This window comes from Meriones unguiculatus, chromosome 6 (assembly GCF_030254825.1).
Source record: "Meriones unguiculatus strain TT.TT164.6M chromosome 6, Bangor_MerUng_6.1, whole genome shotgun sequence".
NCBI classification, from domain to species: Eukaryota; Metazoa; Chordata; class Mammalia; order Rodentia; family Muridae; genus Meriones; species Meriones unguiculatus.
In genome coordinates, this window is record NC_083354.1 from 125,425,650 (window position 1) to 125,496,730 (window position 71,081).

At 46.4% G+C, this 71,081-nt stretch overlaps 2 protein-coding genes across 4 annotated transcripts in view; both read left to right on the forward strand.

The window, feature by feature from the left end:
• The first annotated feature begins 6,246 nt into the window (after positions 1-6,246).
• Positions 6,247-16,192, forward strand: Gem (GTP binding protein overexpressed in skeletal muscle). The gene is made up of 5 exons (XM_021661431.2): positions 6,247-6,381; positions 7,596-7,932; positions 12,809-12,885; positions 13,628-13,832; positions 14,830-16,192. Exons 2-5 carry the CDS (start codon positions 7,605-7,607, stop codon positions 15,105-15,107), a joined length of 888 nt encoding a protein of 295 aa, XP_021517106.1. The 5' UTR covers positions 6,247-6,381; positions 7,596-7,604; the 3' UTR covers positions 15,108-16,192.
• Positions 16,193-47,407: 31,215 nt separating this feature from the next.
• The window catches only part of Cdh17 (cadherin 17), a 58,994-nt gene continuing 35,320 nt past the window's right edge, over positions 47,408-71,081 (forward strand). Inside the window, exons 1-3 of one of the 3 annotated variants that reach the window (XM_060386001.1) lie at positions 47,408-47,628; positions 57,995-58,064; positions 60,705-60,803. In XM_060386001.1, coding sequence (XP_060241984.1) covers positions 47,615-47,628; positions 57,995-58,064; positions 60,705-60,803 — 183 coding nt within the window. In that variant the 5' untranslated portion in view covers positions 47,408-47,614. Of the gene's footprint in view, positions 47,658-51,200; positions 51,220-57,994; positions 58,065-60,704; positions 60,804-71,081 lie in introns of those variants that run through there. The other 2 variants (XM_060386002.1, XM_060386003.1) reach the window with 2 other exon arrangements.

A 71,081-nucleotide genomic window follows, 5' to 3' on the forward strand; every position in this document is an offset into this window, starting at 1 on the left:
AAATATAATTAAATCACTTTCCCACTCCCTTTTCCTCCCTGTAGCTCCGTCCAGGCCCACTCGGCCACACTCCTCAAAGTGATGGCCTCTTTTTATTATTGTTATTGTTACACACAATATATATTATGTTTTAAATGTTATTGTATTTATTAATATTACTATATTATTTCATATATTATATGCTATATCAACATTGATGAATTAATATATTACTATGATATTGTATTATATATATATATATAAATACAAACTGTTGAGTCCATTACAACTCAGGGAACATTCTGGAAGCAGGGGCAGAAAGACTGTCAGGGTGAGAGCACCAGGAAACCTGCTATGTTTCCTAGATATAGCTGCCTTAGCAAGATTCCAACAGAGGCAATATTGGTAGATACCCTAATGCTGAAGGGGTAAAATTTCACAGGGTCCTAGACAAAGAATTATATGTAACTGCTGGGAGAGGGAGAATTACCCTCTCCCAGGAACAAGCCCCCTGGTTGGTTTGGTAAGCATTTTGGTAAGCATATCGCTTTTTTGATTGGTTTGGTATGCCATGGTTTGATTGGTTTGGTAAGCATACGCTTTATTGATTGGTTTGGTCCTGGCCTCTTGTTTGAGAACATCCGCTGCCCATCCAACTGTCATTCTTCTCCCCGAGAATAAGTCTGTTGAGGCTGCTGCTTGGTTTTCTCATCTATGTTGTTCTCCCTTCATTAAATATGTATTTAACTATAACTGTTAACGTGGCTAACTCTCCCACCCTCCACCCGGCCCCTGCAATTTCATTCTGCCCTCTCATTGCAGGATTAATACAGGCAGGACCCTGGTCCCTTCTGCCCCTGTGGCCATGGAGGCCTGAAGGCTGGCCTGATGGAATGGTGGATGGTTACTAGCTAAGATTTTTTTTTTTACAATGGGAATAAGTGTGCTCAGCGGGAGTCTGGTGAGAAAGAGGGGGTCCCAAGGGGATGCAGCTGGAGGGGTTGTCCATCTGGATACTGCAAGCCTCTGGGTGCTGGGAGGTTATTCTTAGTTGTCCTTTCTTGAGTCTTTTTCTCTTAATCAGGGCTCTCTTGATTGTGCAATTGGCCAGCCCCCCTAACTTCTGTAAAGCAATGATTTTCCATATAGTAATTCTTTCCTTCTTTAGCCTTCCCGGAGTGGGTGGGTGGCTCCTTTTGTGCTCAGATTTGGCACATTGCCTCCCACCCGGTTCCTCCCCAGAGTATTTTTGTGGCTGATGGAGACCTCTTATGTGTGCTGGATATTTGGTCCCCATCTCCTTGTCTGTTTACAAAGAGAGTGGTATGGCTAGACCACTCTCCTTGCTAATTATTTCCCAGTAACATCTAACTGGAGGACATTTGCCGCCTGTCCTTCTGTTGCTGAATGTGCCCTGAATTCTGCTGGATTAATTTAACGCAAGCCTGCAGAGGCAGCAAAGCTGAGGGCAGGTGGCTGAACTCCAATCCTTGGCTCCTGCGTCATAGTCACAGTCACCACCATGCTGGTGGCCTGCTCTGTAGCAAACAAGAGCTTCCACAGGCAGTTTGCTGAAGAGCAGAAGCCAGAACCTCTGGGGCCCCGCGTCGTAGGCGAGTGGGAGGCAGGGTCTAGGCTTGATCTTGCTTTTCTGATGTGAGATCCCCTACCCTTTCTTTCAGCCCATGCAGGGATCACACATGTCTTTAGGAGGCAGAGGCTAATATAAAAAAGGGAAAAGCTGGTTGGAGTCAAATACATTGAACGTCATTAAGGTCTGTGAGAACTGAATGCACACCTTGCCTAAATGTACTAACTTGCAGACATTGCTATGGTTTGGATGTGAAACTATCCAATGGCTATGCTTTGAAGGCCCAGTGACTGAGATAGGAAGGCTCCTAACGGACTCCACGTTTATGCCATTGGAAGGTGGGCTCTTCAGGAGGTGAGGCCTGATGGGAGGCCATTAAGAGGGGCGGAGAGACACTGATCTCCTGATGTTAGCTGCTTTACCATCGGCCTTCCCACCAAGGGCCTTGCTAGACGCCCAAGGAAAAGGGAACCACCTCATCTTGGACTATGAACCTCCCAGAACCATCAGCCTCAAGCTGGCTTTGTAAGTTAATTACCTTAGCTATTTTATGACAGTAACAGGCAGCTGACCAATGCAACATTTAAAATGCAGTGAGTAGAAAATCCCATTTGTGTTATCTTCTTGGCTGATGGTGGGGAATGGAGACCATTTGCCTGGTGTTCATTCTGCCATTGTGTGGATTTTTCTGCATGGTGGCCGTAGCACTATTTTAGTCGTGGTAAGCCTATGGCACAAGGCATGAAGCCATATATTAAAGGTAAATGAATGTCTCCATTGCTGTTGAAATAGAGCAAGTTTTAGAACTGTATTATAGTCCCCGGCATGTGTGAACCCTGGGCCTACCCATAAAATTTCTCCTAGTTTTCACGACCCTATACTCAAGGTCATAGCCTATCAGTGATTATGAGACACACACCCTAATGCCCTTATTCACATCCTGAGTCAAAGGTTCTGCTCTTCCCTACTTCTAGCCTCCCTCTTTCACCACATTTGAAACACTGGAAGCCGCTGCCCAAGCCGCCATGATGGCAGAGGCACAAGTGACCTGGGTAAAGCACAAAGTTAAGTGTCTTATTCAGGGCTTCGTTTGGGCTCAAGGAAGACAGGGGGAGTTGTAGCTCATGTCTTCACAAAGAAAGAAGCGTCATTCATGAGGGAAATGTGGTCCGGGGAAGAAAGATCATGGGCTTTGGACAGTCATCTGCAACAGGTATTCTCTTGTGAAGGCTTAGTTTCCCCGAGGAGTTGGGCCACTGTGGATCAGGGATGCATGTGCCCTCCTGGAAATGAACCAGTGGTGATGAGTGGGTCCAGAGAGCTCTGCTACCCAGCGCTGTTTCCAGGGCATTCCACAGCATTGCCTCTATAACTGCAGGAGGCGTGGCTAGGATTAATAGAGGCGATCTGTCTACTGCTTAGAAAGGTGATTTTTCTTTTATGCTGTTCTTGTGTGAAGTTCTTCCGTCTTGCTAGACTCCAGCTGCTCACTTTGCTAGGACCTAAGGAAGCTGGCAGAGAGAATACAGAGATGTTACAGAGCAAGACCCAACAAGATGCTGCCAGTTTCTCCTCTTCAGAGCTTGCCACTTGCTCACACGCCCTGATGCCACCTTTTTCTGTGCAGTTTCACATGCTCAGACGGCCCCAGGAGCTGGAATCCTGAGCAAGCTAGCTGGGACTCTGATAGGATTTGGCTCTCAAATGTACTTTTGGTGAGGTGCAACTGTGTTTTTTGTTTTTTTGTTTTTATTCTCTAAATTTTCACATAACCGTCATTCAGTTGGAACCTGTCTTATGACAGTATTTTCTCATTTGTCCACATCTGGCTTCTTGTGGAAATTTTAAAAAAGCAGATCTTTTTCTACAAATACATCATCGCTGTACCTCCTCCCTCCTCCATCTTTGCAACACTCTTTTTGGGGAGTGTTTTACTTATGTCGGTGGAACAGTTCACAGTAGCTATTGCCAGAACACACAGTTATTAATGTGAGGCTCTCGTGTGTGTCCATGTTGTGTATGTGTGTGATTGTGAGACTGTGCATAATTGTATATGTTTGTGTGACTGTGTGTGTAATTGTGTATGTGTGCTTGTGCTTGCCTGTGCAGGATGGAGTTAGATGCCTTCCTCTATTGCTCACCACCTTACTTTATGTCTTTCCCTGACCTGTAATTCACCGATTCACCCAGGCTGGCTGTGTTTTGTTGTGGTGAAGGCAATTCAACTGGCCTGCCCTCAGGGACCTTTAGGGTCCTGACAATGTCCTACGTCATCACCTGCATCCTACGTCATCACCTGGGCCAGACGCTCCACTCCCACCCTCTCTCTCTGCCTCGGTTTCTCTCCCCTTCCTCCTCTCTGGCTTTCTCTCTTGAACCCCCATCACCTCCCTCTTTCTCTTCTCCTATGCTCTCCCACTCTCTATCTCTCTGTCTTTCCCTCTCCCACCCCAGTACAATAAATCTCTTACTAGATCTGTTGAGTGTGTGGTGTTTTTAAGTATATCCTAACAGGCTGGCCCTGGTACCTGCTTGTCCCTGTCCCACCCTCCAGCACTGGGGTTATGGGCTTGTGCCCTGATGTGTGGCTTTTATGTGGATGTTGAGGATCTGAACACAGGTCCTCATGCTTGCTCGGAAGGCATTTTTCCCACTGAACAATCAACACAGCTCCCTAATGTAAGGTTCTTGTGTGTGTGGTGTGTGTGTGCGAGCATGTGTGTATGTGAGGGCTGATGCCTTCAGAGAACAGAGGAGAGCATCAGATCCTCAGGCTCTGGAGTTACAGGCAGCTGCAGGCCATCTGATGTGGCAGCTGGGAAGGGCGCTCAGGTCCTCTGCAAGAGCTACAATCACCCTTAACCACTGAGCCTTCACACCAGCGCCCAATATGAGGTTCTTACTAAGGTGAACAAGTAGAATTAACTGACTGTGTGATAGGCTTACAAACTCCACACAATAGTTTTACCATATGGTGTTTCTTTTGAGAATAGGCAACGGAGTACGAGAGCTGGGGAGGAAACATGGGTAATTCTCAGCATATCTGCTTGAATGTGCCTTTCCCCAAAGACATATTCACAGTCCCCCATCGTGGCTCCCCTTCCCTGCTGCCTTCCTCCTCCCCGATCTCATCTCCCTTTCTGTCGCCCGCCATGCCATCTTTGTTTCTCCCTCTCTCCCCTGCCCCAGTCCCTTTCCCTCTTTGTCTTTCTGCGTCTGTGTTTCTTCCTTCCTGGTTAACACTGAGGGGAACCTGGTGGGTGAAGAGCCGTATCCAGACCATATGGCACCCAGAATTTCACCTTCACCATCTCCTCCCCCAGTGGCCTTCATCCCTCTGGTTCTTAGCTTGTGCATAACTAAGATCGGGACTCCACTCCTGAGAGAAAGCACTAATTACTTAGTGGATTCTACCGTTGCCAGCGTGGTTTCTGACAGGCCTCAGCAGCCGGTCACTTGGATAATTCCCAAGTCCCAGTAGATGCCTTCAGGAAACCTGGGAATCCACTGGAACCACAGGGCTGGTCCAGGCACTCCAATGGCCACGGGTGCTGCTGGCTGCTTCCCGGGGAGCCACCAGCCAACCCAGAGCAGGCGCTGGCTGGAGGCGCAGATGGATGTGTTGGAAAGGCTAGCAGGGACTTTAATCACGGCGTGTGGGAAGTGCTCGTTGTCCCCGGGAAATACCCACGTCCTGGGGAAGAGGTCACTTAGCGGTGCAGTTTAAGAGTTACTCGAACTAGGCTCTGGACGCTGCCTCTCCCGCGAACCCTGACCTCCGGCAGCCTCTCTGGCGGTGCCTGTTGTTTTCGGTCCGCAGCTGCAGTAGGGGGCAAGGTTCTCCAGGACCACCGGGGCCTTGGCAAATCTGAGCAAATGATAGCAGGGGTAGTGGTCCTGTGTCCTTCACACACCCGGACTCTCTCAGGGGACTGGGCCTGCTTATGTCCCCGGGGCTAGGAAGCCCTGGCTCCAGGCCACAGTTCCAAAGCCCTGCTAAGCAGCTCAGTTCTGAGATGCGACGACTGGGGATGTGATTAAATTTCTGATTAAGGAGCTTCAACCTCGTGGCCAGAACCAGGAGGACAGCGGTGCTTAGCTGTCTGGAGGCAAACCGCCCTTTTCAAGGTCTCCCCGACCCTTTCCTCCTGCCCCTTCTCTTTGGAGCTCCGCCAGAAGAGGGCAACAAGGCCGCCTGGGGCTCCCCTTCTCCCCAGTTCAGAGAGAAGGTGACAGGAAGAGCCCGATTGCTTCTCAAAGCGTGCTGTAAAACTGGCCTGCCCACCCAGAGCGGCTGAAGCCCCATCCTGAAGGCCAGCGAAGTCCGGCTCACGCACGCACACGGATCTGTTTTCTTGGCAAAGCTGGCCTCGCCACTCAGGCCTGCCGCTTTCCCCATCCTTTATCCCGACAGCTCACAAGTGCTCGGCTGGGAAGGGCGATTAAGTAGCACTCAGCGTATTTTTCCAGTGTCCGCCTGGTACAAGGAAAATAAGACAAAATCAAGGAGGCCAACAATCCAACTGTCATTTTTTTACCCCCCTCTCTCCCCTCCAGGGGCGAGGGGCGTCACGTGACCGCGAGTAACTGCCGTAGCCAAGTGGCTGCAACTCGGAGTTTGCTGCAGAGCCGCCCCCTCCCGGCGGGAGCGCTGACGTCACGGAAAAGCCCTGTCGCGGGGCAGCCGGGCGCGCTATAAAGGGCGGCGGGCACCGCCAGCGGGCAGCACACGGCCTCGGGCTGCGGAGCGGACACCGCGGGCGGCGCGGGCGGCGGGCACTGCAGCGGCGCGCGGACCCGGGAGCGGCCGGGTAAGGGGGCGTCGCGGAGGTAGTCCCGGTCGCGGAGGGAGCCCGGGCGGAGGGGGCGCGAACTTTCCAAGTTTGGGAAGGGAGCCCCCGGGCCGTGAGCTCTGCGCCGTGGCTCGGCAAGGGGGTGGGGGGAGAAGTTCAGGCGCAGAGGATGCCCTTCTGATGGGGGGGTCCTTCGGTCCGTTCCCGACGGGCGGCACCTTACAAATTAGGCTCAAGGTCTGAGCGCGAGTCTGCTGCTCAGCCAGGGGCTGTTTTTTAGGACTTAGAAAGCAGCCGGCTGGTTCTGGCTAGCGGCATTGGTGGTGTTTGTGCGGGGTAGGGTGTGTGTGTGTGTGTGTGTGTGTGTGTGTGTTAACGGTGGATGCTCGGGCAGTCTCGGCAGGCTCATGCTGCCCGTCAGGAGAGGCGGTCTTGCAAGGAGAAAGTTGTAGGAAGTTGTCGAGTATCTTTTCGCCGAGTCTCTGACCTTCTGATTCGCCTCCAGAAGTTAACTGACTCTTGGGGCGGACGAGGTTCCTTCAGGATGAAGCACCGTTTGCACAAGTTTGATGCGTCCGAATGTGGGCAGGTCCGTCTTCCCTGTCAGAAGGACCAGGCTCAGGGCTGATAGGCTACACGGTGCCGAGGGCGAAAGGGTGGAGCTGAGGCATAAACCTCAACCAGAAACCGCCCCACTCCCCAAACAACGGTCCCTTCGGGCAGCTGGAGGGCACCGGGGGCACTTTACTAAACATGGAAGTTCCCCCAAAGTGCCTTGTCCGGTCCAGCCAGGGGAGTGATGTCATTGCCACGTGTTTGCCGCGGACGCTCAAACGACTGCAGGATGCTGGTGCAATTAAGAGCCATGTTTAGACAAGAGCTGCCAACCTGGCCAGCTGGTCCCCAGCGGCATTGACTTGTTGCTGGTGGTAAAGCCATTTCTGGAGGCAATGCGCTTCTCCCAGCTGCCTCGGAGTCCCAGTGGGAGTTTCGAAGCTCCTTTAAGGATGGAGGGAGCTTCCGGGCAGTGGGCGACGCTTCTGGTATTGCACATGATAGCCTGCTTGAGAAGTTAGTGCGTGTGTGTGGTTAAAATTTTGCTTGCTGGGGCTTGGGGACAGTTCCCTGGGTATTCCTTCTATCAAGAATGCTTATTCCAACCCGTGAAATGAGCTCCCTCGGGCCTAGCTCATTCTTACTAATATTGGCCTCTTGACCGCTTTGGTTCCTAGGACCCCACGATGACTCTGAATAATGTCACCATGCGCCAGGGCACCGTGGGCATGCAGCCACAGCAGCGCTGGAGCATTCCTGCTGATGGCAGGCACCTGATGGTCCAGAAGGATCCCCACCCCTGCAGCCTCCACAGCCGCCAGTCCACGGCCCCTGAAGACCCCTGCCGGCAGAGCTGGTCCTCTGACTCCACAGACTCCGTCATCTCCTCTGAGTCTGGAAACACCTACTACCGAGTAGTGCTTATAGGCGAGCAAGGGGTGGGCAAGTCCACCCTGGCCAACATCTTTGCCGGTGTACATGACAGCATGGACAGCGACTGTGAGGTCTTGGGAGGTAGGTAGCCCAGCTCTACACACGCCTGGGTTCCTGTCTTATAAGCCGAAAGAGCAAGAACAAGGTCAATGTCCCGCAGAGCTGGGACCAGCATCAGGGCACACCCTCGCAATCCCAGCACTAGGAGGGTAGACTGGGAACTCGGGGTCATCTTCAGCTCCACGGAGAGTCTGAGGCTAGCCTGGGCTATGTAACTCTGTCTCAAAAAACAAAATTAAAACAAAATGTATCTTCAGAATTAGGAGAAAAAACACACACCTTTTCGATACTGAGATGGGTGACAGAGGCCTAAATCCTGGCACAGAGCCTCAGCACAAAAAAATGGAAGACAGGAATATGTTTACACAGGACCAACTCTGTTGACCTGAGCCATCAAGGTCAAGTCGGAGGGGTCGAGGAAGGCTGAGCTGGACCAGTTTTGGAGAGCTCATCACTACAGACACTTTTTCTGTGACTATGCATAAAACCAAACTGATTTTTTTGGGGGAAGGGAGCTGTTAGGGTGGACCAGTTAGTCTGTTTCCACTAGCATTAGAAGCATGTGCAGGGGTAAGGGGTCAAATGTTACTTGAAGTGACATAAAAACTTTAAAAACCGAGATATGAAAACGATGCGAAGTGCTCTGTGTAGGCGCTGATGCGTTTCCCAGATGATTTTCTCTCTGGTCTCATTTCAAGTTTTTGGTTTTTCAATCCTTAGCTATTTTCAGGCCTGTTTTTAGAAAAACATGTATTACACAACAACAGGTAGCAGCTTTATGTTCTGGGCTGGGAACTGCAGCTCTACTTGTTCTCGTGCCGTACCCTTCGGCCAGAGCTCCAGCACGCCCAGTGCGCACGCCCAGAACAGCTGCCCGCCTCCTTCACAGCTGTAGGAACGGAGGGAGGACTGCTCAGCGTTCGCACTTCTCACATGGCTGTCCCCACGGGCAGTTACAATGTACACCCTCACAGCAGGCTTGGGGAGCGGTAAGCTGTGCACCCCACGGCAGACTGGTGTGTGGGGGGGGTTAATCGTGGGAAAGATGGCTTAGTGGTGAGTTGTTTCTGTTCAGTGTGTGCAAATCCTACTCCCCACTGCAATGGCCCATTTGATGGAATGGTTTTTAGTCTTCTCAGCTATCTTGGTGTTAGGGAGTTCACTGCTTCAAGAGGCGGCTCAGGGATGGGCCATGAACCATGACTGATGGATGTGGCATCCATTTCTCTCCCCACTTCTGGACTCTCAGGCACCATAGCTAAGCAGGGGTCAAGGGAGACACAGGGCTGACATCCTGCAGTTGCTTTGCTCTTTGTATGGGCCGGTGGGCGCTAGAGGACAGCAACAGAGGAGGGAGCTAACATTCGGACCGAGCATTTGCAGTGGGAGGGGCTTTCATGCAGCGCCTCATGGTTGCTGATGTTTATCTCAGTCCTCACAGAATTCCCGCGCCCGTGTGTGAACAGGGTCTTGGGGGGATGACGGGCAGATGGAGAGTCACCCTTTGGGGATGCTGCCTGTGGAGGCTGGGGCTTTCTAATTGTATGCTAATGCTTCTATGCTCATCCTACTACCACGGGGCCCATGCTGTATGTTGGCACTGAGCTGGACATTTCCTAATGTGCTTTTGGTCAAGTGTACAAGAACAGAACCAGTATGACATTAACATCTCTACATACAGATGTTGAGATGGAGGCTTTACGGAGTTAAGGGACTCCTAGGGCTTCCTTTTAAACCCCTTTGTAGTTTAACCAAAAAACAAACAAACAAACAAACAAACAAAACCCGACATTCCTTCACTGTCCTCTGCGGCCTGTGGTTTAACTTCCAAATAGCTGTTAAGTACACAGCACGCGGGATGACCCTTTGTAGGCATCGGGCACCCAGCGGTGGCTGAGTGGTGAGGAACTCAGTGCCAGTGGCTGTGACTTAGAGCACGGTGGCATAAGTGCTGGGGAATGTGATGGTAAATGACCCTGAGGGCTGACCTAAGGGAGGGGTTGTTTTTTCTGTTTTAAGAGGAGGAGCTGAAAAGTTAGTAGATAATAGGCTTCTGAAAGTGTTTGCCCACTAGAAGGCGTGGTATCTCTACAGTGGGTAACATCCCATAGGCATAGAGAGGTAGGGCTGACTGGCATCTGGACTTGGAAAAGATAGGACACTTCTTTGGAGAGACAGGAAGGGACTTTTCTTAACTGCTGCTGAACACCTGGTAACGAGAATCTCTGCAGTGGCGGATCCATCCCACCTTACACGTCTTATCTGAGTCACGAAATTCATTTGGTTTGGAAGTGTACCCGCATTCATGCCGGCTTATTCTCTTCCTGTTTTCCCAGCCTCAATGTTCCAGCTTTAACGAGGGCAGGGGGATGTCCCTGACAGGCTCCCTATCACTACTGGAGGTGGGTGTTATTCCAGCCCACTGCACTAGTCACATGATTTTCTGTGCATATTTGATTCCATCTGGACCTCCACCCATTCATCCATTCACTGACTCCCTCACGTCTGAACACGGAGCCCAGCGCTCTGGGAGGAACAGTGTGAGGGGAAGGCCCCTGCAGAGCCCTGGGGCTTCCTCTTAGCGGTCTCACAATGTGCAGTGGAGGTCAAACATATGCCAGTTGGAAAGCGAGCCTCGAGATGACAATTACCTTGAGTTACAAGGAGGACGAGGGGTTCGGAGAAAGGACTTCTGGCTGTGGCAATCAGGAAAGGCTTGGTGGAAGAGGAGGGCTCTGAGCTGGCCTGAAAGACAACTAGGATTTAGGCGGCCCAAACAGGATGGGAAGGCACTTAGACCCCCAGGGTGTCCTGCGAAGAGCCCTAGATTTGGGATGTAATGACTGGTTTGAGACTCCCCCCACCCTCAGGTGACACAGACAGCTAAGTGCTAAGTTAACTTCTCTCCCTCAGGAAGGGCCCTCACCAGTATAATTATGGTGATAGCTCCTAGGGAGGCGCGGGGACCAAAGGGAAGAGCAACAGGAAGCAACGTGTTGGCACATAGTAGACAGAGAATAAACACTGCTGACAGTATCTCCATTTCATTCTTTGCGTTTCCGCATTCTGTTCGTAGCCTCAGTCCCCATGGCTGGAGAGGTGAGCCTTGGGGAACGCCGTCCGGGGCCACATGAGTAAGAAAGGGCAGCCCCAGATTCAAGTTCAGGTTCGGGTGTGCTCTCTGCCAGAAGGCCGTGAAATCTGCTTCTCATTGGTGCGGTGCTCGGGTTTATAGTGCGCATGGACAATGGGGCAGGCACACTATGGGTTCTGGCGGAGGCCCAGAAGTCAAAGCAAGTGCACATCTCTGTCCGTAGCGGGGTGCATTGGGAGGATGTAGCAGAGAGTAGTGACTGGTGCGCGTTGCATGCTAGAGAAGAAGTAACTCAAAGATGCCCGGAGCAGGGAAAGAAGTGCAGAACTCTGGCGCAGTTTTAAACTCACTCCCAGAGGGCACCCCCTTAGCAGGCACAAGTCCTGAAGATATCTAAAGGAAGAGATTTCACCACAAGGGCCAAAAGGAGAGACATTGTTAGGAAAGTCATAGTTTCCAAAACATGGAATTAGAAACAGAAAACCCCAGAGCAGGCATGAGATTGTTGTACAAGGAAATCCTCTCACAACAAAATCCCAGAGCAGCCCACCCCTCCAACCCCACGACAGGATTTTTCCAGATGGAGTGCCTCTGGCCCTTGGCTGCTCTCGCCCTTCACCTACAGCCAATCTAGACTCAGATTTAGAGGGAAAGTTTCCATTACCAAGCAGAGCCGTTGTAATACTTAACATGAAAACACAGCTGGTTAGTGATGGGGAATGTGTTAACTTAATCTATTTTTAAAGATGAAGAGGTCAGGTATGATGGCACATTCCTGTAATCCCAGCACCCAGGAGGCAACTTCCAGGCCAGCCTGGTTGTGTAGTGAGTTCTAGGCTGGCCAGGGCTACTCTCAAGAACCCATCTCAACAAAACAAAGAAAACGGGGCAGAGGGTTAAAGAAAATTATGGTCCAATTAGGAATAGTTCCAAAATAATTTTTCTTTTGCTTCTGCAAAGAGGAGAAACATTGCTGAGCTCAGAGTTCCTCAAGTTTCCAGTGAATGAATGGTTTAGGGATCGCCCAGTGAAACACACAATGGATTTCTCATAATAAAGCTTATGGAAATAGGGCTTATAGTTAAAACAACCCATAATGGAGCTTATAGTTAATGCTTTCTCAAAGCTTCATCCACTAAATTGGAGTCAAACATTCTTAGGGAGTCTACTTATCCTCATAAATGGTTTTTCTCCATAAAAGATCCAAGAAAATGATTTCCTCTTAATTCAAGTGATTTAGCCATCCGCAAGAGCTGTAGGAGATCTGTTTAGAGGGACTGGAGGACTGTGTGCCTCATGTTGAAGGGGAACAATAGCCATGTGTGTGTGTGTGTGTGTGTGTGTGTGTGAGTGTGTGTGAGCGTGTGTGTGTGTGTGTGTGAGCGTGTGTGTGTGTGTGTGTGTGAGGTACATGTTCATGTGGGAACACATAGGTGTGGATATCTATGCATGTGCACATGGATGAGAAGTCAGCTTCAGGTGGTGGTTTCTTCCAGAGCCGGCCATCTTGTTTTGGGAGGCAGAGACTCTGGGTTGGGAGCTAGCCGAGCTGGCTAGGCTGGCTGGCCAGTGACCCTAGGGACCAAGGCAAGGGTTCCAAGTGCTTGCCGACCATGCTTTGCTTTTCACATGGATCCCTGAGGACTCGAACTCGGCCTCTCGTGCTTGAACAGTGACTTTCTGACTGAGCTGCATCCTCAGCCTCCATGGAGTATACTTTCGAGTGTGAATGTGACAGGAACCTCTTTTGCCCAGTTATTTCTCACTCACCTGACTCTGACAGCCGTGTGTTTTCTTTTCCAGAAGACACGTATGAGCGCACCCTGGTTGTTGATGGAGAGAGCGCAACGATCATCCTCCTGGACATGTGGGAAAATAAGGTATGCAGAGCCTGTGGCTGTCAGTGTACTGTTTTAGGGCTTGCCTGGTGCCAGCGCGATCTTGTCCTATGCCATGGATGTTCCAGACGGGGAGGGCTCATTTCCTTGATTAAAAGCATCGACTTCTGAAGAACGAGTCTGTGCTGGGGAACAGGTCGTTCACAGATGAGCCCTGAAGGACAAACAAATTGCAGCGGTTTGCCCTGAGTTCTATTAAAAACCACAAGAAGCACATTTGTTTTGGGGAAAGTTCCAACAAGCAGGGCCACTTATTTTCAGTGCCACAGAGCCACCTGGGAAGTTGGCCTTCTCCACCCTGGATTCCGGCATGGTTTGGACAGGCTTGGGACCTCCAGCATATATGCAGGATCATTTTTTTTTTTTTTTAATTGAGAACCCTCCTGTTATCACAAAAAAGATTCTTAATGCTGCCCTTTGGGGCAAACAAAAGAAAGTGTTTTAGGGAGTCAGAAAAGGCCAGTTTTGGACAGGTTAGATTGAAATTGGAAATACTGTTTGTCAAAGTATTTTTTTTTTTTTTTTTTTTTTTTTTGCAATAAAAACAACACAGGCTGCCTTTCTTTGCATCTCTAGACAGCTTAGAAGACCAACACATTTTGGCATGTTGGAAGCAGTTTTCTTACTTTGTCTTAGTTGGAATATACATATGGTCTCTTTGCAGAATGACAGCTCAGTTTTTCAGGCTAGCCTGAGCTCATGGAAGGTCTTTTTGTCTCACCAGGGGGAGAGTGAATGGCTCCACGAGCACTGCATGCAGGTGGGGGACGCCTACCTGATCGTCTACTCTATCACAGACCGGGCAAGCTTTGAGAAGGCGTCGGAGCTGAGGATACAGCTCCGCAGGGCCCGGCAGACGGAAGACATTCCCATAATTTTGGTTGGCAACAAAAGTGACTTAGTGCGGTGTCGGGAAGTGTCTGTGTCAGGTGAGAGGGTGTGTGGTCCCAGGCTCCCCCCCTGCACTGCACTCTCCATCCTTAGCTCAAGGGTAATTCCTGTTTGATGAGTCACCCTCCATATTCCTTTTAGAATCCCCGGGATTCTGTTGGCTTAATGTAGATTTAGCACAATCATAACAACAACAAAAAAGTATGGCATTTTCAGTGCTTGCTCAATTTTTCCAACTAGTGAGAATAGCCTACTTGGACACAACAGTGTTCACAGCTCTCCAGTGTAAAACTTGGACATGTGGTCAAGTATTTGAAATTGAGGGTTTTAGAAAAGCTTGAATAGTTTGGCATAAGTATATTATATATTTATAAAATCATAATTTTTCCCCCTCAAAAGACCTCATCTAATCACACTTTTTTTTTTTTAAAGAGAGGAGAGCTAAGTAGAATTTGAATTACAGTTTTTAGTGAAGGAAACTGAGTCAGGAGAGAGCATATAGACTTGAGCATGAAGCAGGGCTGGCTGAGTTTCCTGTCTCCATCAACTGTATGAGTTCCTTCATGTTTTTCAAAAACATTTCACTCAACTTCTTCATGTACGTGATAAGAATGATGGTATGTTTCCCAAGACTGTTGTGAGCAGTGAAAGTGTTTGGAAAGAGCTTAGCCTGGGTTGTTTTTTTGTTTGTTTGTTTGTTGTTTTTGTTTTTTTGAATGCAGCAAGCCTGCAATAAGTGAAGGCTACGGCTTTTGCTGTTGTAATTAATAGCGCTGCATTTGATGAAGCTGGGCTTTCAGATAGTGAGTGTGGGTGAGGCAGATCCAGCTGGCTTCCTGAGATCCACGCAGGGGCCATGTCTGCTTATACCCTGTGAAGTACCCATGCCAGGCTAGGTCCTTCTATCTCTAATGCGGCCCGCTAGCCTGAGCTGGCCCTAGGGCAGTTTTAGAGAGGTATCCTTCCGCTTGGCCGCATTGCCCGGGATCATACTCCGCGAGCCCTCTGACTTTCTTCTCCGCGCTTCCTTTGCAGAGGGCAGAGCTTGCGCTGTGGTGTTTGACTGCAAATTCATCGAGACCTCCGCGGCCGTGCAGCACAACGTGAAGGAACTGTTCGAGGGCATCGTGCGGCAGGTCCGCCTGCGCCGGGACAGCGAGGAGAAGAACGCGAGGAGGCTGGCCTACCAGAAGAGACGGGAGAGCATCCCCAGGAAGGCCAGGCGCTTCTGGGGCAAGATTGTGGCCAAAAACAACAAGAACATGGCTTTCAAGCTCAAGTCGAAATCCTGCCATGACCTTTCTGTGCTCTAGGAAGCCACGGTCAGCCAGATGTCCCCCCGCTGGACGTCGTCGAAGGCTCTTGGGACCAGTGATCTATATTAGATTGGATACATAAGCATTGGTAGACGCGGCTTCCCCTACTGCGGATGGGAACCAACAGCTTGGCCTCATGGGCAACCAAATGCACGGGCAATGAAAGAGCCTTCTCCAGAGTCAGTATTTATTCACAGGAAAAGCCTGCCTTGCTGCAGGACACCAGAGACTCATTGAAGGCCATGTTCGGCCTTCACATGAGGTTTGTTTGTTTTTTTCTCTTCTTGGGCAGCAGAACATTGAAGCTTGTGAAGAACGCCTAGAACAGGAGTGCGTTTCATCACTCAAGTTTTGCCCAGGGTTGTCCGGTGTGAACTTGAGGCCCTTTGGTCGTAAAGAGGTCTAGGAAAGCGGTGGGAATTTATCGGAAGGAGAAGGGCTCCACCTACTTATCTCCCTGCAGCGACAGGTGTAGCAGTGGCTCAACACAGTTGTGACCGTTACCGCTCCATCAAACTGCGAAGAGAAGCATTGGAATTTGCCGGAATCTAGGGCTTACTAACAGTTTTTGTTTAACGACCACAGAGATTTGTAGACTTAGGAGCTGGAGTGTGGACCACTTACAGGATCAAAGGGTTGTTTACTTACGTGTCCTATTAAGTGTTTATTTTGAAAAAACTGATTTCGCCAAATTCTACTTAGTCAAATCATCTTTTATGTTTTGTTGTTTTTGAAATCATGAGGCTATCATAAAATATTAAAAAAAATCTCAACTATTGATAAAACCTGGAGTGCAAAATGATTACATTTTAAATATAATCAAAAGCCTGTTTGTTTTTTTTTTCTTTTTTCCCAAAAGCAGAGAAATGCCCCATCCTTTGGGTTGATCCTTGTGTGCCACAACTGTGTTCTATTTATTATTATTTTGCAAATAACCATTTTAACATTTGATAAAGCATATTTATGAACATATTTCTTACTGAGAAAAATGTCTGTTTTATTATCTTTTTTATCTTTTTCAAAATATGCAAGTTTTTACCTATATGTCTTATAATAAAATAAATAAAATCTTTGAAAAGGAAGGCATTCTGTTTTCCTCCACAAATAAGAGAAGCATGACTATTTTTTAGAACAAGCTGTATTCTTAAAAGACACACAGTGACAGTGTTTGTCCTATCATTAGTGGTCAGACTCAGCTTTTTTCTTCTTCTTTTTTTTTTTTTTTTTTTTAGAATCCGACTTCTCTCCTTTGGAATCATGCTTCAAGTAAAGAGGAGTTATTTTTGGCTGATTGAATTGGGAAGCATTTGGGGTCATGTAAAGCTGAGCTATAATCAAAACTGATTGGTTTTTACTTTGGTCTGGCAAATTCCTGACTGAACAGATGGGCCCTGCTTTGTCTTTTGAGGACTCAGGGACTTAGGGCTTCACTAAAGCATTAGGGGAGATTTAAAAATGTGTGTGTGTGTGTGTGTGTGTGTGTGTGTGTGTTAGGTGAGGGCAGTGGGCATTAGCGATCTTCCAGGCAAAGCTTAAACCAAATTGCCCTCTCTGTCACTAATACGCAGCTCTGCAAGGGCAATGTGTGAGCCTTGCTGGGGTAGAAGCCCCTGCTGTTCCTCTTCTGCTCTCTGCGGGTCTTCCCATGCCCTCCTTCCCTTTCACCCCACTATCTCTCGAGGTTGTAGACACCCCAATAGCGACACTTGAGGGGTCTCCAGAACCGCATCTGTAGTTTTCAAAGGTGGCTGCTGTGTTTTGTTCACTGCCTCCTTTTCCAAGTTGAGGGCAAAGGTTTCATGTCTGTGCACTTCATGCCTTTGAATTGCTCAGGGAACATTGTACAGGGAGCTGATAGGAAAGGGTCGGGTTGCACAGGCCTGGGATGAACCTTGGCTCCACCCTTACTTGAGCCCGAGTGTGCCTCTGGACCGACGAGTAAACATTTCCAGTTTTCTCCTCCGTGGAGTGGGCTTGCTAACAGCACCTTCCTTCTGAGGTGGTCGTGAGAGTGACACCTGTTTATGTTGTGCAGGTCTGTCCTCAGGGAACTTTAGGGTCCTGACAACATCCTATGTCACCACCTGTGTCCTATGTCATCACCTGGGTCAGGTGTTTCAGAAATAACCTGCCTGCTACGCCCACCTGCTCTCTTTGCTTCTTTCTTTCCTCTTCCCTCCTCTCTGACTTTCCTCTCTCAACTGCCCCCTACCATGCTCCTCTTTTCCTCTCCCTCTTCCTTCCCCCAAATATCTCTTCATATCCAGATCTGTTGAGTGCATGGCATTTTAAAACATATCCTAACAGTGAGGAGCTTCAGAAATGTTAGTTTTCTGTGCTCATATCCTGTCTTCTGTGAAGCTTAGACCTGGGGCTTTTTAAGCTTGTTTCTCTCAGCTCAAAGGAAATCCCTTCAAATCAGAGACTACTGTGCCTTTCCCCTCAACACCTCTACTTTTCAGCGTAGCGCCTTGCGTGGACTTGGACTCTGATGGGTGTTTCTTCTTGAATTTCGCGGGTCTTTGGTAGCCCTGTGAGGGAGGCAGAATTCCTCACAGTACATGCACACACGTACAACACACATTGCCTAGTATATATGCCCAGAACATATATGTATACAAATTGCAAGTGCAGCACACACAGACTACATATATGCATTTTGATATTAATTTTTCTCTGTTTTAAAACTCAACTTTCCTTATTGACTCTTTCAGACACCCCCCTCCCCCCAACGGACAGCAGAGGATGGACCTCCTAGCCCTCAGATATGGTCAGTGCTGTTACCAGGGCTCCCATCTTGACCCAGGCTGTAGACCACAGGCTAGCCTGCAATTCCAGAGAACTTTTGGTTCGGAGCTACAGCTCTAGAGTCAGATGGACCTGGATTTTGGCACACTAGGTCCCACCCAGAGTGACATTCTCTGTTCTTTCTCAGACTCATTTTCCCATCTGTAATGTCAGAAGAACAATGCCTTGTGGGATTTGATGACACCCAGGCCACCACCCGGGAGAGCTGTGACCCCTCGCCTCACTCATGCTCCCTTCAACCTCATCACACACCCATGCACTGCTTGGTGCTGGGAATGTGATGATGACTAAGGCATTGTCCTTGTCCTCAGAGGACCCATAGGCAGTAAATCTGACTGTCTCGAATGAGCAAAGAAGGCATCATTAGCAAAGGGGGAAAAAAGGCAAAATATGATAAGTGTTATACTCGGGAGGGATTGTATTTGCTTTCCTTGAGGTAAAACTCAAATGAAGAAAACATCACACAAAATGATTTGATTAGATGTGAATAAGCAAACTGAGCTTTGAAAGTGCACTTTTGAGGGCAGTGAGGCGTTGAAGGGAGGCTAGTTTCTGGCCCAGTCTTGGTTTTGCTTACTAAGCCATGATCTGTTTAATGCAGGGAAAGAGACAGGCTCCGAGGAATTTATTCGATTAAAGCCAGGTGTGGGGCTGCATCTTTATAATCCCAGCACTTGGGAGACTGAGGCAGGAGCAGCATGAGTTTAAGGCAAACCTGGGCTATAGGGCCAGTCCCAGTGCAAATAAAAAAATATAAACAAAACTTATTTAACCATACTTAAGGAACACAGGGCAGGCCAAAACAACTTGCCTTCAAGAAGGTTATGGTATGGGTCAAAATGGTGGGGAGTGGAAATGACGGAGAAGAGAGATGACTGCAGAAGAGCTGCAGTGTGATGTGGAAGACAGAAACAGCTGTGTGAAATGGGAGTAAGGGAGAGGGAGAGGAAGACAGAGACAGAAACACAGACACACACACAGACAGAAATAGAGAGACCGGCAGCCAGGCAGGCCGGCATTCAGGCAGGCAGGCAGGCAGGCAGGCAGGCAGACACACACACACACACACACACAGAGAGAGAGAGAGAGAGAGAGAGAGAGAGAGAGAGAGAGACAGAGACAGAGACAGAGAGACAGAGACAGAGACAGAGAGAATGTATGAGAGTGAGCTTAGTATAGAGGAGACTCAGAGCTTAGTACAGAGATGACCACGGGTTGGGACAATGAAGTTACACACAGAAGACTACTTTGGAACCATGAACACTACAAGAGCCATGGAAGGTTCTCCCCTAAAGACTTCATAGGGAGTGTCTCATGATAGCCACGTTCTAGCATCTAGAACCGCAATAGCACTGATTTCTGATGTCTTAGCCACCAAGTTTATGCTAGTACCAGCCATGCCAGAAAACTAAGCACCATGGGTCATTTAGAACAAGGGGGTCTTAGTTGACTGAGCCCCATTCCATTCATCTGGAAGGTGAGGGAATGATACGCAGCTCCCAAGAATGCCATGAGGCCTGAATGTGTCTTGTTTCCTTATGAATTCATCTTCTAAGAGGTGGATGTTAATTTTCAAACCCGGGACAAGCCGTTGAGGTGCCCATTTTCACATACCTAAGCAGACCTGGCCTCCAGGTTCTCTGGGCATCCCTCAGTCCCTACCTGTTACAGGGTAAGGATGACATACCCCTTCTTCAACCCTGAACTCTCCAGCCTAGGGGCTGGGCTGCCCTTTCCCTCAGAAGTTCTTCCCTGTATAATTCAGACATTTGGTTACCCACCCTTTTGTAGCTTTAGCCTCCTGGCTTCTGGCCTTAGTTCCCTCTCTTCCTTTTCTCTTCCCCTCCTTCTCTCCCCACATGGCCAAGCTCAGTCTGGCCAAGCCCACTCTGGCTATGCTCTTCCATTTATCTATAATAAATTTTATCCTCCAGCATACCTAGGAACCGTCAAGTCCTCTTTTCTCTTTCTTTCTTTCTTTCTTTCTTTCTTTCTTTCTTTCTTTCTTTCTTTCTTTCTCTTTCTTTCTTTCTCTCTTTCTTTCTTTCTTTCTCTCACTCTCTCCTTCCTTCCTTCCTTCCTTTCTTTTTTTTCTTTTTCTCACACTCTCTCTCCTTCCTTCCTCCCTCCCTCCCTCCCCCCCCTTTTTTTTTTTTTTTAATTTTTATTCAGTGAGGAGGGACTGAACTGGACAGATAAGCAGGGGAGAAGACGCAGGGTATGTTGAGTTTCAAGAAGGGAAATGTGGACTTGGTTCAGGAGGCAATTCAAGTGACTAATATTCCCAAACAGGGCGTGCCCCTGATGCTGCTTCAGGACACCTCAAGGACTGTGGAAACTGACTGGAACTGGAAGGAGAGGTCCACCTCAGGCCAGGAGCAGGATGACACAGCCTTGGCCGAGTTTATGCAGAGGAGAGTCCTTCAAGTACAGATGAGGTTCTCTTAGAATTCACAGGCCTGTTAGAGAGGACTCCTAGACCACACGTGCACAGCAGCAGAGATTTATGTGTGAAGTACTAGCAAAGCAGTAAGGTCCCCACAAATGCCAGAAGCACAGAAGGGTTTAGGGTGAGACGCCGAAGCTGTGCGGAGCAGGCCAGATGTATGACAGGCAAAGCCCTACTTACATGACATCTCTGGAATAAGGATGTGGGTTACAGGTACAACTGCTGGAGGGCAGTCATAGCAAACCAGGTGTCCCTTCAGTGACTGGGTGGTCCAAACCCCAAGGAGGCAGAGAAGTACGCATGGGGCACCTGGTGAGTGCTATGGGAAGCGAAGTTTATGCAAAGCAAGAACTTGAGGTTTTCAGTTCCCGTGTCCTCATGTTGGAGAACTGAGTACAGGATAGCTTCACAGATCAGTGAGGCAGCCAGACTCTCACCTCACTCCACAATTCAATATTTATGTCCCCCAAACGGGAAGACGTCAGCAGCGTAAAGCACTGCAGAGCACACCCAGGACGCTGAGCATCCCCCTTCTGACGCTCTACCCAGTTTCTGAGGCTTGCCAGGGCCCTGCATCTTCTAGTCTATCAAGGGTTAAGCCTCTGGTTTCACCACCAGGCTAGAAGGAAAATCAGTGGGTGAGAAATACTGAGGAGGGGCCCGAGAGCGTCATCCAGAGACCCCATGTGGGTGTCTGACTTGAAGAAAACGTCTAGCTTTCCTACGATGTTGGTGGATGTCCTTCTGGGGACACGGCAAGGAAGTGCCCATGTGTGAGTATCAGAAAATGGACACAGGACAGGGAAAGGAGGCATTCAGCTTAAGCCATCAGCTTTAATTTATCTTAAAAAAAAAAAAAAAACCTCAAAACCCATAATATTTGAAAGCGGTCATTTCTTTTTCTATAAACACTAGACCAGTCAAAGCAATAGGTGGGAGTGGATGGGAGTGGATATCCTATTAAAAAAATCCAAAGGAAATCACCTCGTGATTCATCTGTTTGATTATACGCTGGAGCTGGTGGCCTGCCATATGTGTTTCGATATTTGGAAAGATCTTGGATTACAGGAGGAATGGCTGGGAAAACGGAGTTCTGAGCTGGGTTGGGAAAACAAGAAGAAGTGAAACCAGGGCCTCCAGATGTCTTTGGGCAAGAACTGCAAAGGTCCGAGAATGGAGAGCCAGGGAGGCAGACGGCCTCAACACGGGCCCTGCTGCCATTTGCATGGGGTGCTGTGAGGGGCACACGCTGGCTGTCACGTGTTGTCTGAGTCACTGCCGACAGCCTTTGCTGATGAAAATGGGAGTGGCCAATGTTTATTTTTGGGCTCTGTCTCATGGCAGCACGCGTGGATCTCGTGACTCCAAAAGATGATTCACACTTAGAGGTCGCGAGGGCCTTGGCTATGCCCCCCACCCCTGCCCCTCTGCTCCCTCTTATACAAAGGGTGATCCCAGACTTGACACAGCAAGCGGTGTTTGCTCTAGGGGACTCTAGTGTGCCTGGAACCCCAAGCTATAGGTCTCAGGTCGTTGTCGCCATGGCTGATACCATGTCACATGGGCACACACATGGCAGGCCGAGGCGTTCTTTGGTCACGTGCTTACATACGTGCAGTCTCTGGGCCACTCTCCCTAGCACACACCTAACAAAACGAACTTGTCCCAGGCTTCTGGCTTCTGCCAGGCGCAGGGATTGTGTTGGAGAGGTTGAGAAGGGTTTGTGTTTCACATCCAGAGAATACTGGGCTCAGGCTGGTAGGTCTTCAATGCCAGCCCCGGTTTTGCTAACTATTAATGATCTCTTAAACTCTCTCAACACAACAGAAGAACAACCGGAACTCCAGAGGGTTTTTAAGATGACGGGCTGGGACAGGCAATGAAGAGAGGGCATGTCAGACTCTACAGCATCATTCAGGTGCTGTGCACGTAAGCTGCACTCCAGTTGCCTTGATGAGGTTTAGGGAGAGTTTCAGTCATCTCACTGGCATGGGGAGACCCTTGGGCCAGTGGCCCTCTTGATGCCCACTTTCAGCTTGCCTGGCATTGGCCAGCATAGAGACCAACACTTTTTTTTTTTTTTTTTTTTTTGCCTGCATTGCCCTGGCCTCATTGTCCCTCAGAATACATAAAGCCAGACAGAAGCATTAGCTGTTGGGTCAGGGCCAGAGCAGCCCTTCTGGCAGCCAAAGGAGGGAACTCTTAATTTGATTTTCTTTGTTATGCCTCTGAGAGCCTCTGTGCAGACTGTCAATTAGAAGGCTATTTTTGGTGCTGGAGGCAAGGATCTCTGACTGATGAAAATCCCCAGTTTGAGGATGAACTGGTCCATTCCCCTGCTCTGGAGGAGAACAGTGCTCTGCCCTGTAGATAAATGGGCCCCAGGGGCCTCACAGGTGTTTCCGGTCAGAACTGTGCCCGTGAGTAAGGCAGGCTGTTTGCTGCAGAAGGCAGAGGCAGGCCACACACCTGCGTGGCAGGGCGGCTGACAGGACCAAGTGGAGCAGCTAGGAGGGGGCAGTCTACGAGCTACAGCTGTGTCCTGCTGTGAGGCGTGCCTCCAACTTTCTTTCTTGTTTTTTATGTGTGCATGCCCTGGCCATCGTGTGCATGTGTGGGAGCCACAATCACTCCCAATTTTTTTTTTTTAAAGCAGTGTTTCACATTGAACCCAAAGTTTACCATTTCAGCTAGATTCTCTGGCCAATGATGCCCGGGACCCTCCTGTTTCTGCCTACCCCTCAGGCTGAGCTTACAGGCATGCGCTCGGCTTTCTTGAGAAGTGTGGGTGCTCCAGATCCAAACCCGGGTCCTTGTGGTTTTTCAGCAAGCACCTTACTGCCTCGCCTGCTTCAGCTTCCTTCAGACGAATTCTTACACCTTAACAAAGGAGTTAAGTACCACATTAAATAAGTTCTCTAGTCTATATTTGTATTTCCACTCTCTGGAATTCCCAGGTTGAGAAATTCAAAACGCCTTTATCTATAGCAAGTTCTGGGATGAGAACGCGGTGGTCTGCCCTGTGGGGCATGCATTGGGCAATGTTGCCAAAGCCTCTTGTCTGCCATCTTGTGCCTAGGCTTCTACGCTTCTCAGAGAAGCAGCCCCATGTTGGAGAGTGAGCGCAGGGCCTCTCCCATTGAGCTGCACCCCAGTGCTGCTCCTGGATGCCTGCGGTGGAAGCAGAACCTTTTTTCTCTCTGTGGTCCTTGCACTTTCCTTTCTTTCCCCAAGTCACAGGGTCAGCCATCTCCTGTCATGACTAGCCTGGTCTGCCTTCTCTCTTTCAAGGCTTTCTCTGCTGAGCACAGGATCTTATAGTCTTGAGGGTTCAGGTGTGTTGTCACAGGCCAGTCTTTCCCAGAGTGTGTTTCCCAGGCCATCCGCTCTCAGTTAATATTAATTGTAATGAAAGAGGAGTCTAGGGTCAAATGTGCCCTGGGTTTGAACCCAGGGCCCTGTGCATGCTTGGCAATCACCGTGCCACTGAGTTGTAAACTCTCTGCTTGTAGTAACATGGGACGCATTACCTATAAATGTGCATACCGCCAGGATGGAGAAATGGTATCAGGGAGCAGAAGGAACGGGAGGGCAGAGAGCAGGGGATGATGCAAAGTGAATAAATTTAATAAATAATTAAGAAAGAATGCAAAAATATTTCGTGTGCTTGTGTAACGCGCTCAAACAAACAGTAGCAAATGTATGACAAATGTATGACAAACTGCTGCTTTAAGAGCACAGTTCTTCTGCATTGGGTATGTTCAGTGTCATGCTACCGTCACGTCATCCCTATCCGGCGTTTCCTCATCCAGCCTGTACTCTGGCTGGAATGCCATTTCCAGCCTGGGAAACTTCCATCCCACTTCCTGTCTCTGTGAATTTTGCTACCTCACGCACCTCAGCTGAGTGGACCATATTGCTTGTCCCTTTGTAACTAGCTGCCTCCTCACCCTCCTCTTCTTTTTTGTTTTATTTTATTTTTTTAGATACTCTAGCCATGCTGTTCAGTCTTTCCTTTACCCCTTCCCTCTTGCCTTCACCTCTGAAGGCTGGGATGACAGGTGTGGACCACCAGACCTGGCTTGTACTTAGTTTCTATCATATAATGTCTTCAAGAGTCACCCAGGTTGGAGCATGTGTCAGATCTCCTCCTCCTCCTTCTTGGTTCCTGAATGCTATTTTTGTTTATTTTTGAAATTGTAATTGAATTACATTTCCCCCTTCCCTTTCCTTCTTCTAACCCCTCTCTTGCGCCCCTCCCCACTTTCCTTTCAATCCGTGGCCTCTTTTCCATTATTGTTACTGCATGATTGTATGTATTTGTTTACACATATAGACTTCTAAACATAACCTGTCGATTCTGTATGATCTTCCTTGTGTGTATGTTTTCAGGGCTGACCTTTCAGCACTGAACCACCGATTGGTGAGCTCTTCCCTTGGGAGGATCACCTTTTCGATCCCAGCTTCCTGTTGTTCTTTGTGCATGGTTGAGGCTTTGTGGGCTTTTCCCCATCCAGTTTGGTATGTCTGTTGATGTTATCCTTGTTCGGCTCATATTTAGGCACTCATGTTGGTGGGACTTTGTGGTTATAGCTTCTGATGTTACTAGAAGACACAAGCACACAGGAAAGTCCCCAATCCTCTGGCTCTTATGGTCTTTCCACTTGCTCTTCAGCAATGTTTCCTGAGCCTTCAGTGGGGGAGCATTTTGTAGATGCCCCATTGGGACTGGGTTTTTTTCTGTGCCTGCTTTGAGCTCCCGAATAATGACATGGAGACCTTTATATTTATCCAAAGCTCCAGGCACAATAGCTGGGCAGACACTCAGCTATTCTAACCCACGAATAGTGGCTTGCCCAACTTCCTGCCATGTGGCCCATCGCCTCCCATCTCACTTTCTCTCTGACACCTGCTTCTTCATATGTGTTTCAATGGCAACTCCTGCCTCTCTCTTTGGTTCCCTCCTGGGACCCCCTTTCTCTCCACCCGGAAGTCCTGCTTTCTAATCATGTGTCAGCTTATTGGCCTTGGACTTTTATTAAAACCAATTAGAAGGTGATGGAGAACAATGTTGATAAAACATCGAGACAGGAGATGCTTCATAAGAATGACAATGCCAAAGTCTGACCTGTACTCAACTCTCTGGGTACAGGAATCAGAATTTGCATATACAAGGATAATCTTCACGCAGTACACAAAGACACCACTCCAACAGGCCTCCACAATGATGTATTTTGATTGGTTGTGGTTTTCTGTAATAGTCTCTGTCTGAAAAAAATAGTCTCTGTCTGCTACAAAGTTTCCTTGATTGGGGGGTAAAGACCACTGATCTGTGGGTATGAGGACAAATTAATTGATTGTTGTTAGGAATTATTCTGGTTTAGAAAATTACAGGTTGGAGATTCTTCAATAACCGTGAGTTCACTAGCACTGAGGAATTGGCTAGGTTTTCAGTACCAGGAATGCTATCCCTCTTGTGGGGCTGCCTGAAGTCCAATTAGAGAGATGTTGGTTACCATCATGGTATATGGGCCACTATTGTACCTGTAGGGTGGTCATGCTGTGCTGGTCACTGATGCGGTTCATAGGTTGTTTCTCTCCTTTGGAAGCTTCCTCGGAGCCTTCTAGTACCATGGAAGCTAGCTCTCAGGGAGACGGCGTTTGGGTCATTTCTAGCTCAGGGTCCCCTGGGCCCTGTTTCTGATGTACTTGTTGTCTTCACCAACTCACCTTCCACCTCTGGAGGGTAACCAAGGGCAACAGCAATAAGCTGTGTGTTTTGGGAGTCTCTTGGTCAGCCCTGGGTAACAACTCAAAAGAGGCCTTCTCATGTTTGGTGTTGGGGTTTTTGCTTGGTGGTCTTTGGCTGTTGGATCATTTGGCTGTCAGCCCAAATGATCTCTCTCTCTCTTTTAACAGTAAGTAATATTCTACTAAATTTATGCATTATATTTTGCCTATCACTGGCAGTAGATTCTTGTATCGCTTCCTGTTTTGGTATATGATTAGTGTTATTGGAAACATGGGTGTAAAAACACCTGTTTGTGTTCTTACTTTTGATTCCTTTTTTTTTAATTTTTATTTTTTAAATTTTTGTGGTACTGGTGGTTGAACCCAGAGTCATGCTAGGCAGGTTCTCTACCACTGAGCGATATCCGAGGCCTCTAGTTTCAATTCTTTTGAGCATATACTAAAAGATGGAGTTGCTGGATTAGATGATAATTGTTTGGTTTTTTTTTTTGTATTTTTTATTTTTATTAATTACAGTTTATTCACTTTGTATCCCAGCTGTAGCCCCTCCCTCATCTCCTCCCAATCCCACCGTCCCTCCCTTGTCTCTTCCCATGCCCCTCTCCAAGTCCACTGATAGGGGAGGTCCTCCTCCCCTTCCCTCTGACCCTAGCCTATCAGGTCTCATCAGCACTGGCTGCATTGCCTTTCTTTGTGGCCTGGTAAGGCTGCTCCCCACCTCATGGGGGAGGTGATCAAAGAGTAGGCCACTGAGTTCATATCAGACACAGTCTGATTACTAGGGAACCCACTTGGACACTGAGCTGTTACGGGCTACATCTGTTCAGGGGTCTTAGGTTATCTCCATGAGTGGTCCTGGGTTAGAGTTATCAGTTTCAGAAAAGACCCCTGTGCCCATTTTTTTTTCTTTTTCTGTTGCTCTCCTTGTGGAGCTCCTGTCCTCTCCAGGTCTTACTATCTCCCACTTCTTTCATAAGATTCCCTGCATTCTGCCCAAAGTTTGGCTATAAGTCTCAGCATCTGCCTTGATGTCTGCAAGGTAGAGCCCTTCAGAGGCCCTCTGTGGTAGGCTCCTGTCCTGTTCCCTATTTTCTCCCTCTTTTGATGTCCACCCTCTGCCTTTCTGAATGGGGATTGAGCACCTTAGCCAGAGTCCTCCTTCTTGATTAGTTTCTGTAGGTGTACAGATTTAATTATGTTTATCCTATATTATATATCTAAAATCCACTTATGAGTGAGTATATACCCTGTGTGTCTTTCTGCTTCTGGATTACCTCACTCAGGATGATCTTTTCCAGTTCCGACCATTTGCCTGCAAATTTCATGATTTCCTTGTTTTTTATTGCTGAGTAATATTCCATTGTGTAGATGTACCATAATTTCTGTATCCATTCCTCTGTTGAGGGACATCTGGGTTGTTTCAAGCTTCTGCCTATTACAAATAAAGCTGCTACAAACATGGTTGAGCAAATGTCCTTGTTGTATACTTGAGCATCTTTTGGATATATGCCTAGGAGTGGTATCACTGGATTTTGAGGAAGCACTATTCCTAATTGTCTGAGAAAGCACCAGATTGATTTCCAAAGTGGTTGTACAAGTTTACATTCCTACCAGCAGTGGAGTAGGGTTTCCCTTTCTCCACAATCTCTCTAGCATGTGTTGTCACTTGAGTTCTTGATCTTAGCCATTCTGATGGGTGTGAGGTGAAATCTCATTTTGATTTGCATTTCCCTGATGACTAAGGATGTTGAGCATTTCTTTAAGTGTTTCTCTACCATTTGATATTCCTCTACAGAGAATTCTCTGTTTAGCTCTGTACCCCATTTGTTAATTGATTTGCTGCTGTTTAACTTTTTGAGTTCTTTATATATTCTGGATGTTAGCCCTAAGTCAGATATAGGGTTGATGAAGATCCTTTCCCAATATGTAGGCTGACAACATTGTCCTTTGCTTTACAGAAGCTTTTCAGTTTCACGAGGTCCCATTTATTGATTTTTGCTCTTAGAACCTGTGCTGTTGGTGTTCTGTTCAGGAAGTTGTCTCCTGTGCCAATGAGTTCAAGGCTCTTCCCCACTTTTTCTTCTAACAGTTTTAGTGTGTCTGGTTTTATGTTGAGGTCTTTGATCCACTTGGACTTTAGTTTTGTGCAGGGTGATAAGTATGGATCTATTCGCATTTTTCTACATGTAGACATGTAGTTAGACCAGCACCATTTGTTGAAGATGCTATCTTTTTTCCATTGAATGGTTCTGGCATCTTTGTCAAAACTCAGGTGTCCATAAGTGTGTGGACCACGTGAACTGCAGGGTTAGGAGACTGGAAGGGGGCTTGACTTCCCCAAAGAAAATCCAGAATCAAAGGCAAAAAGGCAGACTGAATAGCACACACCCACTACTTTTCACCACTGTGAATTTTTTCTCTTTGCTTTTTTTCTCTTCTCCTCCCTCCCACTTTTCTCTTCTGAAAAGGTTTTCAGACGTAGATGCTGCTATGATTCACAATGGCAAGATTAGAGGGTGTCTATTTTCCCGGAATCATTTTTTCCAAACAAACAAACAAACAAACAAACAAACAAAAAACCAACCAAAAACCCAAAAACCAAAACCCAAAAAAACAACAAGCAAACAACAACAACAAACCTTAGGGGCAATGTACGGAAGAAAACACTTTCTTACCTTTGCCTCAAAAGAAAACAAAAAAATAAAAATAAGAACAACAAAAAGAGAAAAAAAATCCTGCAGTGGAAGCTGCAGGTACAGGATACCCTTTTGCCCAAACAGCGTTACTTGCAAATGTTCATTGTCATGCACACTCTGATATGATCAGCAAAGGAACTGTGTTGATAAAAGCTCCTTGTGCTGGTTAGTTTTGTTTTCTAGCTTGGCACCAACTAGGGTGATCCAGGAAGAGGGAACCTCAGTTGACAAAATGCCTTCATCAGGTTGGCCTGTAGGCAAGTCTGTGGGGGCGTTTTCTTGATTACTGACTGATGTGAGAACACTGAGCCCAGAAGGGTAAGCCAGTGAGCAGTGCTCCTTCGCAGCCTCTGCAGGTTCTGGTCTCCAGGTTCCTACCCCGACTTTTCTTCATGATGTGCCACAAGCTGTAAGACGAAATAAACTTTTCCTTTCCTCTCAGGGTCGCTTCTAGTAATGGTGTTTATCACACCAATAGAAAACAAAACTAAAGCACCACTATGGAGAGATTCTGTCGGAGCCCGTCTCTTAACCTCACTTTGGTGAACTGGTCTACACTTCGGGTCAAAGGCCTGATTTGGCTCTGGAGGCAGGGAGAAGTCTGTCTCTGAAAGTGTTAGCAGCTGGCCCTCCAGCTTCCAACAGGTGTCAACAGCACACAACCAGCGTAGTCCAGTTTTCACTCGATGAAACGTCACACTCAGCCCCACAGAGCTGTGTTCAGAGGCATCAAGAAGGGGTGCCCTGTTAGGTGGCAGCCACCCCTTAGGTGTTAGGTGTGCTAAGTCTGGAGTTGTACCTGGGCAAGAAGGGGTTGAAGGTGAAGGGGCGGGGCTGGGCACCTGGGCTCCCAGGGCCCAGCTGTGAGCCCCTTTCCACCCACAGAGCTTTTGTGGCTCCTCCACCTCCAGGACCTGGAAGGCCATTTGGGGTTCTTGCTTCATCCCCTCTCAGACCTCTGAGAGCGTAGCCAACTCCAGCACTGCGCCCTCAGAGCTGAGCTTCGGCTCACCTTAACAGCGTTATACATAAGCACCCGAGAGGCAGCGGATGCACCCCAACTTACAAGTAGAACAGGCCCGAAGAGGATAGGAATAACTCAATTCCCTGGGTGCTGTCTACATGGCCCCATGTGGCTCACCCTATCTTGCATTTTCAGAGTCTGTTTTATCAGCAGCATCCAGCGAGGCAGGAAGAAGAGTCTCTGTTTCACAAATGGGGGGGGGGGGCTCAGGCTTGGAGTAGTGCATTAACTTAGCCATAGCTGCACAGGTGAGACCATTAGGTGATTCTGTATCCCGAGCTGGAGCCTGCCAATGATACCACACTGTCTCCTCTCACTTCCTCAGCTCCGAATCTTCCTGAATTCCTAGATTCCCAGGGCTTAACGTCAGGCTGCTTATGTATGAGAAGTAGGGGAAGCCGCCCTCGGAGATGTGTGGCTGGTAGATGGGTCTTAACTTGACTGAAAGTTGTACCGGGGTTTTCATCGGCTCCCCCAAGCAGCTGAGATGAGTCTGCACTGTCAGGCACAGCAAATGTGTGGGAAACAGGGAGCTGCAGAAGGACCCTTTTAAGGCAGCCGGCAGCTGGGAAGCAGCTACGGTGGCATAAACAGACCTGCCTCGAGATGGATCTGCTCAGCCCTGGGAGGCTGTGATGGCTGTGAAGTCAGTCCCACTGTGACAGATGCCAAGAGAGGTCATCACCTCCACGGAGATGGGCATGAGGCTTGTATGATCTGTGAGTCACTGGGAAATGGACTCAGTCATACTGTGTAACCCGGGGACAGGAACCAAGCTGTCCCCACAGCTGGCTTCCCACAAATGCAAGACTAATTCTCCCATGTGGGGGCTGCAGAGCAGGATTGCCGTCATCCTGGGGCTGAGGCAGTGACAGCACATTCAACTAATCTCAACAGGCTCAGCCTGCTGTGCTGGGAGCAAGGCCCCTGCACCACCACGACAATTAAACTCTGCCAGGGCCTCAGAGACTGAGGCCCCATCCTGTGGCTTCCATGCCACAGGAGAACAGATTTGTGAGCATTGTTAAAAAAATAAAATAGAAAAGCCCAAGTGAATGGGGAGCAATGAATGCCATTCTGTCCCTGGAGACCCAGGGAGCCCAAATCAAGCCTCTTCTCTTGGAATGTGAAAGAAAACTCAGGTGGCTTTTTCTTTTCTACCTCAAGAGACATACAGTGGGAGAGAGGGGCGAGGTCGAGTTTCCTGAGGTTGGCTGTGGCCACAGGATGCCTGGGCTTCTCTCCTCTTCTCACAGAGAACCAGTAATCTCTCCCCTCACCGAGGCTTGCTCTGAGCTGTGTGGGGAATGGCTTGTCCTCATCATTCCATTGCTTCAGAGCTGAAGAATAGTTGTGACAAGTGACACTGGGGCAGACTAGCTCTACGACACAGCAGCGGAAGCCCTGGCTCTTGTCACAGGTGGTGTAGAAGGGACCTAGGAAGCCACTGACATATTTCCCAAAGGGCTTGCTGTGATGGGAAGATGGGTTCCAGGAGTTCTGGGTCATGCTAATCGGAGTGCAGGCTGAACTGGAGCATGGAGCTTTGAGAATAAGGTTCAGAACTTTGAGCACTAGCTGGGCACTGCCAGGGCCTGAGTTGGTTGCAAGCTTGACTTCACCTGGCCAGTGGTCTTGGGGCAGCTGCTCAACGTCCCGGTTCTTACAGTATCATGGTGATGGGCCTGTCTGCTGGAGGAGGCTCAAGGGTCAGATGAAATAAAAGCGGATTCTCTGGGGCCGCTGCAGGCAGGCTTCTGGGCCTCTTAACCTGTCAGAATTACCCCTGCCTTTAATATGTCTCTCCAGACCTACCAAAGGCCCCTTCCAAATCCTGTGGCTTGCCATCCCATTGCTTCAGTCTCTTGTGGGAGAGGGATGTCTTTTTCCTGGTTGCTTTTGCAGACCTCTCTGGACCCCCTGCTCTGCCCCCACCCCATTTCCTAACGCCCCCACTTTTTGCTTTCTTCAGCCACCAAGGTCTTTACCAAAGAGCTGAGCCTCTTTGGGGGATGGCTCGAAGGATTCACAGCACATACCAGACAGCATTCTGAAACCTGGAGTTAGACACCAGCCCCCGCCATCTGTGTCAGTCTGTTTTGATCCCAAATCACCTTCCAGATTCTACGGTCACAGCTCCAGGCATTCGCCATTTGCAGTCTGCTAGGTGGGAATCTGGTTTCAGCCGCGAGCGCCTACAGGTCTTTGGTCAGCAGCGAGCCATGTATGTGCAGACCTCACTGGGACTTTGCTGTGAGACTCTCAAACTGACATTTAAGAACTAACATATCCCTTGACCTCTGAGCAGATGGCTCGCCGCCGCCCACAGCGCCACGCAAGAGTGTCTCTATGGTGTGGTTAAAACCTAAAGCCTGAAGGAAGGTGCTGAGTGAAAAGGAAGTCTTCCCCGTATGAGAACTAGTATGTCTGAACTCACTTCTGTTTCTCAGGAGACCCACATGGTGTCCCATAAGCTCAAAGAAGTTACGGAATCAGAATACAGTACAGCAAAGTGGTTCCGGTTTTTAAACTCAGATTTCCTGGCCATAGCCCGTCACTGTCTGAGTTACTTGGTGTGAGTTCATTTTAGCTCCCACGGTCTGAGGCTCCTCCTTATCTAGAAGATAGTGAGGATGAGAACATGTCTCCGAGAGCCTGCTGTTTTCAGGCCTGGGGGACTCAACGCATTCTTATCTTTCTCTTCCCATGAGTCCTCATGGGATTATTGCTTTACTGCAAAGTTCTGCTTTCTGTCTGCTACTTTTGCATTTAAGGGCTTGGGGTCCTCCTCTGTGGCTCTTACGTGGTGCCTGCACAGCTGCCCTGGCAGAGGCTTAGCTCTCTCACTGCTTTTAGTTTAGTTGGGGTGTTCAGAGAGTTCCTCAGTCACTGGCTGACTGATGAAGGGAGGCAGGATCTCTCCCCTCCATCCTCCCTAGGGGATACCGTCCGGAATCAGTCATCTCTTACCCACCCTGGCTGAGTCCAACTCCCTGGGCTGATGGTTTCCCATCATAGTACCTGGAGACTTTGCCAGGTGCTCAGCCTCTCCTGCATGCTGCCAGCCAACACAAAACAGAGGAGGGAAAGGATGCGCTTCACTTCTTGATACACCAGGCTAGCGACAGGTGACAGAGCAGTAGGGAGATCCGGCCTTCCCAGCCCAGATCCCAGCAGGAAGGTTCAAGGCAGACAGAAAGAGTGCGTCCATGACAGTCAGCCCCTTGGAGCTTCCACCTCTGAGAACGAGCAGGAATGGGGGGGAGTACATCTGAAGGAGACCCAAGGACACAGGCTTCTAAGGGGCACTGCCATCGCTCTGCCAGTGCCTGGGACCAGTTGGAGGCCATAGGGCAGCCATTCTATTAACTGGCTGCATCTCAGCAGCTCTTTGAAAACATTTTTTGCTGTTGATGACAGCACCCATTACCTAAGTTCAGATGGGCAGAAATGAGAGCCTTGTGCCTAGCTGTGTGATGGCCTTTCCGGGGGCTTCGGTATCCAACAGATGGTAACTGTCAAGGGAGTGTGGTGGGCTGGGATGTGCGGGCATGCCCTCCTCCCAGAAGCATCCTCAAGACTCTTTAAAGACGATGCTGTGGCTTGCGCAGGCTTGGACGTATGTCCAACCGAGCACCCCTCCCCACAGCGTGCTCAGCCATAGGTGAAATCATGGCTCTGTAGAATATCACATCCCCACTCTGTTTTGAAGACAAAAGACAACACCTGCTAATTCCCACCAAATGAATTCTATAATCAGTCTGGTGTAATTGGCCACAATAGTAGTTTAGCAATGCATAATCAAGCTTCTTGAATGTTATTTCACTGTGTGTGTGTTGGGAGAGGGGGACAGAGGTCAACTTTGGGGCTTGTTTCTCAGGAACTCTCCCCCAATTATTGTTTTAGACAGGGTCTCTCTCTGGCTTTTTAGCTCTCCAAGTGGGTTAGGCTGGCTGACTAGCGAGCCCAGAGATACGCGTGCTTTGCCCCCCAATGCTGGGTTTTACACAGATGGGCCACGATGATTGGCTTTTTTTACATGGCTTCTGGAGATTAAATTTAGGTCCTCGTGCCTGTAAGGCAAACACTTTATACCGAGTGACCCAACTCCTTAGCCCTGCATGAATGAAGCCAGGAAAAGTCTAGATGAGCATTGCCGTGGCTCCAGCTCCTGCTGCCGTACTTCCTCCTGGGAACTACGCAGTGATGTGGAAAGAATGCCTCCTGCTCATTTAATGGCTCATTCTTTCCAGTCCAGCTCTGTGTCTGATTCTCCACAATCCATGAGATGGTAAATGGGTATGACCCTGTTTAGATCCGGTGTCAGAAAAGGCAGCATGGGGGTCGAGGAGTATGACATTCTGGGTACTCAGGTATTCAGTTTCTGTGGTTGTCAGATAACCACTGCTGCTAAACAGTTTGTGAGATTGATTCAGTGATTCTGTCTCTTTAGATGTAATTACATTTTGATGATGAATCATAAACACAGGCCTTTTAAGATACCATGCTGCCTTCTGGTCATTTTTGCAGGCATCAGTTCCCATTCTACACTGTCACTACTTCCTCATCGATAGGGTGTTATTTCGTTACTTGCCATAGGGGGAGAGGAGGCCACATCTGTCTCCAATATTGTTCACCATCTGTTTAAGAGTGACACAAGGAAAGGAGCTGGGAAGCACAGGTCCTCCTCCCTCATCGCCACCAGCACCTGCCCAGCTCGCTGAAGGCTCTCATCTGCTCTTGTGCTCTGACAGATGGGCTGCTCTGGTCTTCCGGTTGTCTTCTGACTCACTGACACCAGATGGTGAGGCTAAGTAAGGCATCACCTTTGCTTTCAAAGGTTAGAATGCTCACCAGGAAGTCTTCTGTGTTTGGCCTTTGTACAGAGACACCAACCAGTGGTGTCCACAAAGCACTGTCCCATTGCTCACCAAATCCAGATAGCAGAGTTGGGGATTTCCAGGACAGATCAATCTACCTGGGAGTAGGGGATATCCTGGGCTCTGTTACACAGAAAAAACCTATCTTCCCCCCCCCTCCCTGCCCCAACAGAAAACAAATAAAAACCTTGAGCTTTCTGTCATGCAGAGGAGAGGGTCACTTAGTCTACAGTGCCAACTCACAGGCTGCAGTTAGTTGCCTTGAGCTTCCGTTGTCCTCTGACTACACAGCAGTCAAGCTTCTGTCCCTGCTTCACACTGACTGACAGGACAGGACACAGCTCAGCTGAGGGATGTTACAGTTCCAAGAAGGCTGAAGAACCTGCCCCATGCTTCAGCGCTCCCGCTCCCTGAGGACTCCAGACTTCCCTTCTAGGTCAGGAATCTGTATTCCCGCTTCCTGCACGATGCAGAGGTGTGCACGACCCTGAGGGGGTGGCCGAACAACCACTCTGCAGTCACTTCCCAAAAAAGTTAGTGGTGTTACAAAAAGCCAAACCAACCCCTAGTCCGCTGTGAGCTGAGGAAAGAGGGAGGTGGGAGGGGCAGGCTTAGAGTCATTCTATTTTGATGTCCTTATTTTTAAATTATCTAAAACCCAAGGTAGAATGTTCTAGTCTATCGATCCTCATCCACCCTGGCTTTGGGCAGCATCTGCCCGACCTTTCCCTTCTGTTCACCTTCCACCACCGTCCCCACCCCAATAGGTTCTTTTGAGGCAGATCCAAGTCTAAAATCCATTTCATCCATAACGGTTCCCTTGGCTATTTGAAAACCCCACCTTCCACCACAGTTTTCTGAGGTGCAGAGAACTGGTTAGCGGTGGCTTGGGTATGCCTGTTTCCTGAGGGTTGATGAGTTTGAGCCTCAGTGTTGTGGGGCCAAAGTGGGGAGCACTGAGAGGTGGGGCTAGTGGAAAGAGGTTGTGTAGTTGGGTCATGATTGCTCCTGGAAGAGGTGAATTTTGGTTTTTGGACTGAATCCTCAAAGGACCAGAATGTTCTAAGATAAAACTACCTTAGAAGCTTGATCCCTTTATACATGCCACTTGTTCTTAAATATTTTTTACAGTTCTCTCTTTCTCTCTGTGTCTCTGTCTCTGTCTGTCTGTCTGTCTCTCTCTCTCTGTGTACATGCCTGTCTGGGTCATGGCAGAGAGGCCAGTCTAGGAGATTCAGTTCTGTCCCCACTATGTGGGTTCTGGGGGTTGAACTGGGGCCCTCAGTTTTGGCAGCAGCCTCTCTTACCTCCTAAGGCCCCATTTATTTTTTCCAAGAACACATCAAAGATATCCTCCACCATGACCAAGTAGACTTCATCCTAGGCATGCAGGGGTGGCTAAATATATGAAAATCCATCAATGTAATCCACCACATAAACAAACAGAAGGAAAAAAACCCACATGATCATCTCTTTAGATGCCGAAAAAGCATTTGACAAAATCCAACACCCATTCATGTTTAAAGTCTTGGAGAGATCAGGGATACAAAGCACATACCTAAAGATAGTAAAGACAATAGACAGCAGGCCTATAGTCACCATCAAACTAAACAGAGAGAAACGTAAAGCAATCCCACTGAAATCAGGGACAATGCAAGGCTGTCCACTCTCTCCATATCTCAACATAGTTCTTGAAGTCCTAGCTAGAGCAATAAGACAACTAAAGGAGAACAAGGGGATATACATTGGAAAGGAAGAAATCAAAGTATGACTATTTGAATATGATATGATAGTATACATGAGTGACTCCAAAAATTCAACCAGGGAACTCCTACAGCTGATAAACACCCAGCAAAGTGACTGGATACAAAATTAACTAAAAAAAAAAAAAAAAAAATCAGTAGCCTTCCTGTATATGAAAGACAAAAAGGCTGAGAAAGAAATTAGGGAAACAACACCCTTCACAATAGCCACAAATAACACAAAGTACCTTGGTGTGAGTCTAACCAAGCAAGTGAAAGACCTGTTTGAGAAAAAAAACAAAAAACAAAAAACAAAAACTTCAAGTCTCTGAAGAAAGAAACTGAAGAAGATATCAGAAGATAGAAAGATCTCCCATGCTCATGGCTTGGTAGGATTAGCATAGTGAAAATGGCCATCCTGCCAAAAGCAATCTACATATTCAATGCAATTCCAATCAAAATACCAACATACCTCTTTACAGACCTTGAAAGAAAAATTCTCAATGGAATACTACTCAGCAATTAAAAACAAGGAAATCATAAAATGTGCAGGCAAATGGTAGGAACTAGAAAAGATCATCCTGAGTGAGATAACCCAGAAGCAGAAAGACACACATGGTAGCCATATAATATAGGATAAACATACTGAAATCTATACTCCTAAAGAAGTTAAACAACAAGGAAGACCCTAGGAAAGCTGCTCAGTCCTCATTCAAAAGGACAAATGTGATAGACTTTGGAAGCAGAAGAAGACAGGGAACAGGACAGGAGCCTACCACAAACGGCCTCTGAATGACTCTACTGATTGAGGTATCGAAGCAGAGAGGCTGAGGCTTATAGCCAAACTTTGGGCAGAGTGCAGGGAATCTCATGAAGGAAGGGGGAGATATAAATACCTGGAGGGGACAGGAGCTCCAAAAGGAGACAAATAGAGTCAAAATATCTGAGCCCCAGGGGCCCTCCAGAGACTGATACTCCAACCAAGGACAATGCTAGGAGAGGACCCAAAACCAGGCTCAGATGGCTCAGCCTGTTGATTCAGTCTCCAAGTGGGTTCCCTGGTAAGGGGAAGAGGGGCTTTCTCTGACATGAACTCAGTGACAGGCTCTCTGATCACCTTCCCCTGGGTGGTGCAGCCTTACCAGGCCACAGGGGAAGACAACGCAGATAGTCCTGATGAGACCTGATAGGCTAGGGGCAGATAGAAGGGAAGGAGGACCTTCCTTATCAGTGGACTAGGAAAGAGGGATAGGGAGAAAAGTGAGAGGGAGAGTGGGATTAGGAGGAGACAAGATAGAGGGCCACAGCTGGGTTACAAATTGAATAAATTGTAATAAATGACAATAATTATAAAATATAAAAGACTTTGTATTGATTCTTTGTGAATTTCACATCATGCACCTCAATCCCACTCACTCATCTCCCCATCTCTTCATATCTGTCCTCCACCCTTACATCCTCCCTCCAAAAGAAAATAACAAACAAACAAACAAAAAACCAAAACCAAAACCAAAAGCGCCCTGTCACCATGGAAGCCGTGGTGTGTCACAGTGTGGCCTTTGTCCACCCTTTGTCCACACTTCTTTCCTGCAGTGAATCATCGGTCTGGTTCGAGGCCTCGGCTTCTGCTACACTATCAATCTGGATCCTCTCCAGGACTCCTTTCAGCTATCCTGGCTCCAGCAGTTCATAGCTGGGGTGGGTGCTAGGATGGGCCAACTCAAAGCCCTGGATCTGGCCCTGGGTGGCAGCTGCGTTGGTCAGCCTGCCAGCTCCCTCACACCCATACTGCCAGGGTGAGCTCCCCAACACTGGCCCAGCTAGCTCACCCAATGCCAGCTGTGGGTGGGGCCAGCTCTCCCACCTGTGGGGGGGGTGAGGGAGGACATAAGGTGAGGGGGAGGGCATCTCTCCTTAGCCAAAGCCATCACACGTCAGAGAAGAGTCAGAGCTGGCTCTCTCATTTCTGTGCCTTCTGGGGCTTGTGCTCAGACGAGGCACAGAACCTGCTCTCCCAAGCACTGCAGCCAGTCTGGGGTGGGGCCAGCTCTGCACAGCCCTGGGTCATCAACACGGTGGCAGGTGGCAGGCCAGACCAGGGACGGCACATCTGCATGGCTTTTGGTGGTAATATAAGCCTGGGACATCTCTACAGACCCCTGCTGTGGCGTGGCCACTGACACAGACATGTCCCTCAGCTGCAGTGCAGGCTGGAACTTCACCATGGCCTCAGGTGGCCGGGTAGGCTACTCAAGTCAGGCGATTTCTCTCCACCCTGTGTCTCCAGTTCCACCTCTCTTCCCGATGCTCAAACTGTTCCAATTCTCTCTCCCCACATACCTCCATTTCTCCCACATACTTCCGCACTGGAGTGGCTCCTGCCGTGGGCCAGCCATGTTGTGGGTGAGCCTTTGGATGTTTTCTGCCCACTTGTGCCGTGTTGCTATTATTTATAATTATTGTATTATGATTTTTTTGTGTGTTTGGGTGTTTTGCCTACATGTATGTCTGTGCATTACATGAGTGCCTGCTGCCCAAAGACACCAGGCATTAGATCCCATGGAACTAGACTTACAGATGGTCATGGGGTTCCATGTGGCTGCTGGGAATTGAATCTGGAAGGGAACCCAGTGCTCCTAGCTGCTGAGCCCTCTCCAGCCCCGACACTGATATCCTTATGATCTTTAGGTTGATCAATCTTTTAGCGGGCCTTTGTAGTTCTTCTACAAAGAACTCTCTTCTTTTGTAGGAAGGTAGAAGTGGATGAGGGCCATTCTGTGCCTATTACTGAGGCTTTGTAGAAGGTAGCAGCTATACACTTTGATTCTTAAAAAAATTTTTAAAAGTATTTCTAAGTGTAAGCATCTGTCAGAAGAAAGTAACAGGTGCCCTGGAGCTGATCCCCCTGGGTGTTGGGAATGAAACTTGTGTCCTTTGTGAGCGGCAAATGCTCCCTGATGTTTTTCCTTTTAAATTGGAAAAGGAAAAGGAAAAGGATCTGGGGGCTGGAAAGATGGCTCAGCAGTTAACAGCACTGGCTGCTCTTTGGAAACAAAGTCTCACTACGGAGTCTTTTTTGTTGTTTTCAAGACGGTGTTTCTTTGTGTAGCCTTGGCTGTCCGTTTCTTGTTTTGCAGATCAGTCTGGCCTTGAACCTGCAGAGATCCGCCTGCCTCTGCCCCCGTCAAGTTCTGGGATTACAGGTATGCACCACTGTGCCCAGCTTTGCACTGGCTACTCTTCCAGACGACCCGAGTCTAATTTCCAGCACCCACATAGCAGCTCATAACTGTCCGTGACTCAGGTCCCAGAGGATCAGACGCCCTCTTGAAGCTCCGTGGTGACCAGGCATGCACATGGCACACAGACATCCATGAAGACAAGACCCATACACGTAAAACAGAAATAAACCTCAAAAAAGTCTTTGTATTTTCTCTGTTCCCCACATTGTGAAGACTAAACAAGATAAAATATATATGGAACAATTATATATACGGAAAAATACATAGTACAAAAGTGTCTGGTAGAGGGTTATCTACCCTGGTAGTTCTTAATGCCCTCATCTATTAGAATCAAGGAAACCTAAAAAAGAAAATTACAGTAGGTTTCACCAAAACTCAGAACAGCCAGAACTCTCATGATCGCATGCAGCCAAGGCTCAGAAACCCTGAATGAAAGTCACACTTATATGAAGCAAACTCCTTACAGGGGTGGGAGAGGCAGATGGCCTTTAACCCGCCTTAACTGCTTTTGTGTTTCTTTGATCTACTGTGGTTATTTAAAAACCTAAAAAGACAGGTGTAGCCGCCTCTGTCTTGTAGATCTGGTTGGATACAATCCTGGTGTTAGTATTTAAAAATGATGCCACTCATATACAACAAATACGATATGAAAGAGTTATTGGATGGAGATGGAGAGAGGGAAGGAGAGAGACAGACAGACATACATGGTGGGGGAGGGGCACCCCGACAGAGAGAGGGGAGAGAGTAAGAGAGGATGCCACTCTGACTTTTCTAGAGATGGTGTCACCTCGGTAGCCTTGGCGAGGGCTGTTTCTGTGTGGTGATGGAAGAGGATGCCACAAGCTGATAGATGAGCCCCTAGCTAGCTGTGAGCAAAAGCTTGTCTGGTGAAATCCGATGATAGGCTTGGAAAACCAACAAGCTCACTATCAGCTCCTGAGATTTAAAGAACAAGTGAGGTCAAAGCAAGAGTTTAGCTGACTGAGGAAAAAAAAAATGGTGGTGAGATGGGCGTGTCGTGTCTGCCAGATCCAGCCTGGCTGTATTGTTGTCAGAGGTATCTCTTCAGAAATGGGTCTTCCCTGTGGGAAAACAACCTTGACAAACACAGGCCTTGCTGAAGAGTGTTTACTGACAGACAGAGCACCGAGCTACTGCTGCTTCTGGGAGGGCCCATGCCATCAGTGTCGAGTGTTGGTACAATGCCAGTGCCCTGGGAAACGAGACCTTCTGAGCAAGCAAACCAGGATGTAAGCTGGGCTGCGGTAAACTCGTAAGGTTTAGAAGGCCCAGCATCTGCCCATCTGTCCAATGCTCAGCCGCAGATATGCGAGCTTACTACCTGAGGCCCTCCCCCAGTTTCTTGGTCTGGGTAACAGGAACACAGTTAAGGGACCTTCATAGACTGGCCATTACAGACAGTCCAAATATCTGTGGAATGAACACCCACTGAGCGAGTCTATATCTGCCAGGGCGCAGGGAGCTTTGTCATTAGCTTCAAACTTCTTTCATTTTAAAGGTTTGTTTATAATTTTTAACTGTGTGTCTGTGTGTTGGTTTGTGCATCTGAGTGCATCTACGTGAGGAAGCCAGAAGAGGTCGACAGATCTCTTGGAGCTGGAGTTTCAGGTGGTTGTGAGTTCCCTGATGTGGGTTCTGGGAACTGATCTTTATTCCTTTGGAAAGAGCAGTATACATGCTTAATTACTGAGCCATCTCTCCAGCTCCCAAAGTTCTTAACTGAATATTTTTAGGACCAGTATAAGATGGCTGTCTTCTACAGCAGCGTTCTTTGAATAAGAATGTCCCCCATAGTCTCATATATTTGAATGCTTAGTCACCGGGGAGTGGAACTATTTGAAAGGATTAGAAGGAACAGGAGGTGTGGCCTTGTTGGAGGAAGTGTCCAAAGTCTCTCTCTCCCTTCAGATCAGGATGTAGCTAGCAACTTCTTCTCCAGTGCCATGCAGGCCACCATGCTCCATGATGATAATGGATTAAATCTCTGAACTGTTTTAAGCAAGCGTCCAATTAAATACTTTCTTTTATAAAAGTGGCTGTGGTCATGGTATCTCTTCACAGTAATAGAATAGTGGCTTAGACAAACAGTATGTATGGTTCAATCCTGTTAGCTCATGATTCATTTTATTATCTAAGTTTAAAATCCTTTAATGACCCCCTATGGTTAGTCTGGCTGAGAAAAGTTCTAACAGACAACAACAACAGAAAGAGCCTCAAAATAAACTCAGAACCAGATGCATGAACTATGGGAAAGTGGAGACTGTTCTATGTGAGTTAGTCACAAAACAGATGCTGTCTGGGCCAGTGAAAGGAATTAGGGAAGATTTGGTTAAAGTACTGACTAGCAGGAAATTAGTTTTGCTTCATCCAACTAAGAACATATGGAACAAAAAAAAATGTAAACTATTACTTGGAAGGTGTGCAGAGTAATTTGATTGTCTGGGAATCCTGTCAGCTGGTTGAGTCCATGGGTAAGTAAGCTTGACTGTTAAATTACATAACTAAAGGGCATTCAGGGCTAAGAAGTGATTCTTAAGAAATAGTGGATGGCAAAGTTTGTCGTTTCTTTGTGTTTTTGTCATCATTAAGTTAAGAGAAGCAGGACACACGGTAAGTAATTAAAACACTTCCATATTCTTCTTCCGGCGAGGCGTTGACAGGATGGTGCACAGACGCTTCCATATTCTCTTCCGGTGAGGCGTTGACAGGATGGTGCACAGTATGTAACACAATTTAGAGAAATATTTCAAGTGCTTGAAAATAGAAGCTGTCACTATTCATTGATTCCAGGTTTCCTGAGTTTTAAAGGCTAAATCTATAAAAAAAGTACCACACTTATTACATTTTAAGAGTAATTCTAAGTTTTCATATTGCTTCTGCAAGTCTACCTATACTTTTTTTTTTTGCTAATTAATCTTATTCATAAAAGAAACATTACTTATGAATTTTCTATGGCAAATTTTAGAAGAGTGACCAAAATATCACAGACAAAAGCGTTAAAGTGTTTCATCTTCATGAAGCTATCTACAATTAGAATAAAAAACCCTCTTGTTTACTTGTTTTTAACAATAGAATATTTTAATTAGTTGGTTTTTTTTTTTTTTGGGAATTTCACACATGAATAGTGTATTTTGGTCATATCCACCCTCTCAGATCTAGATAAATTTTCTACTCCCTGTCTCTGTCTCATAATCCAGTTTGGGCTGCTCATATCCTCAGAGCAATGGGGCCATCCACTGGAGTGTTGGCCAACCTACCAAGGACCACACTCTAAAAGAGACTCTTCCTTCTCCAGAAACAGTCAACAGTTCACAAGTCCTAGATTAGAACTGGGGCTCCTAAGCCACTCCCCTTCCACGTTGGTATGTTGCCTGGCTTGATCCAGTGTAGGTGACCACTGGGGCTGTGATTTCACGAGTGCAATGTTCCCATCATGTCTAGAAGACATTGTTTCACTTCGGACCTCTGGCCATTACAATCTTTCCACCTCCTTCCCCCTATGGTCTCTGAGTCTTAGGAGTGGGGAGTGATAAAGCTTTCTTATTTGTGGCTGAGAATTCTATGCTTTGTCACTGCGCTTTGACCAAGTTGTTAGCTTTTGTCTGCTGCACAAAAATAAACTTCTCTGCTGAGGTCTGAGAGCTGTGCAAATCTACTGGTAAAGAGATGAAAAGTTAGAGGGCAGTTTGATGGCATGTTAGTAGTAGTAGATTTGCCCCTGGTTCTACGAGGTTCCCAACCCCGGACTCATGATCTGATTTACAGTATCAGAGGTGTTTCCTCCTATGGAACAGGTTTTAAATACAATCAGAGCGTGGTTGATTACCCGAATGACATTTGTGCCGCTATTGTACCCAGGAGCCTGTCTTGACATGCTGGTTGTTAACTGTAGCTCTCAGGGTTCACAGCAGGATGGGATCCTTCCTGACTTTTCTACCCCAGAAGCCTGGGTAGCATCTTTTGGTACTAGCCATCAGAGAGAAAGATTCCTGGTCAGCACAAACTTGATTTTCTCCATGTTCTGTGACCAAAGTGTGTGGAGTCTTCAGTAAGAGTGTCTTAGCATAAAGCTCTGCTGTCAACTGAGAGTAATAGAAACAGGCTGTATTGTTTGGGGAGTCTCTAGGACACCCCTGAACAACAACTCATCCTACACTTGACCTTGGGCTTTTGGTTTGGCAACCAGTGGCTTAAGGGAGGAACATTATCCCCTGTATAGAGCAACTGCAATGAAACTCTTTTATCTGACTATTAATTTTTCATGTGTGTATGCATGTGGATATGCATGCATATGTGTAACTCAGGAGTTTGTCCATCTGAGACAGGGTCTCCCAACTGGGACTAAGGGCTGACTGATTAGACAAGGCTGTTTGGCCAGCAAACTCCAGACATGCTGTTGTCTCCACACCTTCAGTTCTGGGATTATGAGTACATGCTGTCATGAATGGCTTTTTACATCGGCCTTAGAGGCCAAACTCTGGTCCTCACACTTGAACAACAGGCACTTTACTGACTGAGCTATTTCCTCATTCCTTATTCAATTGTTTTTGTCAAAAACAAACAAACAAACAAACAAACAACCCCCCACTATGTCCTTTGCTTTCATAGAGAAAGTCACTAATTATTATTACCCACATTTTCTTTATTCCTGTTGTTACCTGGTTATTACCAAGAAGGTATTAAATGCCTGTTGTCACTGCATGCAAATATATTTCTTTTTTTTTATTTTGAAAAAAATTAACTTATTTATTCACTTTACATCCTGACTGTAGCCCCTCCCTCCACAAATGGCTTTCTAAAACAACGTGGTATCTGCCCTGACCCACATACTGGTTAACGTGAAACATCAATGTTTGGAGTAAGTCTGGAAGAATACTGGTCTGATAAATGTTGATGCTGATCTCAGAACCATAGAAACCTCTTACTCCAGAGAGCACAAAAACAACAGTTCAGAAACCCAATCACATGCAACTTAGATGACTGGTTTTGGACTTTTCAGAATTTAAGCAACCAATTCTGAGTTGGAAGGCAAGGAGAGAAGTAGCTTAAGATAGGGATACACAAGCAGGGTCATGGTTATCAACCAATAAGAATGGGCCCATGAAGCAAGAGTGTAGGTGGGGAGGGGATTTTTACCTTGTTATTCGCAAGGATCTGGAAGAAAAGAGTCCAGGTATGAATGCTGCCTTAGTTAGTTAGTTAGTTAGTTAGTTAGTTAGTTAGTTAGTTTACTATTACAATTGATTCACTTTGTATCCCTGCTGTGGCCCCCTCTCTCATATTCTCCCCAGTCCCACCCACACTCTCTTTTCTCCCCCTATATCCCTCCCCCAGTCCACTGATAGGGGAGGTCCTCCTCCTTTTCTATCTGACCCTAGCCTAACAGGTCTCATCAGGACTGTCTGCATCATCTTCCTCAGTGGCCTTGCAAGGCTGCACCCCCAGTGAGAGCTGATCAAAGAGCTATAGAGTTCATGTCAGAGACAGCCTCTGTACCCCTTACTAGGGAACCCACTTAGAGACTGAGCAGCCAGTGGGCTTCATTTAAACATGGGGTCTAGGTCCTCTCCATGCATGATCCTTGGTTGGAGTTTTGGTCTCTGCAGCACCCGCCCCTCCACCCCCCCACTCCCGGGCCCAGGTTTTTGGCTTTATTGCTCTCCTTGTGGAGTTCCTGTCCCCTCCAGGTCTTTCTATCTCCCTCTTCTTCCATAAGGTTCTCTGCACTCTGCCCAAAGTTTGGCTATGAGTCTCGGTATCTCCTTTGATACCCTGGTGGGTAGAGTCTTTCATAGGTCCTCTGTGGAAGGCGCCTGTCCTGTTCCGTGCATTCTCCTACTTCCGATGTCCATCCTGTTTGTACTTCTGAGTGAGGTTTCAGCCTCTTCTCTAGGGTCCTCTTTGTTTAGCTCCTTTATAACTATAGATTTTGATATATTTATCCTATATTATATGGCTAATATCCACTTATAAGTGAGTATATACCATGTGTGTCTTTCTGCTTCTGGGTTACCTTACTCAGACTGATCTTTTTTAGTTCCCACCATTTGCTTGCAAATTTCATGATTTTCTTGTTTTTAATTACTGAATTAAATGTACCACAATTTCTGTGTCCATTCTTTAGTTGAGGGACTTGTAGGTTGTTTCCAGATTCTGGCTATTATAGTTTCAAATCAGACAGACTTGGTAGGATAGAGGCCCCACTGTGTTGTCACGGGCTATGTGACTCCACCCAGACACAAAATCTCTCCATACTCTGTTCTCTGTGTCTAACCTGGAATCTATTCATAGAAGACTAGCCATGAAGACTCATTTAACTGATATGCCCACATGACCTGAGCATGTTAGCATGGTGTTCTTAAAACAAGAATAATCTGAAAAGCTATCTAGCTGTGAATTCTATTTTCCAAACAAGAAACAATCAAAACCAAAAAAAAAAACCCCAACCCCAACCCAACCCAACCCAACCCAACCCAACCCAACCCAACCAAAGAAGGGGAGGGGGAACACAACACACCCTCCCAACTTTGTAGACTTAAAAATTACTTTTTACACACATTATTAAAAGACTACTAGGCAAGAAGCCTGCTCCTTCCAGAGCCATCCTATGAGGGGACATGCAATTGATCGATTCCAGGAAGTGAAACATCGGGCAGGCTGAAGCTATCTGCTTTTGTGGCCCAAGGTCATTTTGTATAGCTGATGGGAGAGCAGAGATGGTCAAATTTTGAGAAGTTGTTGGCCTTGTTAATCTTACTTCTTTAAATACAGGGAGACTGGCCACAAGTCTGAGGAGGAAGGGCTGTTCCCACAACTTCTACTACACCAAAAAGGCTGCTATCCATCTGCAATGGAGTAGTTTCCCTTTCAGGCTACTCAGTGTGTAGGATTGTTCTTTCAGTGGCTTTGAGTGCTCAGGAAAGGCTGCTCAGGTGATCTTGGAGGGAGGAAGCTCCCATCAAGAGTGCCCTAAACCCAGTAATGGAAGGACAAGGCAACAGCATCTCAAGACACACCCAGACACATTTCGGAAGGTCCCCAGCAACAGGGCAAAGCTTGACATATGTGACCTCTGACTGGCATGGCTTCACATTTTCAAGATGGCTTCCCAGAGCCACTGAAATGTGGGAATTAGCCATCGGTCAGATTGAAGCCTTGATTTAAGATGTCTGTGGCATTAGTGTAAAACAGCAAAACAAAACAAAATAAAACAAAAACCATAACAACATTTTGACTGGAGTGCTTGATAAGAATGGAAAGCTAGACAGTTCCCTGAGTTGTGTGTGTTGGGTTAACTTGTGTTTGGAGGAAAGTTTTAGTTGTTTCATGAAGTCTTTGGTTGGAACCCTTGGCTTTCAGAAGTGGTGCAGCCCGCTGTGTCTTTCAGGATGCCGCCTGCGTCATTTACAGAATCCTTGCCAGTGGCTGTCAGTGGGCTCCACGTCGCCATCAGACTTGGAGCCTTGTCTTTGGCGTTTCCATGGAACCCGTACACATATTTGTTGGCAAAGACTCTCCTTTGCAGTTACTATACTAGGTGTTTGTGTAAAAAGTTAACAACCCTCTTTGATGCCACAGAGCGCACACTCCAGAAAAAAGCTGAAGACATCTTCATCGTTTTGACTTCGTAACTTGTAATTGGCTCACATAGTGAACTACAACAACGACCCAGCAACCGCTTTGAAAGCATGTCTGGTGTGAATGGGTGAACTTCTTTCCTGGGCTGAACGTAACGATACCTTTTATGATTTTCAGTGGCTCTCAGGAATCAATAAAAAAATGTTTGTGGTTAATGTTTGACTGGAGCTGAAGGGAGAGGCCAGAGGAGCAGAGCAGATTGAGGAAGTGTCTCCCGGGGTTCTCCAGCTACAGCAAGTGTCTCCACGGCTGAATGGAAGAGAACTTGTAAGCAGCCTTTTCTTACTTAGTGAAAGGTAAGGGTGGACGTCCTCACCGTTGTTTCACTAAGACTTTTTGAGAATAACTTAGATGGTACGGGGGTTGCTTAAGAAGGGCTGGGTCAATGTATTCCTCGAGGCACAGTGTGCGCTGCTGGAAACCTCACCTGCTCCTGGCATCATTAGCTTTTGTGGAGGGCACAGTCTCTTTCTCTAACAGTTTCTTTTCACGAGTCTGTAATTCCAGACATTCACTGAATGAAGTGACTTTGGTCGAACAGAGCTTGGAGTAGAATTAAAAGAAATGTTGTGTCCTCTGGTTGTGTAAATGAGTGTGAACACCCCTCACTTGGGATTGGCATCTGAAACTGTGGCTGGACAACACTCCAGAACTCCTGCATTGTAAGAGTTAAGATCTTGTCCTCACAAATTGCAGTGCCTTCAGGATGTCTCTAAAGATTGTTCTTTCTGCTCCTCAGAGAAGGCAACTCAGTGTGAGAGTCTTAAGACTGTCTGGGGCATGGTGGGAAGAGGGCACAGATGAAAAAGGAGACTTTTAAAGAAAGCACCAGAATAGGAATTAAAGGGAGAGAGCCTGTCCCGCCTTTCAGCGGAGAAAGTGAGGCTGCTGCTGTGTGCCGGCCTCTGCTCTCTCTCCTGGTTGCTAACGAGGGATTCTTAAGAAATCCTGTGTCACTTGGAATCTTTGTAGTTTTGGCCACTGCCTGTGTTTCTTGATTACATGTGACTTTTTAGGGATGAGACAGATAATCCCCGGAGTAGGGTATGCCAAGCAAACTCTTCAGAAAATGCCTTGTCTGACACTTTTCCATCTTTATTTTTCTATAAAAATGTAAGTAGCAAGTGAGGCATTGTTTAAAAGACGAAAGTACACATTCAGATGACAAAACAACAACAACAACAAAAAAAAAAAAACAGGCAGCATTGAGGTTTTCTAGTGAAATAAAGGAAATAAAAGGAAATCTTTTTCTTGAGAGCCTGTAGTTAACTCTAGAACATATACTTTATGACTCTCTGGGGTTGGTCAGTTGGGTTGGGCCAGTTTCATCATGGAGCACATGAGGCAAAGCACTTACGACCTCTGAACGTTAATCTTTTTCATTTAGATAACAGGCAACCTGCCTGAATGGGTAATCCTGAGGAGCAAATGTGTAGGTAAAATGCTTATTGCAAGGGTAGGCACCCAGTGAATGTTGGCTTTCTTTTCCAAGAGACAGTCCAGATAACTGAGCCAGGTCAAGCTGAGGTGTTATTGTTTGCTCCGTAGGAGCAAAAAAAAAAAAAAAAAAAAAAAAAAAAAAAAAAAAAAAGACAATGTCATGCCACAGATAAAAAGTCTTTTTAGATGGGCACTAGCTATGTAGTTACAGACTACCCTCGAGGTTGTGATTGCCCGGCATGCTGGGATTACAGGTGTGTACCACCACAGCCTTCTAGAAAGGTTGTGTCACACACAAACACATGAACAACACACACAGGCCCTCACCAGAGCTATGCTAAGAACATGGGGTCTGACCTTACAGCAAGAGTTATAAAGTGATAGGGTTCTGGTAAATAACACTCAAAAGTTAAAAGTGCCTCAAGTGGTTCCCTCGTAAACTTTCAGGTTCAGAGATCACTTAGATGAGCCCTGAAGGAAGTCACTGCTGCTGAAGATGAATGTTGCATTTGCAGTATCTTCTTCTTCTTACAAAAGTCAAAACATATGTTGTAAGGTACCATCAAAGGCGGGACCCAGATAGAGAACCTGCTCTACGTTCATGTGGAGAAGCAATACTGGACATTGTTTTATCCCTTTCTTGGAAGGTCCACAAAGAAACACACATATAGGTGTGCAAATACTTGCTTACTTGTTGGCATAAAATGGTGTTCACTCAGAAATGTTTGGTGCTTAGCTAAGAATGGGTCTAGCCTTTCTGTGGCCTACTCGTCGGTTACCTAAACAAGGAAAGATGTGGTGAAATTTTTTGGGGGGTGGTGGTGCTGTGGATCCATCGGCCATTTGTAAGTTGTGAGAATGGACAGGAGTATTTATTTCAATTTGAGATATGTTAACTTACTACAATCAGACAGTCACCCAGTGGCTCAGTTGTTAGCTCTTGCAATAGATATTTCCATGTTAATAATATTCAATAGATTAAACTGTGGTTGGCAGTTGCATAGGTGGTAAAGAAAACCCTAATTACCAACCTGAGCCCATGGGGCCTCACAGAGACTGAAGCACCAACCAAAGAGCAGGCCTGGACTGAACTTAGGCCCCTGACATGTAGCTGATGGGCAGCTTGCTTTTCATGTAGGTCCCCTAGTAAGTGGAGGGGGGAAGCTGACTCTGACCTGCTTTTGGATCACTTCCCCTAGCTATACTGCCTTGTTGGGCCTCAGTGGAAGAGGATGTGCTTAGTCCTGATGGGACTTGATGTGCAGGGATAGATTGGTAATGGGGGCACCCCTTTTCTGAGGAGAAGGGAAGTGGGGAAGGTGGAATAGGGTGGGAGGGTGGGACTGGGAGGAGAGGAGGGAGGGAGTGCGTTTGGGATGTAATGTGAATAAATAAATAAATTAAAAAAAGAAAAAGACATCAGAAAAGAAAAACCTTAACATTTCTTAAAATGTTCTGTAACAATGGCATCTGAATTTTATCCAAGATATTCAAATTCAATACTGTGTTATCATATTTAAAAGACTGTGGCTTGTAGGAACACTGGGGCTCAGACCCTCAGCCACATGCACAGTAGGGAGGTGCCGCTTGCAGCTCTTGAGCGAAGAGAATCAGAGTGCTAGAGCTGTGTTTTAGACGATGGTTGAAGCGGAGCATTTCTCTTGTGCATGCAGCCCGTGGCTCCTTTGATCTCTACATTCAGTCAGTAAGACCTTTCCTTAACTTCTCAGAGTTTGGATTCCTGCCTTGTACGACAATGAGACCCACATCATAGGACTGTTGTGTTTAAATGAATAGAGTTCTCAAAGTGCTTAACTTTAGCAAATATTTAGTAAATTCAAGTTTTAAAAGCCATTTAATTCGTTATAAACCTTCTAGGCATAAGGTACCCTTCACTGGGCAGAATTAAGTTAAACTCATTTTTTGCTTTCTCTCCTCTGCATAGTTATCAGTTGAGATTTAATTACAGGAGAAATAGCAAAACCTCCTTACTTGAGCATGACTATACAGTTTTGCTGTTACAGCACTTGTGTCAAGGTCATCTTGCAAATTAACTAGTATAATAGCAAATGACAACTTTTTTTTATATGCTTTAATGTCTCGGTCCTGTGGAATGGAATGGAATTTAGATTTATCTCCTATTGAGCTTCTGAGGCCAGCAAGTGTGATCTTATTATCTTAACAAAGTGCTTAAATTTACACTTCATATACATGAAAAAAATATTGCTTAATACCCAGTGAAACTGTCATTTAAAAAAAAATCAATCCCTCTTCTATGAAAAATGGCAATCCCTGCCTCTGTCTTTAGGTCAGAGAGGACCCTCACGGTAGTGGTCTGCTATCTACGGAGTCCTTCTCCTGCCCCTGTAAGGCTGTTCCCATCTGGAATGAGGGCTAAGTCCTGTTCTCTGGAGTAAGGTGAGAAGCATATTGCCATGCCCACATCAAAGTCCCCATCCCTCCAAAGACTGGGGACATTGTCCCTTTTGGGGCTAACGTATTGGATACTTTCTATATTAGTAATAAAATAACACAGCCAAGACAGCCTAGCAGGAAGTGTTTATTTGGGTTTATGGCTTCTGAGGGAGAGTCCATAATGGGAGGGGGTGGATGGGAGTTTTCAATAAGCAGTAGGCATGGTGGCAGGAGCAAGAATCGGAAAGATTACCTCTTCAAGTGCAGACATGAAGCAGAGAGCTAGCTGGGAAGTAGGACAAGGCTGTGAACACTGAAAGCCCACACTGAGTGATTTACTTCCTCCACCAAGGCTGCACCGTCTCCACAGGGAGAACACTGAGTATCACGTGCTCTACCAACGCAGCTGGTATGTCCTGTGAGACTCTGAGTGGAGGGCTTTTCTTCCCAGCTGGCCCAGTCCCTGTCCAGTCTGTGGAAGTGCTAGGCAGAAAGAAAGCCAGCCAAGAAGGAGCATGTTTCCCAAAATTGTCCTGACGGCTCCATTTTTTTTTCTTTAATAAGTAATCAGTAATATATATATATATATATAAATAATTTAAAGTTATCTAGTAAGTTCTTTGTAAATTTAAATGATTTTAAGTCATTCTGGGGAATCATCTATCCTTTTGTGAATTCATGTATCACATCATGAAACTACTGATAAAATAACCACCTCCAGTTTTGGATATGTAAACTCAGACGCTCACATTCAGAGATCAGCTTATCCATACTGTAAAGTGTGGTGAGACCAAAAAGCTTATATATATATAAGCTTATATATATATATTTATTTATGGGTGTCTGGGGTAGATGCGTCGGTGTCTGCTCCCTCCCTTCCTCTTTCTCTCTTTTCTTTTCCTCTAAGCACAACAGGCTGCTTCCTACCTCAGGAGGAGTCATCAGTTTGTAGCGTGAGGCAGCAGATCTCATTTTATGCCTGGGTGCTTGTTTCTAGCTTATTAAAAGCTGCTTTAATTGGGTCCCTAATTTGTCAGGAGTGCAAATTGGTCAGCTCCTACTTAAGCGATGTAATTGGTGCCAGTGATTTGTGAGGCAGAGCAGAAAGATGGGATCCGGTGACCTCAGCATGGCATGGTGAACAATGGAGCGAGCCAGCTTTTAATCTGATCTTTATTCATATCTGGCCTTGCCTTAGAATTTATGCTGCTCTTAGCAATATACAATGCAGCTGTAAAATAAATGACACACAGGCTATGAGGCACTCTTTGGTCCTGGTGGTTTTATGAGTCCAGTCACATCCTTTCTTGCTCGCACTACCCTGTGATAACCTAATTCTGTGTCCTCTTTGCTTTTTTGGATGGGTCATTCCTTGGATGAATTATTTCAAAGCCCATTGGTGTTCCTTTCTTCCCTTAAAAACCCAGACAAAAAGAATAAGAGATGGCTGAACTTGTTTAAGATTTGCCTAGCACTTAGTTTTTTACCAGGTGTGTGTGTATCAATGTTTGCATGTTGAGTTTCTGGAGATCTGAGACCTGGAAAGTCCCTTAATTACTCAGATAAGTAGAGAAATGTCAAGGGTGTCTTAAAATGGCATAAAGCCATTTGGAAGCGTTACAGACCAGCAAGAGGATTGTTCATGCTTGTGCTTCTAGTGTCCCTTCTGGGGTGCCATAATATGTATAACAGTGTGTTAGCATAGTAAAGTCTCCTTTGCAGGGATGAGAGGCTGAAGCAGAGTTCACATGGTTCTGGAGTTCAAGTCTAAGACCTAGGTGTCTGCAGGGTTCCTTCTGAGGTCTATGGAGGAAATTCTGTTCCAGGCCACCTTCCTGGGCTTGTAAGCTGCCTTCATGTTCTAGTGGGGTTCTTTTCTATGTCTATGGATCTGCGTCCAACTTTTCCATTTTTTTAATGGGGGCATCCACCATCTTGGAATAGGGCCCACCCCAATGACCTCTTTTTAACCTCCTTCCTATGAAGAACCCCAAATGAGGTCACATGTTGAGGAAGTTGGGAGTTAGAGGGAAGACATATCATTCAACTGACCGAATTGGGCTCGGTTAAAAGTTGGGAGACTCCTGGGATAAAGCTCAGAGTGATTGTGAGGAAAGAGCAATACACAAATGTATTTTATATAGGAACAAAAAATACCTCCAATTGACACAGCCTTTGCCTTGGCCTGGTGGCAGGTGTGTGCGTTAGGGCAGGGTAAGTCACATCAGCGTAGGACGAGCAACCGTGAAGGAAAAGTGAAATCTTTTCAACTTTGTGGACAGATACAGTGGATGAAAGTGATGCTTTTAGGGTAGAAGATCCCACAGTGAGAGCACAGGCCTGGAAAGGAGCGTGGTGGTGTGACCTTGGCTGACTCTCTTAACTTCTCTGACTTTGCCTTTTGATATGTTCATCCCAAACACATCTGCTTCATAGGGTTTTTGGTTTGTATGAAAGGCTCAGCACGGCGTGGCTTGATTCCGCTAAGGCTGACTGAGTTCTTCTGTGTTGTGCTCCTGCATGGTTGGCTGTGTTGTCTCTGACAAGAGTGGATTCAGTGAAGGAACTTCCCCTAGAGTTTCACCTTTGAGGTCAAGGTCCTGAGAAGTCACCCTGCTGGGTAAGGTGACGGAAGTCTTCTTTTTAAAATGCGTTAAGAGCCCAGAGCCTTTGATCCTTGTCACTGCAGGTACATTAGGCCTTTCAGATAGTCCCCACAGGAACTGTCTGAGTTGATCTTTGCACCCGAGGGAGACTCTGACAAACAGCAAAGTTTCTAAGCAGATGGTTGGGTCAACCCTTCCAGGAACCTCAGAGGAGATGCCATAGAGTTGTGTGAAACAGTCAGCTATGCCCTGTCCAGGTGGCGTCTCCAACTTTCCTTATGATGTGGATGTCCAGCGGGTTTAGGCAGCTTAGGTTTTAAACACTGGTTTCCGGCCAGAGTCTCACGACCCACAGTCCGATTTTCACCTAATGAGTCATGTTCATGTGAAGAGGAAGTAGGCACAAGACCTGTCTGAGAGAACAAAGTTCCTGGCACAATCCTAGCACTGGTGTAGTTTGCTCTGCATTGTTTGGGGAAAGGCTTCCCTTTGCTGTTCCCTTTGCCTATGTGAAGGCATCTTAGGGGCTGATGCTTGAAGATCGGGGGCAGGAGGAAGTGGGCTGTGAAAGAAGATATCCAGGACAATGGTTTCAAGTTCTGACTGAGAAAGCGCAGACTGCAGGACGACACACCTTGTCCCCGGTGGACTCCTTGAATCTCATCACTCTCGAAGATGGGTGCTCGCTCTCACTGCCCTTTGCTTTAAGATGAGTGACCAGGTCCCAAAGCGGCAGTCTCCAGAATCCGGGCTTCTTACAACTCTAGGAAGATGTGGCATGTGGTTATTTTTATTTCCCACAGGAACCAGCCTGTGACTGGAAGAACTAAATGCAAATGATGAATAGGTGACGTTTGATGACTATCTGTTTGAACCCCCTTCATTCTGATAATATTGATATTTCTGTCATTCAGTTTGTATTTCCTTGCAAGGTTAAAGATTTTAGAGTAATACGTTCAGTGAAAGAGGATGTATTTCAACTGTTTCAATGTATTCCCAACCATTTATTGGAGCAAAACTCTTATTACATTTAACAGAGAAATAACCCTTTCACCACCAAGAATAAAAATGAATTGTTGCACTGTGCATCAAGATTAGACTTTAAATTTCAAATCAGTGACGTTATTTTTATGAGAGTAATATTTATTCTGAAAGCTTATAGATGAGAACAAATGCATAGGCTTTCCATGTCAGACAGTGATGAATGCTGTAGAATTTAACAAACATCTGCTGAAATCCTAATATACGGGAACTATCCTATGAGGTGTCCTGGGAGGTTAAAAAAGTAATAAGATCTCGATTCTATAGGATTTCACTTTTTAGTAACTAACGCCAATGAATAAAGGATAAGTAAATAAAATAAATAAAGGATAAAAAAAACTAGGAAGTTCAAAAGGAAGAGGTCTCTGCCTGGAAATCAAGGACGGTTTCCTGAAGGAAGGAGGAGCAGGGTCCAGTTCTGCCACGGCTGCCCTGTACTCCTTGCTTTGGGAGCTGAGTTCCTAGCATCCTATCCAGCTCATATAAGAAGTCCGACTCAATGCCTGTCAGAAAGTGAGCGAGCTGGACGCTGTTGATGAGTGAGGAGCAGAAGCAGACATGAGCAAAGACTTTGTTAATCAAATACCTGCTGCTCATTGTCTGCGGCCCAGGCCTGCGGCAGGTGGGGAGAGTACAGGACCCAGATCCAGTGATCTGGGCGCAGTGCAGTTGGCCAGGGCGTGGGGAGGGAGTGGCGGGGCTGTTGTTCTACTTGCAGCAAGAAGCTGTAGGTTGCCGTGTGGGTCCTGCCTGTGTCAAAAAGACAGTTAAGCTGAAGAAGTCACATCCCTGAGTGCCCTCTGGAATCCCTTTGTATCTAGGCCATCTACAGATAGCAGATCTACACCGCTCAAGGTCCCTGGGGAAAAAGGTATGGTGATGCATGTAACCACCGCCTCCTTGGTCCACTCTAAACTAAATAATTGGTTTTAGTTTAAAAGTAGCTGGCTTTTAAGGTTAGGTCCAGCTGGCTTCCTGTCCCCTCCCTGTCGGTCTCCTTTTCTGCTTTCTCATTACACACATTACTCTGCTCCATTGCCCACATCCTTAACAGTCTCTTCCTTCCCTCCCATAATTACCTTCCTGATTTCATGACTTGGAGACACACATAAAGAAGCGCACACACATGCACTGAATGCTAAGGCCAGGCTCAGCATGTGAGAGAAAACACGCACATCTCTCTTCCAAGTCTGCCGTACTCGGCTTTACCTCACGACTGCTCGTCATCCAGTCACGGCAATCTTCTTTTCCAGCACCGCACTCTCCTCCCGAGCTGTCTCGCCAGCGTAAATACCTAGTTCATGGTAAATGCCACAGCCATCATTGTTATCTTTTCTTGTCTTGGGAATGATAAGGAACAAATTTCCCATGTGTTTAGTGCTTACACATGCCTCCTGTCCACCCCTAGTATTTTTTTTTTTTTTTAATCTGTGGTTAGTTGAACCCACAGATCAGGAATTTGTGGCTACTTGGGGTTGCTTGTATTTCCTCTCACACTATTCGAGAATACGGGATGACTTGTAACTGTTTCAGCTTTTTCCCAAATCAAACGAGCAGTCCTCAGGAGTAAAACATAAGCCTCATCTGTATTTAATTAAAATTAGCTTAATCCAAAATGATATTTGACATTTCTGCCAAATTTATTCTGTTTCAAAAACTATATTTTAAACAGTCTAATGAAGTAATGAATTGAAAAGAGTTCAGAGGGGTTTTGGCTCTAGCTCTGCCTTAAAACAGCCATGGAACCTTGAAGCAAGTTGTTTAATTTAGGTGTCGTGTGAGAACTGTATGTTGTATAAATGTCTCCCTCCATGTGGGTGTGTCTGTGTCTGAGCTCCTGCCATACCACATAGACATAGAAGAAGGAATTGAAAGAACTTTTGGAGTTTGGAGTCCACCTGTGAGATCCGACCCTGCCACTTCTTAGCCAACGGGCTTTAGGCAATTTGTTCAACCTCGAATCCGATTTCTTCGTCTATAACCTCCCAACAGTTCCGTATGACTCCTTACCACCAGGAATTTTCCACATGAGGACAGTGGGGTTCAGAGCGGTGAGATTACTCACTTATGGTTGAAATAGGGCTGGGTAGCAGCCTGGGGCGCCTGGCTCTGAGCCACCATCTGCTCCTCTCCATGAAATCACTTTCGGGGCTTTTCAAGCAGGAGGCCTGAAAGGTGACACATGTTTTTATCTCCCAGGGCTTTTGTGAGGCCAAAGTGGGATCGCTTATTCCTCTTCTTAAGGGCAGATGAGAGTTTCATAATGATTAAAGTTTTAATTATTTTTATATGCTATTGATATTAGTGATGCATAGCCAATGTAGAAAACTTTAAACAAATGAAAGAATGAACTAAGCCAAGATCATCCATAATCCCTAAGTATAATAATAAACTGGCTTGGAGTTTTAGTGAAATGAATACATGCTTTGATTTCTTGTTTGTTCTTTTTAAATTCTATTTGTTTTGACTTTGGCAGTCTGGTATTAAAAGAGGCAGCCATGCTGCCTCACAGGCCAAGTGGGAATTTTATTTACATACTAGAATCAGTTAGTCATGACACATGTCAGCACGAAAGTTAAAATTTCTGTGAAATGTGAAGCCTTAAGGAGGGGTAGGAAAATAGTACGAGTTCTTTTGGAGCCGTCAAGAAGACCAGGGAGGCATCTGGTGAGGTCTTGGAGGGCTACAGATGTTCTTGGCTTCTCTCCGCTTGAGGAACCTCATGCATTTCCAGATTTCAGCCAGAACCACGAAAATTATCTGACCTATCTTTCCTGGCACCTGCCACAGTGCACCTTCCCATCTATGGGAGCAAATAAAAAACCCTAAAACGAAACACGGGGCGAAATGAGCGACAGAGATGTCTATGATTTCAGGCTCTTAAGTGAAGTGAGGCAATTACAGAAATGAAATCACAGAGCTCATTTGGAGAGGTGGGCTGGTGCATTGCTGTGGACGGGGATGGAGAAGCTTCCCGGAAGTCCGTCCATTCCACACGGGAGAGAGCTGGCCTCTAAGGACCCTGTTTTGCTAGGTTTGTGACAGGACATCATGCAAAGATCCTGACTGCTGGAAAAGTTGTGATTTAACGGGCTGGTAACTAACACCCTTTGTCTCTGGTTCACTCACAGGAGTCTACGTGAGGAGAGCAAGATGGCCTCTACACAGCTTCATGCCCTCTGTCTCCTTGCACTTTATGTGGTAAGCACAGTCATCCTTTTCCTCCATACCACCGAAAGAATGGTTATCTATCACCACTGTTTTTATTTGTTTGTTTGTTTGTTTTTTTTGAAGGTGGCCTATCAAAATTAAGTTGTTGTCCAGAATGGACATAATGTGTTCTCATGGGATGTATCTAATGAAGTAACTGCAAAGCCATCAGCTCTTAGAAGCCAATAAGCCATGTAAAGGCAAGACTTAGCTCTATGGTTGTAGCGCTATTTGTTTATTTTTATGTTACTGAGGCCTAAGCCCAGGGCCTTGTACGTAGACAAGCATTCTACCAGTGAGCTACAGTCTGGAGTCTAAACTAAACCCACTCTTCACCTGTCGCTTCTGGCTGTAGAAAGGAATTACAGCTATTCATCCACCCACAAAGGCACATCAAGAAACTATTTTTTTCCTGTTTTCACCCTTCTATGTTTCTTTATTTGCATAAACGTCTTGGAGGTACCTAGTTCCATTTGTCTTTAGCTACATCTTCTATTGTTGTTATTGTCTAACAAGCTTTCAGCACGAAACTGGATGGAAACAACCCCAGCTATTGGGTAGACAGTGGGGTGCCACTCCTGTTTTACTCACAGGTTCCCAAGGTACAGAAGGATGTCCAAAGTTTTATTGTCTTATAAACCGAGATTTCAGGTTTATATATATATTTTTTTTCATAAAGGGAAGTTTTTAGATTGTTACACCTAAAATTTGTCTTTCTTTTATTTCTTGCACACCAAAACAATACACCATATTTTGTGTCCTCAAAAGCCTCCTAGGGCCTGCACAGTTTTAAAATGTTTTAATGTTTTTATTAACATACATCATGCATAATATGAATGCACATAATGCCTTTTTATAACCCCCTCCCCAACACCACAGAACAAACCAGAACCTCCTTCAAAGTTAAAGTGGGGACTGCTGTCCGGTTGCTAGGAAAATTCTCACAGCCTGGGTCTGTAAGGGGACCATTGTTCTTCTATCTTTTCAAATGTCCCTTTCTGCCATATTGTCATAGGAGGACAGTAAAGTCAGATCCAGCTTCTCACTCATGGCACCACCTGCCCAGGACAGGAAATGGACTGAGTCACTGGAAGCTTTAAGCCTCGGTTTTCTGTCCTTTGGGGTAGATTTAATCCTAGCAATCGACTTATAGGAGCTTTTGTATCAAGGAGCAGCACAGCCTAAGCATTGACTAGATAAGAGCCATTACTATCATGGCATTTTAAGAGTCCAGAACCTAAGAGACCCTGACCTCCATAATGAGCGAGGCCATCTTAGCAGGTTTTCCTTATGGGCCCCATTTTCTTCTTGTCTGAGAAGGTGACTTGCCTTTCTCTGGTGAAAACTGCCTTTTCGCCACTTCCATCTTGCCATCCATCTCAGCTCCGGTGCCATGGTTTGGTGACTAATATTGTACACATTCATTTTGAAATCTTTATAGCCCCAATAGTCATATTAATGGGAGGGAAGGAAGGTTTGCTGTCCTGATAGGAAGATGCAACTTTGAACCCTGGAACTGACTCTCCCTCCCTGCAGGGTGCTGGCTCGTCAGTAGATGGAAAACATAGCCTTGCCTGTGAGGTCTGTGGGCTAAGGGAGTTTCCATTGGCGTGGGTAATTGCAAGGTTGATTGTTTGCTGGGTGGTCTCAGAGTCAAGCCTTGGAGCTCACTGGCAGTACCGCAGGAAATGCTGCTCATGTCTTAACCCACAGGCTGGATGCCTGCGTCCGGTCCTCCAGCCTCACCTTCCATAAGTAATAAAGCTGGAGAAGACGTGAGAAGAGGGAGGGAAGACTCCCAAGGGATGGCAAGCTCAGAGGGGTGGTGACTAGAAGTCTGGAAAACTATTGTGGAAGTTAAAAATGCTTTTAGCTGCAAATAACAGGAAATTGGGATTTAGAGCAACTTAAGTAAATGGAGGGTTATTTCTCAGAGATAACAGGAAGTCCACATGACGAATTCAGGGCAATGTTAACGATTCTGTGATATATCAGAGGTGGGAATGTTTTCTCTTTGAAAAAGGATTTTTTTTTTAAACTAGAACTTACCATGTGACTGTGTACCAAGGAAGCATTGTGCTAATCCATCAGCATATTTTTTGCCCCTCTTTTAAAATCAACTGCCTTTGAGGCGACCATAGACTGCGGGATGCTGGGAATGTTCTACAAGTGTTGAAGAACATTATAAGTGGAGGGAGGTGTTCCAAAAAGCTGGTGTAACCATGCATTCTTTGGAAGGCAGAGTGGCTCCGGGGAGGCAGCAAACTTTTGTTTAGTTTGGGTGAAGCAGCTGCTGTCCCTGCCCATCACACCCATGTTTCACCCTGGGCTTCACTCTTGGAGGTCTCCTTTGTTATATGGGAGTTAAGATTCTTCCCTTGGGACGGCAGCTCTCCTGATTAAATGAGAAAAACAAACAAACAAACAAACAAACAAACAAGCTCATGGCAGACAGCCTTGACGGGGGAGGAGAGTCTGAGTAAACACTAGACCACTTTCTGTTCCTAACAGGTTCCCGCTGTTTTTGGCCTTTAGAGAATGCTCCGAAAAATTGTTTCTGGAGAGTTAAATAGAACCAGCACGTGACACGTACAATCACAGTCAGTGCTCCTTTTCTTTCTTTGTTAACAGACAAATGGATACGGCCAAGAAGGGAGGTTCAGTGGTCCCCTGAAGCCCATGACATTCTCAATTTTTGAAGGCCAAGAACCTAACCAAGTCATATTCCAGGTAAGGGTTGGTCTTTGTCACCCTGACTTCTCCGGCTCACAGTGGACCTCTGCTCTCATCTCTACCGAACATCAGGGCGTAACCTGGAGGCTGGCAGTCCTCATCATCGGTGACTTTGGAAGCTAGGCTGCAGAGTGGGTGGGGGTAGGATGAGTTGGATCTGGCATCCTCACACAGGCTCCCTTAATCATACCTGTAGCCAGTGCCTGGCGCTGGCAGTTGGCATTATAGACCCTGCCTCTGCCCTGAGTGAAAAAGGTACAGATCTCAGGAGGTGCTGGCCTCCTGACCATTAGAACGTCTGGTCGCTAAGCTTGGCGTGTGAGGTGTCTGGAGGTGGGGCTTCGCTGTGTGGCCACAGCCTGATTGCCTCCTTGCCTCTTCTGAACAAAGGTTATGCCCTTGTCTGGGGGTTGCCCAAGGCATGCTGGGCCTGCTAATCATCTTTTCTGTCACTGTGGTGGTTTCAGTTCCATGTTCTGTTGCTGTGAGCATAAAGGAGGAAGGGTTTCTTTCAGCTTACATCTTCTCTGGATGTAGGCCATCATGGTACAGAAGACAGGGCCGGAGTGGTGAGTGACCAGCTGGTCAAATTCCACACACACTTTGCAAGCAGAGAGAAAACAGGAAGTGAGGCTGGGCCATAAAACCTCAAAGCCTCAGTCTAGTGACCCAGTGGTGTCCTTCCTCCAGTGAGCTCCACTTCCTAAAAGTTCCACACGCTTCCAAGACAGCCACCAGCTGGGGCCCAAATGTTCAACTACTCGAGCCTGTGGGTGGCATTTCACACTCCGATAACAATGATGACAAACTGCTGGGCTGGAGGGCAAATGACCTAGAGGAGAAACAATTTGGCTCACGGTTTCCAGTCCATGGTAACATGGCTCTGTTTTCTGGACTTGTGGTAAGGTAGAGAATGGGGGGAAGGCTGCTTGGCTATGCTAGTAGGAAGAAGAGGGATCAGGAGGGTCCAGAGGTAAGCTATGGGCCCTAGCAGTTATCCCCCAGTGAGCCATTCCCCTAAGTCAGAGGTTCTCAACCTGTGGGTTGTGACAACTTTGGGGGTCAAACAAGCCTTTCACAGGGGTCGCCTACGACCATCAGAAAACAGATATTTAAACTATGGTTCATAACAGCAGCAAAACCACAGTCACGAAGTCATAATTTTATGGTTGGGGTCACCACCACGTAAGGACCTGTATTAACCTGTGTTGCAGCGTGAGGAAGGTTGAAAAGCCCCGCCCAAGTAGTCCCCACTTCCTAAGGGCCCATTCCACATGTGAAGTCATTAACGCTTAGTCTACCGGCGACACAGTCCCATCCCTGATAATCCAGTCCCTTCAATAACATCACCAGCTGGGCACCAGGCCTTCAACACATGAGCCTTTGGGGGCAGGCGACTCACATCCGAGCCATACCCCTGGAAGGTGGTTAGCCGTGAAAAGCAGTAGGTGCCGGGCCGATGGCTCCGTTGATAAAATCAAGCTCTTGCCACACAGGCATGAGGACCTGGATACTCAGCATCCGCATGCATAAAAATGCCAGCGGCTCATGCCGATGATGCCATCACCAGAGAGACAGAGGTAGGAGGAGCCCGGGAGCTTGCTGGCCCACGTAGCCTTGCCAAGTCAGTGAGCTCTAGGTTCACTGAGAGGCTCTGTCTTGTAAAATAGAGCAGAAATGGTATAGGAAGATGGATCAGCGGGAAAGGGCAAGCACAAAAGCCCGAGCGAGAGTCCCAAGCACCCACGTAGAAAGCTTGTTCTTGTAACCCTGGCATTGGGGAACCAGATAGTCAGATCCTGAGATCTTACTGGCTGGCCAGCCTATGCCACACAGCAAGCTCTGGATCAGAGAGAGACTCTGTCCCAAGGAGATAAGGCAGAGAGTAGGAGGTAAAGACACCCAACGTTCTGCTCCAGCTCCCTTGTGTGTACACACTGTTTGCTCACACACTCATGTACACATAACCACATACAATACGTATCACATGGAGTGACGTGGAGAGTAACAGGCTTCTGACGTTGACCCCTTACCACACGCGCACACACACACACACACACACACACACACACACGGGAACAATACACATGTGTATACAATGAGTGCACACAGCACCAGATGAGGACTGGTCTGAAGGTGGAAGGTGAAGTGAAGAACCGTGGCTCCCCAGGGCACGGAAATGCATCAGAGAGAAACGCATGCCCTGGAAATGTACCAGCAGGTCCAGGTGGAGCATTTTCTCTACATATGGGTGCATGCCTTCTCTTCCCACTGGAGGCATCTTTATAATTTGGAGTAAACAGTGGCAGCCTCGGGTGGGAATAGTTTGGCTCTAAGCTGTTTTCAAGCATGCAGTGTTTTCACTCTTGTGCTATTTTGCTCTCTTTCCACCTCTTTGTTACCACGTCAGGGAGGCCAGCTCATTTCTGAACAACAAGTCTTAGAGGACACTTAAAATAAGCAGGCTGGGAACCCTCCTTGCTCCCAGCGCCCAGGTTCGACAAGCTTCAATGGCACATGACAATTCACCAGTATACCGTGCATCACAGACGGGCTTGACCTGAGTTTCTGATAAGGAAGATCCGCTCTCTGGATGAGAGCTGGACAGGGCCAGGGAGAATGCACACAGTCCTCGTCTGCCCTGCTGGGGAGCACGTTAGAGAGTCTCCCTACCATTCTTTATCCAGTTCCTTTGCATGTTATACTTTACAGTCTGGTAAGAAGTTTACACACTAGGCATCATGCTCATTTGTTCATTAAGCAGCATCAGAATGTCTGCAGGATACAAAGCCTATTCTCGGTCATGGGAGCATCAATAATCTCTTACCCCAGGAGCTTACTGCTTACACCCAAGCAGGGAGGAGTCCAATGAGAGGCTGGTACTCATGGGCAGTAGAAGAAAGAGTGATGAGTCTAATTTAGTTTTGAAATTGACAAATAACACTTTTATATATGTCATGTACAAGCTTATATATATATGTATATGTACACACACATTGAATTGACCACTGTGTGTATAAGCTCTAATATCATATTTGCAATGAAAAGCTGCAGAAGTAGAATTTATTTTCAAGGAGGATGGTAGTGGGTAAACAGACACATTTCAGCGTCTCTGAACTGAGTGTTGGAGGTGATATGTTATGTGTGGAAGGGAACAGTCATTGGATCAACAGGGGGCAGATGGAGGAAGTGTTTGTTTACCAAGAAGGTGATACACAGTACAGAGCTGAGGATGGGAGCTGTGGGCTGCTGAGCTCAGCATCGACTAGATTGGCCCTCCACCCTGTGTTCGCCCCCAGGCATCACTGGTTTTCACCAAGATGCTCCTCCATGTGAGTGGCTGACTACTGCATGGCCATGCCATGCTTTGACTATTCATATGTCAGCTGATAAACATCCGGGTCTTTTACTTATGACTGTAAAGGACAAGCTGCTATGGGCAATCATTCATGTACAGAATTTTTTTTTTTTCAAGTTGGAAGGAAAGGGTTTACTTGGCTCACACTTCCACATTGCTGTTCATCACTGAAGGAAGTGAAGACAGGAACTCAAGCAGGGCAGGAACTTGGAGGCAGGAGCTGATGCAGAGGCTTTGGAGGGGTGCTGCTTACTGACTTGTGCAGCTGGCGTTTTCTACTGTGTGGGTTCCTTTCTTTCACCCTTTCCCATCCTTATTCTTGTACTCTTTCATCCCTCTAACACTAGATGTGAGAGAAAAAAAAAGATACAGGGGAAAGGAGGCAATGTTATGTTAGACCACTTCCTGCTGATGAGTGCCGTTGATTTCCTTGGCACAAGTTTGATCTTCGATGTCAGGATATCTGATTTCTTCTTCTTTGCACATGACTACTTAACAACCCCCAACTAACATCATCCAACCACTAACCAGCAAAGCCACTCATCACGGTTGTAGCGTTTGTATATCTTCTGAAAAGTCTGCAGAATTCCAAATGTCACACACCTGTAGAACCACGCCCCTGCTAGAGTATGAGGCAAATCATAGTTAGCCGCTGTGAAGCAGCCCATAGCCACACCTGGGATTAAGACAAAAACATATTCTTATGATATTTCTGTGTTTTTTTAAGGAAAAAAAAAATCTTACTACAGGCTTGCTCCTCATGACTTGCTCAGCCTGATTTCTTACAGAACCCAGAACCACCAGCCCAGGGGTGGAACCGTCCACAGTGGGCTGGGCCCTCTCCCATTGATCACTAATTGAGAAAATGCCCTCCAGCTGGTTATCATGGAGGTGTTTCCTCAGCTGAGGCTCATTTCTCAATCTGAGGCTAGCCTCCCTCTCTGATACTAGCTTGTATCAAGTTAACACAAAACCAGCCAGTAGAGGAAGGTTGGTATAAATCCTGTACACTTGGTCTTTGGATTTCTTTTATGTCCTTCCATTGCTTGTTTATTCTTTGTCCATTCCCCCCCCCCTTTGGGTTGTTGGCAGATCTTTATCAGTTTTTTTTTTATTAATGTACAGATTTTTGTGAGATTGGGTTTTGTATTTTGGGGGAGAAACATTAAATTTCAGTGTCATCATTTTTTCCTTTTGTTGAAAATAGGTTTTTCTCACATAGTATGTCCGGAGCAGTTTCCTCTCTCTCTCTACTCCCCCAAGTTCCTCCTCATGTCCCCTACTTCCCATTCATACCTACACCATTTCTGTCTCCCGGTAGAAAACAAACAAGCTTGTAAGTGATAATACTAAAATAAAATAAGATAAAAGCTAACACCTCAGAATTGGACAAGATGAACGGAAGGGAAAGATCCCAGAAGAAGGCTTGAGAATCAGAGGCGCACTCGTTTGCACACTCAGGAATCTCATAAAAACCACCAAACTGGAAGCCATAATACCTGTGGGGGTAAAACGAAGAAAATATACAGAAATAAAATATAAAATAAAAGTAAGAAGATAAAATTTTCAAAAAGGAAGCAACAGCTCTGACATCCATCGTGAGACACGGACCCTCCAGAGACCTTGGGGTCAGTGGTCAGTTGGGCTTCCTTTGCTGATCACGCAACCCGCAGCTTTAGCATTTTGTGTTTAACTTACTGGCGAACTACAAACTTTTCCTCATGCAAGGGAGCCGTTTCACATTTCTGTCAGCATTGTCTGTCCGCACCTGATGCATTGCTGTTATATTCTTTTTTTTATTAGAGCTTTCTAAGTCTTTTAATGTTTTATTTCTTTGTAGTTAAGGTTTTATCTCCTTCCTCCCTCCAGCAAGCTAGTTTTTTGCTTGTTTGTTTGTTAGTGTTAATTTGAGACAAGGTTGGAAAGGAGGAATCTTACCTGAGAACACATTTCTATAGGGTTGGCCTGTAGGCAAGGGTCTGAGGGCATTTTATCAAATAATGCTTGATGTAGGAGGGCCCAGCTAACCTTTGGCCACTCCTGGCCAAAAGGTTCTTCTGGATGGTATAGAAAACAGGCTGAGCAAGCCATGGGGAACAGACCAGCATGTAGCACTCCTCTGCACCGGTTTCTTTCCTGGGTTTCTGCCTTGAGTTCCTGCCTGACTTCCTTTGAGGACGACCTGTGATAGGAAGGTCAGGAGAAATAAACCCTTTCCTCCCCATGCGGCTTTTTGGTCATGGTCTGGGCTTTTTATCACAGCACCAGAAATTAAGACACCCAAATGACTACTGCTGACTGCACGTGTCTTTACGGCTTTTTGTTTTCTTTGGTGAAATGCTGATTCAAATATCCTGCCCCTTTATCAAGTAGCGCTGTCCGATTTCTATATGGTTCTGTTGGGGAATCCTTTCCCATCGACTCTATCTCTCCACATTCTGTAGGTTGTGATTTCGTTTTGGGGGTTGTGCCCTTCTAAGTCTCTGGCTTTGCTGAGGTCTAACTTGATCTTTCTTCTGTTTGTGCTTTTGCCGTCACATCTCAGAAACCACCACCTCTCTCAGGGCAGAGAGGTTCTGTGTGGTTTCTCAGCGCGCTAGTTTTACTCCGCACATTCAAGACTTTGGTGCACACTGAGTTGTTTTGGTGTAGGTTGTGAGGCTGAGGCCCAACTTCCTGGCTCAGCGTTTGGGTAGCCAGCCAGTCTCGAAATATTATTATTATTATTTTTATTTTGCAAACACTGCTCTTCCCTGCCCTCATAGTTAAATAACATTTATTCTAATGTAAAAAAAAAATGTGCCTGTAAAATCCAAGAGTCCACAGCACACACCACTTCTCTCCCCTTTAAAGTTCAGTTTGATACCCCCCTAGGTATTATTGTTAGTAACTGCATTATACACTTACATTCATCTTTAACTCATCCAAAGCAGGAAATCATTTAACAGGCACTTTAAAGAATAATTTTAATTGATTCCAACGCCAGTTATGCCTTGCTTTTAGTCTCCCACAGAGCCAGAGTCCCATTAATCTTCTTTTCCAGCAACTCAACCATCTGCATGAAATCTCTGTTTTTGTTTTGTTGCCATCATAATATAACGACATCATTCCTCCCTTCCATTCTTCCCTCCAAACCCACTTGCATACCCCTCCCCACTCTCCTTCAAGCTCATGGCTTTTTTTTTCTTTTACTAATTGTTATTCCATATACATATATATGTATATATATTCCTAAATACAATTTAGTCAGTATGTTGATGTTACTAGCAGACACAATCTCACAGTAAACTCTCATTCTCTGGATCTTACAGTCTTTTCAGCCCCTCTTCCACAATGTTTCCTGATCCTTAGGTGTGGAAGTTGCAAACACTATTTTTTACTAAATAGAATTACCACGTCGTCCGGTTATGCTACTCCTGGATGTATTTCCAAAGGACTCTCTGTCCCACAAGAGACAGCTGTCCGTCCATGTTTATACTGTTCTATTTGAAATGGCAAGGAAATGGACATCTAGGCTAGGTCTGTTTTGACTTAGATTTAGTCTTTAACCTGTTGGTTATGAGAGCATGCTGTTACTTCACATATTTGTAAACCCCCTAATCACGTCTTATCAATTTCTAGTTTCATCCCATTGTGTAAGTAAAAATAATTCTTGTATGACTGTATCCTTTAAATTTTTTTAAAAATTTTATCACCTGGCATAGGATTCGTTCTGGAGAATATTTTGTATAGTTTGTTTTTGTCGTATGAAGTGTTGCTGTCTGTTAGCTTCAAGTTTGTTTGTGGTGTTATTCAAGGCTTTATTTTCTTGTTGGTTCTCAATTTGTTATTGAAAGTGAAGTCTTGAAATTGTCAGTAATGATAGTTTCAGTATCCTTAATATTTCCATCCACTCTCTCAGTCTGTGATGTATCTTAGGGACTGTCATCAGGATCAGGCATGTAAATGTTTACGATAGCTTTAGTTTCCTGGTATATTAACCCTGTGTTTTTTCTTCTGAACAAGATCTCATTCAGTAGCTCAGGCTATTCTTAGTTCATCATGTAGCCCAGGCTAGCAGGTTTGTGGCAACCTTTTTGCTTTAGCCATCCTGCTGGCTCTCATTTTATATCTGTAGCAAGTTTGCCCCGAGCTCTATAGTGTCTGGTTGTATAACTTAACTTCACCCTCACTTTGAAAAGTTGTTTCATTGCATTAGAAGCCTTACTCATCAATCCAACCCCTGGGGATGTGTTAGCTCACTGTCTGGGGCTTTAATGAGACATTCCTTTATTTTATTGAGAAGTTGTTGTGTGTCCTGAGTCTTAGATTTACTAGAGTCCTTCCTGCTGTTTTCAAGATCCGTTGTCTTTCAAATATTTGATTGTGGTGCATCTACTCTTGTGTGGCTGTGGGTCCACCCTTCCAGAGTCCACTGGGTTGCTTGGATGTGTCCAGGAGTGTTTTCTTCACACTTAGGGAGTTTTGGGCATTCTGTCTTCAAATGATCTTTTGTCTCCTTTACTCTTCTTTCCCTCTTGTTACTTTCATAGCATATGTGTGCACTTGGTTGATGGTGCCATGCTGGTCTTTTTAGGCATTAAATATTGTTGATATTGTGGTGGGTTGTTTTTTTTTTTTTGTATTTTAATGTAGATAGTTCACTTTCAAGTTCTCTGATTTTTCTACTAGCTCAAAAATATTTTTCAGTGTTTCTCAAATGTTTATTTCGGCTAATATACTTTAAACTTCGGAGTTCCTATTTAAAACAACAACAACAACAACAACAACAACAACAACAACAAAATTTCTATGTCTGTATTCTGTAAAGGAGAAGACTTATTTTGACGGTTCCCCCAGTCTTCTAGAGACGGCTTCCTTTTGCTCTGGATCTATTTAAAACAGGTCACTTAAGATCTTTAGTAAGCTCAACACGAGGGCTTCCTCAGGAACGGTTTTTATATCTGTCACATACATTACTTACTTATTTAGTTGTATGTCACATGGCTGTTTTTTGAGGAGTAGACATTTTAAATAATGCAATCTGGTAATCTAGACAGCCTATCTTTTCCTTCCCTGGCACACTGCTGCTACTACTTGTTTAGTGGCTTTTATGAGCTGTGTCTGAAAAGTCAGTACTCTTTGTTATATCCGGCCCCTGAAATTCCTGCTCGGCTAGGCGCCCAGTTGATGACTGGACGGAGATTGTCTTAGGTGCGTTGGAAGAATACATCTCAGCCTTTACCCACAGGCACTTGGAGCATGCTGGAGCATACTGTCGGCAGAGTGGCGGGCAGTTTACAGCTTTTACCTTTCCCTTCATTTCACACTTGGGCAGAGCCCCGAGGGGCCAGGCCCTTTCAGGCCTCTTCTGGCCATGCTGGCAGCTCTGCTAACCGATGAGACCTCCAGGGAGTAATGGGTGAGGCTTGTGAAGTCTCCTGTGGACAGTTTATTCCCCGGCTTTTCCTTTAAAAGTTTGATCGGTTTCAAGGTTGCTTCAGCTATTGTTCTTGGAAAAATTTCCATGTACAATGTATCTTGTATACAGTGTATCCTAATCACATCCATCCCCCACTCCCTACTTCAATCTGCCATCACAGGCCCTTCCCAACGCATCTCCTTAACAACTTCATGTCCATTTATATGTCCTTATAAATATTTATCGTTTTTTTTAAATATTATTTTAACCTCCCAAATCCAAATAGAGCCGCCCAAATGTGTGTTTATAGTATAAGGTCATTCAATGTGGCACGGACGACCTCCCAGTGGCCACCCCTCTCCTAAGAATAGTGACCGTCCCTCCCCACAGCGGCCATCAACTGCCAGTATTTCCTAACTAGGTGTGGGCCGCAGTAGCCTTTCCCCCGCCCAGGCTGGAATTTTACCTTAGCTCACGTGCACAACACTCATGTCGTGTTCAGAAGACAGCCTTTTCCTTTCATCACTCAGCACTTCCTGCCTCTCTTCAGTGATGTGCCCTAAGCATTTGTGGGGGATTTATTTACTTGTGACAGGGGCTTGGTACGAAGCCCTTGGTTGACCCCACACTCACTGTGTTATCTAAGCTGGCCTCAGACTTGCAGCAATCCTCCTGCCTTAGCATCCTGAGTGAGGAGATTGCAAGTGTGAAGTACTATGCCCTCCAATTGCTAGTGATTCTTTTCAAAGAACGTCTTGGGGATGATGAGCACCCACTCAGATTAAATGACGACACCAGCAGGTTGGGTAATGATGGTTCTCTGGCGGTGGCTTTGGGAGCTCCTCTGCCCTCTATCACACCGTGCTGGGGAGACTGCTGGTTTCCAAGCCCACTTGTGACTTTAGGAAGGTCAACGGGATAAGGCATGTTTGGTGTCTGTTGGCATCCAGCAGGGTTTTGGTCAAGCCCTGATGCTCTGACAAAGTTGGTAAGTTGGTGTTTACAAATTCCTACCCACAGTTTCATTGCTCTGATGGAGGAACGGCCGTCCCACTCCACCTCTCCCGCTGACATCAGGCTTGTCTTAAAATGCTAACAGCCACCCTTCTATTTGTTAATAACCATGGACTATCAACATGCAAGTTTGTGAAGCCCCACTCATTCACTGTAAAAAAAAAAAAAAAATCACCGTGAGATCATCTTTCAACAATGTGCGATGCTGAAGGCATGGGTAGACTGTTTCAATTCACATTGATCTGTGTCTGCATCTTTGTTGCAAGTTTTAAAGTACTGAGTGACATCTCTTTGCTCCAGCAACAAAGCTAAAATTTTCAATGTCTCTCAGATGCTAGTAACATCATGGTGCTCGGGTATTCAGTGAAAATTGTCTTTTAGCCTCAGCTACACTGTGGAGTACCACAGCCTTCCTTCATCGTAGTGGATAGGATGATACTTGGGTCACTGAGAGCAGTGTGTCCTGAACGTTGTGTAAAGAATGCACAAACAGGATTTCAGC

Coding starts and splice junctions, on each gene's coding strand:
- Gem (XM_021661431.2), top strand. CDS start 7,605: ATGACTCTGAATAATGTCACCATGCGCCAGGGCACCGTGGGCATGCAG. Junction 7,933..12,808: donor CGACTGTGAGGTCTTGGGAG/GTAGGTAGCCCA, acceptor TTTCTTTTCCAG/AAGACACGTATGAGCGCACC. Junction 12,886..13,627: donor TGGACATGTGGGAAAATAAG/GTATGCAGAGCC, acceptor TTGTCTCACCAG/GGGGAGAGTGAATGGCTCCA.